This window comes from Argopecten irradians, unplaced genomic scaffold (genome assembly GCF_041381155.1).
Source record: "Argopecten irradians isolate NY unplaced genomic scaffold, Ai_NY scaffold_0411, whole genome shotgun sequence".
NCBI classification, from domain to species: Eukaryota; Metazoa; Mollusca; class Bivalvia; order Pectinida; family Pectinidae; genus Argopecten; species Argopecten irradians.
This window is the reverse complement of record NW_027187878.1, coordinates 1-58,464: the sequence shown is the minus strand read 5'-3', so window position 1 is coordinate 58,464 and position 58,464 is coordinate 1. Positions and strand designations below refer to the sequence as shown.

The 58,464-nt window shown below is 36.1% G+C and overlaps 1 protein-coding gene across 1 annotated transcript; it reads left to right on the top strand.

The window, feature by feature from the left end:
* The first annotated feature begins 14,138 nt into the window (after positions 1-14,138).
* Positions 14,139-28,015, top strand: LOC138312654 (synaptogenesis protein syg-2-like). The gene is made up of 16 exons (XM_069253441.1): positions 14,139-14,226; positions 18,367-18,678; positions 19,285-19,578; positions 20,086-20,370; positions 20,705-20,980; positions 21,400-21,699; positions 22,265-22,627; positions 22,929-23,228; positions 23,525-23,623; positions 24,419-24,437; positions 24,558-24,595; positions 25,067-25,091; positions 25,527-25,603; positions 26,252-26,285; positions 26,560-26,618; positions 26,742-28,015. Exons 1-16 carry the CDS (start codon positions 14,139-14,141, stop codon positions 26,780-26,782), a joined length of 2,610 nt encoding a protein of 869 aa, XP_069109542.1. The 3' UTR covers positions 26,783-28,015.
* The last annotated feature ends 30,449 nt before the right edge of the window (positions 28,016-58,464 follow it).

The following is a 58,464-nucleotide window of genomic DNA, read 5'->3' as shown; positions in this document are numbered from 1 at the left end:
AATCGATTTGGTTACTCTGATATTCTCCTACTTTAATCATTTCTTCAAGCTCTTGTTCTTTTTTCCTTATTACCCCTTCCCTCTTATTCATTATCATCAAAACGTGTATGGTTAGTTATTTTATTTAAATTTTTGTCATTTACCACCATTCTGTGAGTTTCTCATATTGCACCTTTTCTGTTTTACAGTATGACCAGAAAGTTTCGAACAAATCTTTTAAAAAAGTGTGATTCTATAACTGATGCATTCATTTTCCATACGCCAGGACCAATTTTTGCCTTGTCTATTTTCAATTCCGCAGTACACGGAATTATTTTTGCATTCCCCATATCATTAAACCATTCATTAAAATTCACCAAAATATGATCTATTCTAGATCGTGATTTCTCCCTTTTAAATGTAAATTCTCTTCTTTCAGGATTTTGTTCACGCTATAAATCTTTTCAATAAGCTCCGTAAATTGTTGCGTGGTTGGATCATTAGTGTTTGTTGTTTGATATCCTATCATATGTATTACTAACGCACTATTGAAGTCACCCATAATTACACATTTCACTCTATTTCTGTTTTCGCCGATGCTGTTCAGAAATAGTTTCCTCTCGGCACATGTGTTTGGTGCGTATATATTTATAACGCTGATTAATGGTGCATCATCTTTATTTATGTAACACTATAAATATATACCATCTCTGTCACGTTTTGATTCAGTGATAGAAATATTGATCGTTGATTTGGTCAATATTGCTACCCCTCTTGACGCAGAAGTACCATTATTCCATATACATCCATCTGCTTTCGTACAGTGAGTTTCCTGTATAGCTATTACATTGAACTTCTTTTTTGATAATCATAAGAAAAATTTTTGCCTTTTTTGCGTTATCTCTTAAATCATTAATAGTAAAAGATACAATACATAGATATGACATTTATATAAGATATGAATCAGGGGCGTAGCTTGCTCTATAAAAAAGCCCGGACTTGCACATAAAATATCCTATTATGAGTCATCTATATCATGAATGTAATTTAAATCAAAGTAAAAAATAACCTAAAGGTAGATGATTTATCTAAAATTGACACTGAAATATACCTGTGCAGTTTTGGAAGTCCGGAAATGGAAGCCTGAAGTCGTATCCGTTTATTACGATCAACCTTCAGGTCCTGGGTGTCTAGTGCTTGTGTTGTTTGGTGTCTTAATATGAAGAAGACACAATATGGCTTTTTCAAGCTTAAACCGAAAGACACGCAAAGTCAAAGGACGACAGATGAAATATCGAAAAGTGACACCTCGAAAATTATAGTGACACAGAGTAGATTCTACTTAAATAGTCCGCTAAAACCTGCCTATATCATTAGGCTTTTTTTTTTTGCCTAATATAAAATCTATATATTACGCAAAAAAAATTTTTAAAAACTTTATAATATAGGCAGGTTTAGCTGACTAGATTCTATTCAGTCATCTAAATACCAAAAGGCCACCTTATCTAGATATATGATTATTGTTCCAAAATCCCAACCCAGAGTAAATGCACAATCTACTGTCTGACACATACTCTTGTTGGAACGATATAGAGAAATAAAACTTCCCGTCAAGATAGACTTTAAGAAGACAAAATTTCGTATACTGTATTTTTCTATCAATGCGACTTTTATGCCTTATAATATGAGGCGCTGTTTTTATATTCATTAATGTTTTTCACATATATATATAATTAGATTTTTACACATGAAAATATTCCGTAACGTAAGAAAGTTCCGTCAAACTATCCCCAAATCCCCTTAGAGTCACTCAAGATACATGTAGGACTTATCATGAGATTTTCAACTTTGTACTAAACATTGACGCATAATTATCAGGTACAGGTAGAAAACAGACCTATACATTTGATTTTAATAAATCTACTTTAGCAATACAAAGCATTATCAAACATCATTTTCGGGGCTTAAAATGCCTTAAAACCATTTTCCGTCGCAGGGGGGGTGCTTCCCTATAACGCCGTCAACTTTATCAAGAGATGCACCAGAAATGGAAGCGTATATGACGTTCCTGTCTGAGATTGTCAAGAAGTTTAACATTGGATGCTCCTAGAATGACCGATTCGTCGTTCTGTTTAGGTTGTTTCGAAGGTGATTCGATATCGATTGTATGCGCAGTATTTGCTGTTTCATGGTCGGTTTCTAATTCTGACGCTTCTCTGTCGTCCAAAACGTCATTTTGTACTCGCCATATAGCTTCACTGGGCAAGACCTTTGTAAATGATCATTCTTTGTACAAATGAAGCAAAGTTTTTCTTCTTTTTCTGGCATTAAGCGACCAAATGATTCGCACTTTTGCATAACTAACACTCCTTACGTGGTACTATTTTATTGGGACATTTGTAGGACGGATGACTTTTTGGTTGCAATGAAGGCACTCAGTTCTATTGTTATCAGCGAATATGCGTATATTAAAACGGCCAATGAAGTTCCGAATTAGAATAGTCGGTTTACATCCAATAATACTCAATGGCATGTAGCGTGTGCCGTTTTCAACGTCTGTTCCGTGTATTTTACCTTGGTTTTTCCCACAACCACACGTCATTTGAGTTCCGATAGATAATAGGAAATCATGTTAATATGCAATATTGACGATATTGCAATATATAACTCACCTAGCTTCTTCTTTGCACGGGCAAATCACTATATTTTGTAGAAGTTTATTTAGAATTGCTCTGCTATTTAGAAAACTATTTGCATTTACATGCTTTATATCGTCTATTTTAATTATTTTGTTCTTTAAAAACGACTGTATGAATATAGGTTCATTCTTATACTGGATGTTTGAGTTGCCCTTATTTCTTTTTTGTAAAAACATGGTAGACTATTCAACTATTTATACCTGAACAATTCAGCATACAGTTTTTTGTATTAAATTTTCGTCATATGTTTTTCTTCAAATAGAATATTCCTATTCTCCTCCAACTTTCAATCGTTGAGTGGTAAATGTTATAAATTGCTTTTATATATCTACTTTCGATAAAGGTGTCTAAGGTTAACATTCCCATACCCCCCTTTCCAGTTTCTGTGCAGAATACGTTACGGTCTATTTGATTTGGTTTCCCATCTCCTCAAATGAAATTAATACAATTTATTTCATATTTGAACATTAATGGTATGCCGCGTATTTCAATTCTATATCCGAATACAGGCAATATGAAAGTTTTTACAATCAAAGTTTTTCCAATAAATGTTAAATTTTCTCCATCCACACTTTTTCATTGTTTATTTGATATCCATAATAATTCCCAATGCTTGTACTGATGTCTTAGTCCATTTAATTTTGGTGAACTCATAATTTTTAATTTTCTATTGTCCCAGATATAAACCTCCTGCTTTTTTCATAATTCATATTGGCTCCTGATGCTTTCTCACAATCAGCTAATAGTTTGAAGACCTCTTTTATTGAGCTTTCTATTAAAAACTGGGTGTCATTTGCAAACATGCATAGTTTTGGATCATTCCAGAACAAGGGAGTTGCATCCCGAAAACGAACTGATTCTGAACTGAACTGCCATTGTTCAAGATGCTGTCACCTTTTGTAATATTTTCCAATTGTTTTTGCCATGTAACTATGTCTAAGATGGTACAATGTGTTTCTTGTAGGCAAATGATATTTCTATCTATTTAACCAATGGGGAATCTTGTTTCTTTTCTTCTCATCTCTCATTTGGTTTGGTTTGTTTAGTTTTACGTCCTATTAACAGCCAGGGTCATGTAAGGACGTGCCAGGTTTGTTGGTGGAGGAAAGCCGGAGTACCCGGAGAAAAACCACCAGCCAGCGGTCAGTACCTGGCCACTGCCCCACATGGGATTCGAACCCGCATCCCAGAGGTGGAGGGCTTGTGGTAACATGTCGGGACATCTTAACCACTCGGCCACCGCGGCCCACCTCTCTCATCTCTCAAAACGTTAACATTCAAAGTAGCTACGAAAAATAAATTATTCATGTAGGAAAATAAAATACATGTTTATTAATAGATAAATTACTATACATTTATATATACAATAAATTGAGTAACAACTTTGCGTAGCATTACTGGTCACGTTATCGCGATATCACGAGTTAAATAGACTTTCTATAAACATTGTCTTTCAGTTGGCTTTCTCATCTTGACGACTTACTTTGTACATTTGACGCTCTGAGGGATGGGTGGATTTACTGCTCAAAAACCGTTTACGGGACATTGGTGTGTCTTTTTTTGTCCTCAAATTTGCCTACAACATAACTTGAGGTATCGTGATAATTGAGTCAGAGATTGAGCTAGCACCTTTGCTATTGATATGGATACCTAACGTGTCTTTCGTCAAATTAGTCTCAATATGCTTACCGATTTTCATGAAGGACTTGTGGAGGTATATTACAGCCATGCCTCTGGCTAGATATTTCTTTAATGAATTGATTGACTTTCAGGGTCGTGTCAGTAAACGGTGCCTCTGGTTTCTCACCATTTCGAGGTATTACCATACACATGCGTCCATTTCCGGAAACGCGTCCGTTAGTGATTCAAGCGCCTCTGTGATCTTGGTGTAAACATATCCTCCTTGTTACGATTTAATTCATTTGTACCTATTTTCACTATCGCTGTCGCTGGTGTTTAAAAACGTACAGTGTGAAGCTCCAATAATTACCAGTCCAGTTGTGGGATTCAGCTTCAGATTCTGATGAATTACGTTCGTCATGTGAAACTGTTTCTGATTCATTGATTTGCCCGTCTGAGATGTCGTGTGCATAATCACCGTGCTAAAAAAATCGGATACCCTTAATACCATACAAATGCAGCTGACCCTAATATATCTTCATGCAAAATATGTTGCTTATCACTGATGGCCGTAAAACGGTAGAGGGTGCTATAGTCATAATAATGGTCCAATAGAGTTTTTAATACATAATGTATTATAGAAATATATGTATTAATTCAATAAACTAATTTTGATTCAAAAATAAGAAAAAAAAATATCGTGGGCGGATGTTCACCCTATATGCAACACATCTTACGAATGAATGCTTTTTATATACTGAATGTCATAATATATGAATACCATTAATAGCTTGATTGGGAAGCTAATTTAAGGTTATTTAATATAAAAACAAACAATATTGATAGTAATGGCCGCGGTATTTATTTTTTGCCATTTAATATTGGGCGTCAATAACGGCCCACAACAAGCAAAGAGCGTCAATAACGGCCCACACAATTCAAAGGGGCGTCAATAACGGCCCACACAATTCAAAGGGGCGTAAATAACGGCCCACACAATTCAAAGGGGCGTAAATAACGGCCCACACAATTCAAAGGGGCGTCAATAACGGCCCACATAATTCAAAAGGGCGTCAATAACGGCCCACACAATACAAGGGGCGTCAATAATGGTCCATACAACAATTCAAGTGGCGTCAATAAAGGCCCACGCATCAATCAAATGGCGTCAATAACTGCCCAACTGGCATCACTACCAGTAAAAAACAAGTACAATAACAATTCAAATTGACTGAAAATTCAAGACATTTGATGATTAAGGAAAATCCAATGACCATCCACGCATCAATCAAAGGGCGTTAATAACTGCCCAACTGGCATCACTACCAGTAGAAAACAAGTACAATAACAGATCAAATTGACTGAAAATTCAAGACATTTGATGATCAAGGAGAAACCAATGATCATCCAAAATATGCAAATTATAACTTGTGAAATGTGATTTTAATTATTCCCTGGCCTGATGTTAGCGAAGTCCTGCCACATGGCTCATGGTAATGAATTTGTTTAAATGAGCCTCCGCCACAAGATAGGAATATTTTGGGAGGAACGAAGCTCACATCCCAAACCACCGTAGCGAAAATTAAACCAAATATATCATTTTTACTGAAAACATTACTACTAAAACTGGTTATAAAAATTGTGGAAATAACCTGTCACCCCAAAACAGCAGTCGCTCGATTGCCCCTTGTATATAATTGAGCAATATATCATTGCCTAAGCTGTTGAGATGTACATTGTCTGTGTCTAAAAATGCGACACGAATTGCCTGAATATCATTTAATATATCCCCCCTCAGTTCCAACACCTGTTTTGCAATGTCTCTATTGATCCTAATTCTGGCCCGATTGGCAACAGACACATTCTCCGAACCGCGCCAAACTTAACCGGGACAACATCTGTGACCAAACTAGGACTGTACGGAGGCTAGGTAGGTACCTGGAATCCATACATATTTGTTCCCTTAAATTGTAGGACCCTACTTCAATAAGGTCATTGGCTCCACAATGTAAAAATAGCATAGATGGTTCCCCCTGGCATTTATCATATCCTGAATATTGGTAAGCACGGAATCCCACCTCATTCCACTCTGTCCTCTCCACCATATATAACAATTACGCCGTTGCAGTCCAAGATGGCGACCCCCTGGCCTAGTCGATGCATGAAAGGAGGCTCGCTTGATAATGGAAGAGCCAACTATATAGACAGACTGACTGATTTTTCCTGAAAATTTAAGGCTTTACTTAGCCCATGTAACAAATAGCCTATTATTTGAACGATCAGAGCAAGGGGACGCCAGGTGCTCTAGAATACAATTCACAATAATTTGAAAGGGGTGATAGATTAGGTATTTACAAAGAGGCGGGAAAACCTAAAACAAGACAAAGCAATATGTTAGCTTAAAATTTTATTTCTAACATAACTTTCTCTGGAATTCTGATATACCGCCTAAAGGTGTCCGAACTCCAGCGCCCCAGCAACTGAATCTCGCTTTCAGATAAGCCCCTGATTGCTGCTTCAGTGGCAGCACCCTATTCTAAAGGAATGTGTCTTATACCGATTGCTGTCAAAACCTAAAAAAAGCAAGTTTTTTTTTAAACTGATGCAAACTGGTACCTAGTCAAAGGAGAAAGATCAAATGGCGGAAGAGGGGGCCAGGGTTCATATGCCTTACTGCTATGTACTGTTCAAGATTTTTAACTGGCCATGATGTTCCTTCTAAACGAGGAATACATACGGTACACCCTTTACCTTCTTGATCAGTTTTTTGAAAAAACGGAGAGCAACTTCAAGAATATTCCCTATCTTAATATCCTGCAAAGATACCACCTTCTGAATCATGCTCGTTTTCGTTACAGTTAGTTCGCCTACTCGGAAAAAAACCAAAGAATGCTAGTAAGAATGCTGCAGAAAACAATTTTGACTCGTATGTAGAACTGCACACCAAAGGCAAAGCCTTTACGATCCTAGCCAGTATAATCAGTAAGTAATCCTCACAAAGAAAGCCAGAAGATTTAACATGAAAATTAATACCTGATAAATAAATATTGACCGTTGCAGGAGACAAACCTTTATCAGCCATGTACAGCACAAAAATCAATATCTGGCTCAAAGGAGGGGGCCAGACCTTTGTTAGGCCACTGTCGTCAACAGAAGTATTGAATATGTTCAAACCTGACTTGTAAGCTTCAGCTGTATTTTCTGAAACTGAAGCCAATATCTAATTGTCAAACTCTTTTTTATATTGCTCAAAAATGTCCGAGGGATAACTATTGAATGCTGATTGGCCTGGAAGCCAATTCCCTGAATCTTGACCACTGAAAACGTGACAAAGCATCAGCAATTGAATTGTCTTTACCTTTTACATGCCTAGCTCTGATCTGAATATTGCTTCTAATGCAATGTAAAACTAATGGGCGAATCAGTGCCATCACGTGATCTGGGCGAGAGGTTTAAATTATTAAAGTATCTCCACCAAAGCTTCGTTATCATAATGTAATAATATTTTTTGTGTTGCTGAATTCTCTCTGCCAAGTAAAGAGGGCCATAAAAATAGGAATTAATTCTAAAAAGGTAATGTCTTTTAGCACAGGCGAGTTATGCCAACTGCTGGGTCACTTGAAGACATAACAATGTTTTCCAAACACAGCGCCACAACCTAGTTCAACATTAGTTGCACTATCAGTGAACAGCTCTAAGTCTGAGTTAGCAAATCAGTTCTGATCAAAGAAATGAAAGGTACCATTGAAACTCTGAAAGAACTCTAACCAAACTCTGATATCTGCTTTTGTTCCGTTAGACAAACGATTAAAATGATTAGGTCTAGAAGCAGCAGATAGCAACCCATACATTTTCCTAGAAAAGGCTCTGGCACCTGACATAGCTTTTAACGCAGAAAAGCTAGTTTACCTCATAAACTCTGAAGGTCTTTTAAGTCTGCTAAAATCAAAGTTAATTCCTGAACCTTGTCCTGTGGTACTCTAGCTATTTCTTCAATTTCTTGTTAATTTCTAATCCTAGAAAAAACTAAACAAGTGGCTGGACCCTCAGTCTTTTCCTCTGCGACAGATACGCCTAATTCCTGACAAATGTTATCAAAACTGTCCATGGCATGTTTACAAGCAATGTCTTCAGACTTACCTCCAAAATAGGAAGTCATCGAGAGAGTGTTCTATTGAATTGCTGTTACATTGACTACGGACAGTGGACTAGCCACTCCAAAATTGTTGAGAACTGTTCAAAGGCAGTGCAAGAAAATGCTACACCCCATGAGTAAAAACTTTTCAACATAATAATCATTACCTGTTTTAATACCCAATAAGTCAAAAATCACCTGGTGAAATTGGTAGCAAACGAAAGACTGATTTGATAGCTTTTTTACCCAACAAGGCACCCTTACCAATCTTTTTGTACCATTGACAATGCTTGATCAAATGTAGTGTAGTGTACTGAAGTAAGGGATTCGTCTATAAAATCATTGACGCTATCATGCTCTGGATATGACAAATTATGAATCAGCCTCCAACGCCCCCCATTTTTTGGGAACTAAACCCACTGGTGATACTCTAAGATTAGAAATTGGCTTAGTTTTAAATGGACCTATCATCCTACCAGCTTCCACTTCATGCTGTAACTTAGTAACAAGGATATCAGGATTTTGTAATGCAGACCACAAGTTTTTTGATTCCCTTGGATAACGAGGACCTGTAAAATGAAGCTTAAAACCACTATCAAAACCATCCTTTAATTCCTGTGCTACAACTTTGTTTGGGAATAGGTCTAAATAAAGATTAAGAGCCATTTTGTTGATTGGGGTTTTTCCCAGATCCCATATCTTTGTTGTAAATGGTATCTACTGTAGGATGCTGATTGGGGACGAAAATTAGCCTGAGGCGGATTAGGCCCCCGTATATTGCTTGCCCCTTAAATTCTAATATTATTCATCCCAACTTGACCTTTGAACCCTGGCCTTGACCTCGAAAACAAGAAATCTTTGAATGAGACCCACCATATTGCATGCATTTACGGGCATAACTACAACTTGATCTTTGACATAATCCCTTATAGTTAAATTCAGCCTGTAGCCATGGTTTTGATTGGAATTGCCACAAGCCTTTGACATACCAGATGACAAGCAGGTTAACCATATTTCCCCATCAACTACTCCCCAGGACTTATCGGGCTGGCGAGCTTTGACGAAGCCTGTATTGCTCATCATATGTTTTCCATCACATTCCCGTGAAAGATTTAGCTGCCAATCTAACAAGTGACATATACTTAAGCAGTTCCTGCCCCCTATCATGCATCTGTGTAAAAATTACACTCAAGATTATGAAAGCGTCTGTCCAAGCTTCTATAGTATCTACTCTATTTTCTTTCTGGTCCCTTTCTGGTTTAGAGCAAGGGTACCGTCAACTATACTTAGCATTTGTGAATTTATTACTTCCTGATTTGTTTCAAGAAGCTACAAAAGGTCGATTGGGCTATGAAGGGGGATAACTCGTATATATCAATTAAACTAAAATAATGAAATTAACAAATTTGAAAAGCTGAATTTGTTCCTTAAATAACCAAATTTATTCTGTAGAAATAACTTGTATTATAAAACGGGTGTTTGTTGGGTATGGAAATTTATTTCACCTGAGGACGTTATTTTTTGAAGTTACAAAAAGACACCAACTTCAAGTGTGAAATAAATTCCATATCCAATTACCCCGAGTTGTATGACCTGTTTCTATCACAATGTAATCGTCCAATACGGGACTAATGTACGTACCACGTGATACCGGATACGTTTATGTGGGGACCATTGTTTCTATTGGTGATGGAATGACGTCAAACGATGATATCCCACACTAACGGCATTTCAGCTGGAAGCTTACAAAGAGTTACATCCCATCACCACTGGAGATTCTAGTCTCGCACACACGTTACCGGGTATCACGTGGTAAGGGAATTACTCCCATTAGATAGCGTTAGCCTGGATTGCCTGCCGTCGTTTTTTTTACTCTTCGCTAGGCTTCGCTCCGAAAAAAATCAACGACAGGTCAGGGCTATAAATCTTGGATTTTTTTCTGACGTCCAGAATGTATTCCTTTTCAAAATGGCATGCAACATCTATTTTGTGGATTTGCTGACCTCTTGACTACTATACAATGGTAAATTGGGGAAAATATTAATTATCTATTGATACAAACAACTTTACATATCATTAGATGTGTATTGGATGTTGAAACGCAAACATATCTTTTGAAGCAGGCGCATGGGTTTTTTCAAGTACAATGACGTCAGCGTATAGTATGGAACGAACTAGTATGAATTTCCATACCCCGATCAGCCCATATTGTTTCAAATAACGGGCTGTTTTTGTCTTAGTGACGACACAATTATAGTTGTTTACAACGGTAGTGCCAGTTTTTTATGAAGACATGCTAGAAATGTGATTGTTAAGCTGCTAAAGCTAGATGGGGTAGAAGTGAGAAGTTTTGAATATACGTATATAATACTATGTACAGTATGTTTTTACCGATTTTGATCCAGTACATCCAAAACGTCTATATAATAGTCTTAGGGCACTCTTGTTGGTCCATAATTATATAACCTTAGTGGTCTGTGATCATATATCCGATCAGGTATCGGATCAAGGTGTTTAAGTTTACATTTACGATACAGTGTTAGGCTAAAGTGTAACAAAACAGGTTTGTGGGTCTGTGGTTTGGGTAAATATCCGATCGGGCATTGGGTCGAGGTGTTCGCATTTACATAAACGATACTGTGCAATAGGAATATTTGAAAATTCTGACATAAACAGCGCTTGCATGTAGCGTGACAATGGTTTTCTTGTGAACATAGAAATATAAATGCTTAAAATTATTGGTTATTCATAGATTTATTACATTGTTTGAATTAATTAATTGTGAAGTTGCGAAAAGCGAATTGCAATAATGTGCGAGTGCATCACGTCACGGTCTCGTTCTTTCTATGTGAGTGTGTGGAAATTGTTAGATATCAGATAAAGTAGTCGATATTGCATGTAAAACAATGAATGTACTAACCCCTGTTTCAATTATCTCGTCGAGTTACCGACCGCCGAGTTCATTGTAATATGAATTTATTTACTGTAGCTGTAAATGTCGTTGTTGATATTCATGTGTTCGTCGCTGACAACTTGGTGTCAAAATGAAGTTGTCGGCGTTTCGAGGTTATTCGTTGTAGAAATATTGTAAACAATGTCTGATGTTGAATATATATCGTGTTGTTGTTTATGGAGATCTTTGTATTCGATTTAGGTACAGATGCATTGTATATATTATTGACCTAATATGGAAAACTATTGGGGCTAAAATAAACTTGTATCGGGCAAGGCGAAGTGAGTTAAAATGCATTATGTAGCCTACTGAGTATGGAAACCAAAAAGACTCAAAACCTAAAACAAGTTTTACCTCATGCGCTGTCATGGTCCATTTCTGTTTCGATTTCGGTTTGCTTTGAAAGTGGTCAGCAAAACATTTTTTCTCCATCTCGTTGAATGCCGTCGACGCGAAGCGTTACTTGACTGCCATCTTGTTTCTAATGACGTTGGGGGAAAAGAACGATAATAACTCTATCGTCCAAACTTGATACGATTTCTTCTTACCTGATACGACGTTATCTTAGATATAACGTGACGTCATTTTAATCATTAGGAATAAAAGATTCTTGTCTGAGACGGGATAATTGTTTTTATATAATCGGAGGGATTATATTATGGTTCCCTCACGTAAGCTGATGGGTGTGAAACAGGCCAACCGAGACTTTCAGCCAATTAGAGGGCGTCCTGGCCTCGCCCGAGGCCCGAATGTTATAAATAGAGGTGCGCACAAGGTCTCGCCACTTCTGTTTCACCGGTATCAGCTAGCAGTTACTACGCTCTCGCAGGATAATAGAGCCTGACGAAATTGTTTTTTTCCTTAATTAGGATAACACAGTCACATGTTTTAAGAGTACGACTCTTAACGTCTGAGATATCGTTATATATCTTTCGGCTTAATCAGTGCCAAGAGTGCGGCTCTTAGCCTCTGTAAGATGTCAAAAATTAATTTCTAAGGGAATAGTCTCATAAGTTTCAAGAGCATGGTTTTTAGCCTCTGTGAGATTTCTAGAATTTATTGAGATTGTAATTATTATTTAACACATGTTGTGACTTTCCAAGTTATATAAGCAATCGGTTAGTCTTGTAGTCTTAACCTATGGATCATACAAAATATAAGGTTAGGCAGAAAAACACTTAGGAATACCGCACCCGGGTCCGGTTTTTGTCACAATATTATATTAATAACATGATTATTAATAATTATGAACAACTGTTCATCAATTCCTACTCATCGAACGTATCTTACAAACATAGTCCAGTCTAATCATAGTCGAACTACATTCTGACATGTTTACCACAAAGTTATATATTTAATTTATCAAACCACTATTACCAGGTTAAAGCACGGTCTTCCTCGTGAGACAAGGGATACCTTTAAACAAAATACAATTATGATTCGTGAGTCGATAGTTTGTGCTACGAATGGGAAAACACGACATGTTTCCATGCCGTCACACATATGATTTCAACAGAGAATTGTTCTGCAAACAGCGATCGGAGCACAGTAAATTGACCTCATTCTGAAGTTGATGACGTTAACACTTTATGATGCTTTCATCTCTCTAATGTCCCGTAGATTCATTATTCGAACCAGCCATATATCTTTCAAACTATCGCTTGTTGTCTGTAAGATACCGAGGCGGTATTTGTACGATGTACGGTAAATAGGCTGCTTATCACCCGGACATCATATGTTCGTTCGGATTTTACTGCCTCGTGTCGAAACCACCCCCCCCCTTCCTTAGAAAAATCTTTGGAAACAGACGCCAAACGATTCTCATCAGCTGCAGTAGTTAGGAAGTGTGTAGCCAGTACGCAGTGGCGGCATTGAAATGACGATAGGTATGTCAGGTGGCATGAGTTAGCGTGTAATTGGCTCCCAACAAAATTTGAATCCGGCGCACCATAAACCATCTACTCTATATACCAAGTACCTGTCACGGTAACATGACTTATTACGATGTGCATATAGATACACAAATCACTCACTTGGATAGATGGAACACTAGGAATAATTCCGTTATGGGTCTTGGGTTGCCAACTTGAATAATGATTGAAAAACCGAATATTGTGTTGTGACAATATGAGTTCTTGATCTTTCAATAAAATTTGCCTGTTTTGAAATTGGTCACGTTGGGTCCATTTCTCGCGCTGACACTCCGCGATTCCGGATGTGAGTGTTCATACGTGACGTAGCTAAGTAAAGGACGAACGCGGTTACTGATATACACACAGAGTCTTGACGTAGGATTTCTTCCTCCAGTTCTTGTATAGCACGTTCCGCTATTGGGTTTGTGTTAGGAATTTTAGGATTACCGAGTTCCACAGTCAATCTGAAATATAGTTATCATTTGTCATTGACAATGACTTTGAACACGGGGAAAGTGTCAGTTAATAATGCAGCGTAAGGTCAATAAAGTGGGTGAAGTTCATATTCAATAAGTGTTACAGTGTATGGTGTGACACACTCACGAACTAATTATATAAGTTGCCTTTCACGCTTGACAACATCAGCAGCAAACAAGCACCCAATAACTACAGGGGCGTTTTGAGTACTCTGTACCTGAACGAACGAGGGAGACATGGATTGGTAACCCTTTGAATAGCAGCCTCCATGTCTAAGGCAAAGAAATAACGATGAACCTCGTTCTTAACGGACGCCAATAGCCGATCAAGCATTTGTCGAGAAATGATGATACGATATTTAGATGAGTGGAGTTTTTGTTTTCACTATTAGTAAGCCGTCTCTGAAAAAGCGGCGACATATCCAGATACCGTTTGACATCTTTTACGTTGGTAAGCTTTTTGAGGGATGCGTTCCCTGACGTAAATAAGCACACGTGCGACGTAAGTTTGAACACTCCAGCTGGATGTTTACCCATGCATGGCGACTTGTGAATGGCAGCCTTGCAGATCCGTCAAGAATCCCATTCATACTTACAGTTCCAACGACAGCATCACTTTCGAAGTTGACAAATGTGCAAATCTGGGGCCTGCTGAAAACTGTCGCAAGGCTTACTGTCTGTAAGAAAACACGGTTTCATAGGCGATTGTATGATATAGGAGATGAAATGATTAACTGCTGAAGCTATTGATTACGACTCGATTTCACATGACATCCTGGTTCCCGGCGATGTGTTGCACCGAAATCTCCAGCTATTCCAGATCTTTCGCCACGGGAAAGATACAGTGTAGCACCAAGACTGGGTACGCTGACGGCGCTATCAGTGACAATCCCAGCTGATCACTTGGACGTGGTTGAGTAATGGAACTGCTGCCCAAAAAGTCTTTCTGAGCTTTCTTGAATGCATTTAAAAGTTCATGTCCAGCCACAACTTTATCTAGTGGAGATAATTATGCAGAGCAATTCATTACTACCCGCGCCAAGACCTTGTAGCCACCGTTGGTCAGAAACCGTAGGCGGAGGATTACATGATAAGAGGGCCGCCAGACGGTGAGGAAGTGTACCAAGACGCCATATCCATGGGCGATAATAGTTTTTTGTTGCTGTACAAATTCAGTTTACATCGATGCAAGGCTCGAAGGAAATTTACATAGTTGTTTGACAGTTCCTCAAATGTGTTACCCCCATGTCCAAGTCATCTGCAACCTTAGCTACAAAACCAGATTCCACAAACTCTTCAAAAACACGACATGTAAGTTCCTCCAATGCGGTCTGTGATCAAGGCATGCCCATAGCTGAGCGAACATGTATATGTACTCCTTTGAAGGGTGTGACAACACCGCAATACTTCAAGGAGTCATGACTCTGAGAGATCTGATAAAAGGATTTTATCAGGTCGCTGCGATCATATACTTCCATTTGGCAACTTACCGTAAGGTTGAGTCTACATCAGAAATAAGTGATGGTTGCGGCTTAATAAACCTCCCTACGTCTCCGATGGCTGTTACCAAACGAAAACCGCCGTTTTTATTTACAAGAAATAATGGGTTTACATATTCCACGCAAACAATTTATTATCTGGGCGTTTAAAGACTCCCATTTTCTCCAATTCATCAATTTAGTCTTGTAATTGTTCGAGTTGGGTCTTGGAGTATTGAGGAACTCGAGCTTTCCTTTGAGGTGTTGTTTAGGGCCTATATTGTTCTGCACATGGAATGGCCCAGCGGCTCCATTATAACATGTGAAGTTTTGGTCGAACACAAAGTCATTCCTTTAAGACATATCGGAATATGCCTTTTACCTCTGGCGACATCAAGTTGTCAGGGTTAAGATTTACATTTGCAAATTAATACTTTGTTGATGAGGTAACCGACGACTTCTTAGTGGGAGGTAGACATTTGGAATCGTATATGTCATGAGTAGGTGCGATCACAGCTCTAACCTTACAGAAATGCCCAAAACGTCTAATAGTCTGAGGTTGGTCAGTACAGTTTGGTATACGATCCTACCCATCTATACTCGACAAAATGGATGGATTCGGCCAGTCACATGAATACGTATCTTGTGTGCGTGTGTCATGAGCCTTCACAGAGACAACTTTGGCATCATCAACAAGATCACTGGGGGAGGGGGGGTCAAGTTCAACGAAATCACCAGGCCACACAACGGGAGGGACGCATTTGCACATCGTTCTTTTCGATTAATGGAATGCCCACCAAGACGTCTGTATCCAAATTCTCCACAACTAAGTCTTCAAATAAAGTTGGTGTCTACCACATGTAAAAGTCATACGTGTTTTCCCCCATTACCTTCAATGGTGATTATCCATCGGACTGATGAGCTGACTGAGCTGGCTTCTAGCACAGGAGGCACGACATATATTTCCTATTACACCACTGTCAATTGTAAAACATGATGGTCATAAAAAGCGTCTAGGTATGGTGATTGGCGAATACATACTCTGTGGACATATATAGAGACTTCAAAAGGAGGTTCAATGTTCGAGTCTGATTTACTATTTTCTCCTGACTCGTTGTCGATCTTTTGGGCCTTGGCTATAAACTCGCGGTCTTGACGTGGAAGAAATTTGCACTAATTTAGGAAGTTGGAATCATGTTGGCCAGCTGCTTTACATAGTGGACACAGTTTATGATTACGAGGCTTTGGTTTCGGTCGGCGCGTCATCATGACTCGCGACATGTCAGCACGAGAAATATTAGCTCGCATTGCTTTAGCGTCAGTAACTGAATGAATTTCCTCCAACAAAGATTATATCGCTTGTGATATTTCTGGTTTTATAATTGCAAATGTCCTTGATCTCAACTCTGTGACGTATCTTTGTTTGTCGAAATTTGGGAGGTCTTTGTGAATCGACCCAAACCAGGTGAGTACAACACAATTTTCAAGGTTTGGTATGAATTGCTCATCCTCTTCAATAGCATTTCCGCGCTGGGTGATACCCATATCTCGGAGTAAATTGTCTTCCATAAGTCTTTGGTACAGGTCCTCGGGTTTTTTCATTTCCGCCGAGTCTAACACCCGCAAAATATGTAGTTTGGAATCCGTAATGATGTCGAATGGTCTGCCAAATATTATCCAAAGATGTGGAGTTTTAACAATAGTGTTTTGTGAAATCATTGGGTAGTAATATTAGCAATATGTTCTAACATTAGCTCGACCTCCCGTTTGAATATTTGTTTTTTTCCGATAATTTGGTCGTCGTCATTTAGAAAGCCTCTGAATGGCGAGGATCAGGACTTTTTCTCCCAAAAGAATTCAAACGTAAGAAACTTTGTAAAATTTGCATCGAGTGATAGAGTATAAAGTATAATCTTCCACCTGATTCAGCTGTAGTTAAACACCATTGCTTCGATGCTCTATGAGTGTGAGCCAAACTGCCTCGCATGTTCACGGTAGAAATTAACTACGAAATGACTTTGTTGACACACGCTTTTGGGTAAAGGCTCACTGTGAGTCTCTTAGTCCACGACACGGGCTCGTAGATCGCTACCACCACGCCAATATGAATAATCGCCACCAAATAAGCCACTTGCACAACGAGATTTACTTCACACTCATTTGGGGAAAACCCAGATTATTACACTAACTGTTAAGCTGGATCCGGGTCGGGGAATCCGGAACGTGTTTTCTTTACATGATAAACAATATAGTGATTTATCTAAAGCTTATCTATTTATAAATACTAAGCATATACCGATGAAACTACGCTATACAGTATGATCAAGTTATAGTGACAAAAAGTAATCTACAGGCTGGTAAGCTGAACTTCTTTCTGGCAAAAAATAGACATCGCCGAGGTGGTAAACGGATTTATAGTAAAATATTGTAAATATTGGGTTTAGAATTGCAAGTCTAGTGATTCCGAATAAAAATACGGCATAATATGTGGGATGTTAGAAATTGTCATTTTCCAATTTATGCTATACGTGTAATTTGTTGATCATGTCTCGTCTTTTCTTTTCTCATTTGTCTCACCTCAACTTGTGTCAGTTTCCTGATCTGAACTACACTATTCCTGACAAGCTTGATGCACTATATATATGTTAATATGATACCTCCTGTTTAAAATGTTGGAATGATCATATAACTCGATCATATTCAGCAAGATGGTTACCGTATCTTTTTCGGTAGGATAGTCATTGGGTTTTCTTAGGATTACCGCAGTGGTAAACGGTCGGATAGTAATAGTACTAGCCGATCCCGAATAAAATTGCAGCATAACATTTTTATTATTATTGTCAATTGCCAATTAAGTATGCAGGACGTGTTGATATGAGTTGATATTCTTCTTTTGATTCTGACTTTCTGACTAACGTTTGATATTTGTTAAATCATATAAATCACTGATTGAAAGTTTTCATTCGTTGATGAAATCAGAATACTTGGTTTTCAAAGTTTATATATTTGAACAGCATGAAATCATATTTTTCTTCCAACCAGGTGAGCTATTGCTGTTTGGAAGCATCAGTCGCATGACATCCTTTATATCTTTCAATCATATTTAATTACAGTACCCGTCACCAATGTGACCTTCACACCCCCTATCAGTGACACAGTCACAGTGACACTAGGGGGCAGTCAGACATACACGTGTGTGAGTGGAAGTTGTCGTCCTCAGGCCCGGATAGAATGGTACAAGGACGGCATGAACGTCACAACTCACACCGGAAGTGTCAGTAGTGATGGGGACAGGTTTGTAATCACCAGTTCCTACACACTGACCGGGGCCAAAGGGGACAGTCCGGCCACTGTCCAGTGTAGGGCAAGTAACGTTGATGGAATGACCCCTGTCCAGTCCGCCTTGAAAAACTTTGTTGTTCAGTGTAAGTATTGCTGTTTAGAAATATTGTAGTGGGTGGCATTTAATTCTTTAAAGTAAAGTAAATTCTATCAAGTTTGAATAAAGGAAAATGTCTTTGTCACTGTTTTTTTTTTAATAAAAACACACATACAGGAAATTTTAATTCCATTTTTTTGCAAATATTGTAATTATTATCTTATCCTTTGCAGATATTTTTGAAAATAGAGAAACCAAGGAACTATCATCTTCAAACGATCCTTTACAATACTAGTTTGTAATGGATTTGAAGTCAAAAATCACACTTGTTGAAAGAAAACATCTTCACTCGAATATCTTAATGGTTTAGATGAGAAGGGTATTACTTCAAGGAAAATGATACGTCGATATGAATATACAACAAAAACAATATCTCAAAGATATGCTTTATTTTCTAGTATATGTATACATACATACATATGTATATGGTGCTATAATTAGAATCAGAATAATAATTTGGGAGAGGTCGCACGTCTTTTATCTATATAATAACAAAGTTGTGTCCTGTTAGATATCTCAATGAGGGGTATCATATCATTTACTAATTGTCAGATTTAACCAACTGATGCTTATTCCAATTCTTTTACTATAGGTCCACCTGATGGACCACCCGTTATCTCTGGGCATACAAGCTCCTCCGCCCTGTATGTACATGACACACTAACACTCAGTTGTCGACAAACGGGAGGGAATCCTCTGTCTACCCTGACCTGGACTGGAGTATGTGGGGGAATCCCCGACACAGATGGCAGCACTGGGACAGAGTCAGTATCTACCATCATCATCACTGTCACCAATAGTTACAACCAGGGGACGTGTGGCTGTGTGTCTACTCATCCTCAACCTCAGGGACAGGACAGGTCAGAGGTCACATTTACGGTACACTGTAAGTATACCTACCTCAGACACAGGTCACATTTACTGTACACTGTAAGTATACCTACCTCAGACACGGGTCACATTTACTGTACACTGTAAGTATATCTACCTCAGACACAGGTCACATATACTGTACACTGTAAGTATACCTACCTCAGGCACGGGTCACATTTACTGTACACTGTAAGTATACCTTCCTCAGACACGAATCACATTTACTGTACACTGTAAGTATACCTACCTCCCTCAGACACAGGTCACATTTACTGTACACTGTAAGTATATCTACCTCAGATACGGGTCACATTTACTGTACACTGTAAGTATACCTACCTCAGACACGGGTCACATTTACTGTACACTGTAAGTATACCTACCTCAGACACGGGTCACATGTACTGTACACTATAAATATAGCTACCTCAGACACATGCCACGTTTTTTGGCATTGATAATAAACATACCCTATCATTATTTGAATTTTCGTGTTTGTATAGTTTACAACTGTCTACAGACCCTCCGAGTACCCCCACTGTAAGTCAGACACCGACACATCCCTGGTTGGAGGGAGAGAGCGGGACACTAAGCTGTAGTTACACTGAGGGTTTCCCAGTTCTGACCAGGGTTGAATGGTTCCGTAATGGCCGACTCCAGACTGGACAGACAACGCCATCCATTACTATCACATCTCTCACAAAGGACGGCAACCGAGCCGAATATACCTGTCGTGTGAAGAATGACTTCACTGACGTCAAACTTACTAACCTGACGTCATCAGTTATGTACCTCAATGTGGAATGTGAGTATGTTACTGTGAAGCTTTGTATTCGCTTTCGATTAAGAATATCAGTCCCATAAAATTGAACAATAATGAACATTTAAAACTTTGCTTATGATATATACTGATATCCCAATTGAAAGAGCTGCTAATAACATTTTGCATCGAGGAATTAAGAGGAATGAAATATAAACCTTTTTAACACCATCTTTTTTATTTTAAACTACGATGTTAATTGAGGTCAGTTAATTGACGTATTTTTTTGTATTTTTTTTTCAATTACATCAATGCAAAGATATATTTAAATATATATTAGACCACTTTTATCCACATTTTGTGTTGTTAACCGACACAGACAAACCGCTAGTGACCTTGACCCCTACCACCCTAACAGTAGTAGAAGGTCAGACAGCCCAAGTAACCTGTGATGCAGAAGGAAACCCCGCCCCTAGATTGGAGTGGTTACGTGGAGGGACACCTGTACAGACAGGACCAGGGACCTCTCTGACCTTTACCCTGGGTGACGTAGATAGGTCAGAGACAGATAACTACACCTGTCGGGCGGAAGGTGTATCATCTGTACAGGGGAGGCAACTCATCACACAAAGAATGGTATCGATTGTTGTCCAATGTAGGTTCACCATAGTTTACAATATATGTATTTCTGATCTATTGTTGAGACGCGTTGAACTGGACATCTGTTTTACTTAGAAATTATATTTAGAATGGTCAATGTGATATCACAACAAAAAAGTGGGATTTTCAAATTTATTTGTAATAGCAAGTTCAGCTTAGATGTATTCTTTACATAACTTAATCATCATCGATTATAATAATTATAGGAAGTATTTTTAATTTTCATTTGAGATGCTCGTTAGGATATATTTCTAAATGACATGAAAGTTTCAACATGATGAAGAGTCGATTTATTTTATCTATTTAACAAGAAATGTTCACACTTTTGTATTTTTTTATTACAGCTATATGTTGGTATGAATTGAGTTCATTTTGTATTTCATTATCTGTGTACTACATTATTATTCAAACCAGATCCTCCAGATGTAACAGTTGTGGCGCCCTCTGGTGTAGAGGAACGAGATACAAATGTCCAGTTATTGTGTCAGACGTTAGGAGAGCCCAATACACTGATCAGTCAGTCCTGGACCCAGACCATTGACCAGGCCTTCATCACTGACCAATTCACGTACAATACTGCATCACATGATATCATAGTGTTGGCGGTGGTTTCCATGGACGACGTGGGGAAGTACACGTGTAGTGTTAGTAATGGCGTACCCGATAGAAATGGAGAGTCACTACAATCTAACAGTGCCGTGTTAAATGTTAAAGGTATGTAATACACAATGTAATATATCACATGCCTTCATCTTGACAATGACGAGTAATAATAGTAAAATTAAGTAGATTTCTTTACAATGTATAATGGAAGTCTAGTTTGATATGCAAACATTTTATCCTGTCATAGAAAATCTGCTATAACACAGATTGTGAATTTTGTACGTAATGATAGTTCGATGACATCCTCGTAGCGTCGAAGATTTTGAGAATATATAAGCAATTAACTAGGTGAGATTACCTGCTTAGACTCCAAATTCACATATCGACACGGTTATATGATGGAAAGGAAATGATTCATTTTCGCATATTGTTCTAAAACATGATAAAAACGACATTTTGGAAAAAAAGTTTTTAAGCTTGCGCAAGATCACTTTATATAGCGGGAACTTATTAGATGTTTAATTGTACTCTAAAGGTAATGTTGATTTATCTGATAGGTGGACGTGTTAAAAACGAATGTATTAACACTTTTGTCGAAAAAGAGACAACATTTCAACATATCGAATGACATTAAAACCACTTGTTGTACGTACCATTGTATTTTCTGTCGTTTTAGCGGCTGCTCAATTCAGTAACATTGACGAATACCAGACATTTTCTGGCGAATTTCAGAAACCATTAGTGGTGAGAATTCCTTTCTACAGTAACCCACCTGTTACATACGTAGCGGACCTAGAGTGGACAAGGCTGACCACTGGACAAAAGATAATACCATCTGGGGACATCACATTTAGTCTATATAATGGGGAGTTCATCTATTTGACAATCAAGCAAAGAAATATATCATTTGTTGGCCAGGCCGCTGTTATGACCATTTTGTCGTTCGACAGTACGTTTGTTGGGGACTACAATGTGACTATTTACAATGACGGCAGGAGGCGGCATTCCACGTCATCATTTTCTATCACCCATCTAACTGGTAAGTGAAACGTTAATATCACGAAACTATTGGTTAAATAGAACTAACTAAATTACACGGAAATTTACTTTCTTCATGCTAGAGGTATCTGCGAATTTACAGGTTTTACCATGCTCGTACAGTTAAAAGATATTTTAAAACTGAATTGGTCATGCATTAACGACTCAAAATATATCGTGAAAAAATACTTCAGTTTTAGACAAATTTATCTATGATTGGTTTTAGAAGCATCAGGTGATCACGAAATAAAATGGTCATTTATCTTGTTATTTACACAATACCATATTGCCTATTCTAAAAGAACATCCAGGGAGTCCAACTAACTTCCGAGTTATGGATTACACATCGTCCAGTATAACAGTAGAATGGAACAAAGGTTTTAATGGAGGTCACATGCAGACCTTTGTTGTTATGTATCGACCTGTCGGAGGAATTTCTCTACAGACAATATCAGTCCTGGAACAGCAACAACTAACTTACACCAAGGAAATAACGGGACTCCAACCCAACACCAGATACCAACTCAACCTGTACTCCTACAACAAAGTGGGGAACAGTTCACTGAGCAGCATAATAGGGATTATTGGTAAAAAACAACAACGTAAGTACATCAATACTACACCTTATATACTTGGTAAACCACCAACAATTACATGCTTAAGTCTGTACCATGAAAATAGCATCATGTTTCAGGCATGCACCTAGCGATTGCTTAATATTATATAAAATCGTCAGATGGTGCAATAAGTAACATTACGTCATGTCCTTTATTTAAGCATTATAAGATATCACAATAAAGATATATTGTAATATTAGGAGATTCAAAACTATTTAATCATTATTAGGAAACCACATATTTTAAGTATTCACTATTCTTGTTCATGTGTTTTGTTTCAGAAAAAGCTACATCTAACCCAAATACGGCGCCCATGATACTTTTCATATTAGCATCATTGATGTTACTCGTAGCAGGGATCCACTTTTTATGTTTTACTTGTAAGTATATTTCATGTTTCTTCTTGTCATTTTTTTATTATTCTTAATGTATGGTTTTAAGATGTGATGATACAGACTAAGAATTTCTTTTAAGTATAAAATTGAAATTACACAGAACAACTATTGCAGTGCAATTAACCTTGGTTATATTGTAAAACCAGCATAGTTTTAGTGCTGATGGTGTGATTAATGAAGCAACAATATTAAAGTTACATGTTATTGTATTCCATCAAATGGTGGTATTTGTGTTCCATAGTTTTTGAATTCGTGCAATTATGATTTTCCATAACAGTTTAGAGTCGGGACATGTTTTTCTGAAAATAAAAACCTGTACATTTATTCAAAAATATGATCAGAATATGTATGAAAATAAAATATTCATATTACACAAAAATAATGTTAATCACATTTTCTGAGCAACAGTGATGCATTGTGATATTTTAAGCATTAATTCTTCAATCATGTTCTATCATTATTTACCTATACGTTGCTCTTTCTTCCAAAGACGTTATAAATATGTATAAAAATCAGCCATATTCAAGGATTTAAGCAAACGTTCTTGTCATTAAAAACTGAAGCAAAGGTTTCTGAAACAGTCTGAAACTTAGAAAATTGTAAGTTCTAAAAACAAATGCATAAGTTGATGTAAATATTTTTAGTTGTCATAATAGAGACAAAATCAAAACTGCACATACAAACATTTTTAAAGTAACAATGAATTCATCTTGATGTAGAAACCTAACTGTAATATACTTTTTCATGTTTTAAATAAAACTATGCGATGTTCTATTTCAGACAGACTAAAACTAAAAAGGTGAGTGAACATGTTAAGGACATCTCTGTATTATTAGAACCTTACCGTAGAATAAAACTAGAAAGTCAAAATTATAAGTACCATTTGGTGCCAGAATATATTTTTGTCTCTTCATTCCAGGAAAACACCATATAAAAGAAAACACAAGGATAAACCAGGTAAGGGATTTGTGTGACAAAAGATCATTCCATTGTTGGTAATAAGATCTGTACATCATGCCAATACACTTGTCTTGTTCTAGAAAGTTTTTTCTGGAAAATGGACTGGAATCCAGTGCAGCTAAAATGTTGATTACATATTTGATAGAAATAAAATGTCTATATCGTGTTTAATAGAATATAGTTAAATGCATTTGAAATCATTAGTAACTGAAATATCTTGGAAATTAAAATGTTTGCCTTATAATTATGATTTATATGTCACTTACGTATCAATGGCACGTTATTGACGTGTGTGCATAACACTCGTATTTAATCTAAATGCAAAATATTCATGTAGAATACATTTTCCCGGAATATTTCCTTAATTTCTGACCTCGACTACATAATCATTTCAATAAAGTTTACATGTTCCTGATGTATTTGTAAGGTTTATGCATTCGAATAAACTTACTATTTTGCCATTCATAGGTGAACACGGTCATCAAACAGACGGGTAAATACAAACGTTTAACATATGAAATAGAGCGGAAAATTAGTAAATACATCGGTAAAGGGCTACACGAGAATGGTCTATAATAGAGATTATTTAGTTAAAGTTTGTATATAAATCATGATACAAGATTTAATTTCCATAACCATTTCATTGTATATCTGCATTATGCTTGAATATTATAATGTTCAATTACATATATTTTTAAGTCATTCGGAAACAAATGTGGCTGTGTTATATTGTTAGAATTATACAATCCTTAATAACTTAATAAATTCAATGTTTAATTATTTGCGCAGTAACTATAAGATCATAAACATTTGTCTTATTGTTTAGATATGTTTTACTCATCTTATATGTATATGTAATTATTCCACAAATAGTATGAAATTGTTCTGATGTGATTAATATTATTAAACAAATCATTATATTCTACAGGTCACATTACAACGATTTAAACCTTGACGAAAGAGAACCGCCTTCAACGTACGAGTCCATAGGAGGGGGAACCGCAGGTATATAACATCAGCATTACAATTATATTAAGTAGCTATGAAACAGTGTTTCTACCATCGATGGGTGTTGTTCAACGCTCAGGTATCAAATAAACATTACAGCTGTTAACAGTTGGTTTATACCACACATGGTATCAGCTCATAATTGATCGACACGGTAACCTTTGACCGAACTATGTTGTCTAAGTGCCACGTCATTAATAATCCAGTGACGTCATATTATGCTGTGATCGCAAATTGGCGCCCAAAATGTTGCTGGAAAGCGAATGTTCCTGGTCATTGTGTCAAAATACGTGACAAGTCATTGCGTGATGCAAATTCGACCTGAAATACAAATAACAAATTTAAAGCGTTTGAATGTAAGAGGTTGCACTGATGAATAGTAGATTGAATTTTGTTAAAGACTTGCTCGCGTGGTCCATATTTAACAACCACCCATAGTGTGATATCTATATTGTTAAACGTTTCAATGGCCGATAAGAGATTATTGTTTTAGAGACATTATGCATATCATGTAGTGAGAAGGATTAAATATATACAATCTACAGATATGTTAGGCATTTTATAGATTGACATTTTTCATTTATTCTTTCATAATTATTGAATGAATTAGATATGGAATAAGATAAAGTTCTCTATTTTATTCAGCCAATATGGATGAGGAAGTTATTTCTGGCTGCAGGTTTGTAAAAGAAGATTCATGCACATTTATATACACATTATAGACACTAATGTTCGACCATGCAGACGCCATTTTTAATTTCATATGAATTTTGAACTGCATTTGCAATCTTACATACAATTTGCCTGATACCTTCACTCATGGAACTTCTAACTGTAACGGTTAATAAAGATTATTTGTTCTCATTTTCATTTATTTAATATGCATAAAATGTTGGATATTTGTAATATTATGTATTCACAAACGTTAGTAAGCATTTTATTATATATTGTAGAAGAATGTATGAGTCCCTGGGAATGAGAAATGACGTATCGGTGTATGACGAACTCAAAGGTGACCTTTATTATATAATGTGACTTTAATAAATAAAAAAGCTTCAATTTACGATATCAGTATGGAAGAAAAGTCAATTATTATAATTATGTCACAGTTTTGATTGTAATCTTTTCATTCCAGGTCCAGCACCCAACACTTACGAAAACACAGTTACTATATGATGGTACTGAGAATAGTCCGAAGAACCGATAACCATGAGATGTTGTTTAACATTTTTTCTATTCGTCATGGTATACGGATACAATAATAGTGGAGCTGCGTTAGTACATATTCACGTGATGAAACTGTAACAAACCAAAATCTACAATATTTATGTATGATTTATGTTCTTGTTACTATTATTAACATATTTAGCATGTACATTTTTTTAATTAATTGACAATATTCAGACATGACATATCTTACCGTATGTTATAGAATATGTAAAGGTTTATTTGGGCAAAGTATACCTCCGCATCTTAGTTACAAGGATATACCAGAAACATATTGCCCGTCTATCCTTTAAAAAATACCAATGTTCTGACAACGTTAGTTTTAATGAATCTGATTTGGTTCCTTGAAACATTATTTGCCATGGTAACCAATTTGCTGTACGTGTCTTGTGAAAAAAGTCATAAACGGTTCTTAGTCTTTAGTTATATTTTTAAGCTTTGTGTAATATATGGAGGACTATCACATAGAGTGTTACCAGAGAAACATAATGATTGTCATTTTCTCTTATAAGGGGTAGCGGTGTGTATGTTTAGAGTTTTAGATTTGTTTTACTTTTTGGAGCGCAAGACAATAATCAAATGTTAGTAGTTCAAACTACTTAATGTATTTTGATATATGCTGTATAATATGGAAATGTGAGCAGCTGACCAGTTGTTTTCAGGTTCCGGAAATATTTCTGAAGTTAGAAATACGAATTTTTATATTTTAGTTCGGAGCAGAAACAATTTTAAATAATATGCAAATCAGTCTTAAGCACAAGTAGTTTATTCCAACCTGTGTAATCGACTTAAACGCAATGACGACAAACTAAAATTTAAAAATAAAAAAAAATCTTCAAGACATTCCTTTTCCTTCTTACCAAACAATGATTTGTGTGGTCAGTTGATCTGAATATGGCTAATGGAAAAAAAAATTAATAATCCGAACATTTGGTTCCTCATCACGTGGTACATGTTCTGAACTGTCAGATTCCATTTCAGTAGTCGATAATATGTTCCTCTGACTCCTCCGTCCGGATTGTTAATTTCGGCGTTCGGATTATCGTGGGTCAACTTCATACACTCAAGGCCTTATTTCATTGAATCTCTGATCTGGTTATAAGATCATTTATCATTACCTATCAATTCCGTTGACAAATTATACGGATTGCGTGTTTAAAGACGATAAAAGGTATTGAGACAGTGGAGATTATTTTTTTTATTTTGAAATGTTTTCTTGATTGCAGAAATAGTATACGTCAAATGTATAGATTCATTAAATATTTAGAGACTGTGAACATAAAACGGTTAACAAAAGTATCAAATTAAGAAATTAATTGAAAATTAATAATTGTGTATTAATTTAAAGAGACATTGTTATCCCATCTACACATAACCACGTATTTGAGTGTTATGACGTACATAATTATGTGTATATTTACACTTTATGTAACCCTACCAAGCGCAGTTGGCAGTCATATAGACCTTCAATCTCTTTTCTCAATCTTATTATGACGTCATTATTATTGTGACGTCATAACTGTCAGCGATCACGGAAAATGGCTGTTCAAATGGCTGTTCCATCCTCGACTATAGCGAATGATTAATTCACTGTAGATGCAAAATTCCTTAGTATTTGCTTAAATTATAACCAAATGTTAATATAAGCATTGAAGGTCTTACAGTTAGCATTCATAGCCAATATGAATGCCAACTGAAATACGTTCAATGCTTAAAATAAGTGTATGGTGTTCCAAATATGTATGCTTCATGCAACTACGAATCCGAAAAAATGTATATATTTAATATAACACAACTTAACTAGATTTTTTTTTTTAGTTGTAAACATCAAGTTTCAGTTTATATTTCTTAAATACTTATTACATTGTGTGCAAATTATGCCATTTCTTTGTAGCATATCGGAAGATATCGGATATGTAGATTCTTCAACATTACGGCAGTTCGAGTTATGTCCCCTGTCCTCAGACACGGGGTACATTTGAATAGCCAATTGTTTGAATGAGTGCGAGGAATAATTTCATAAGTTTACTCATCAATGACTGAATAACAGTGGTATAACACATTTTATCAAACTGCAGTGTTTTACCTCTGTTGTATTTAAAACCATATATACATGCCATTATCAATAGATGTAATCTGGAATCTTTGTGCAATTAAAAAAAACCATTGCAGTATATATAAAGCGATAAAGGCGTATATTTACAGGAACTTGATGAACACGCACTTTGCAAAAAAAAAAACCCAAAGTAATGTACCTTCTTAACATATTTCGAAAAATTCTTTCAAAGCAACCTGATTAAATAAAGATCATTATTATCACAACGTTTGAAAAGATGATCTGAGGAAATCCAATGGGGAGTCATGGCCGGTGACGTTTGAAAATGGCCAATCAAAATAGTTTTAAAAACTGTCAGAATTATTTTCGTCTACGTAGTCATCTCGCTCAAAGAGCACAACAAAGCTAACTGTATAGGTATACGAAATAATGTTTTCAGTTGATGTAGCAAGGTGTAGAAAATGCATTTGATCTGAAGTACACGTGGAATAAAGGTCATCCGAACATGACCACTTATTGGATGTTGTCAGATTCTGTATTTAACGGAATGGTTATAAGGATCTGTATATCAATCAGATTGATTTCAAAGTGCATTGATTATGGCGCGAGTCAACACAATTTTGTTAGCATATGGAGACATCATATATTGCAAGCCACGCGATTACATCAGACAACAGCTCAGGAAACTGACAAATTGAAAAAGTGCGATGTGGTATAATACATCAAATATGAACAGTGGAACAGTGGCGATGTGGGGACGTTGGTGGATCTTTGGATATCAGACTTAACGAACACTTAACTAGATCCTGTAAAATACTTGTTTGTTCGTTTTTTATGTTTAACATCGACAGCTAGTGTCATTTAGGGCCAAACTTAAAATTGAAAACAAAAATGATATACATTTTGAATTATATGAATATGGAAATGACAAATACGTTATAAAAAATGTGTCCATTCGCGTTTAAATGTGCAAAATGTGTACGTATATAATATGCGTACATTACTCGATTGAACACATTGGTTTGAGGGAATAATCTTTATATTCTACTAATGCACGTGGAAACTGGTATAATGTTTTTTAGTATGAAATGCTTGCAGATGACTTAGGAAATAAAATTGAAATTGACATATCAACAACCACATTTCCTATTTTGGTCCATTGGGTTCTAAAATTCTACCGAGTGTGTTCCTTTGTCCAGGGCGTAAATAATACTGTTTATCGTTGGATTACTTTATTGTGAATTGTGTCATAATCCGTTTACTGTCATTTTCAATTGTTATCTCATATGTTTAGGGGTTTTCTTCACCAACATGCTATTAAACACTTAATTTTGTCTGCGATAAGGCCATCTTTGATATCTTACGGAAAATAACCTCTGCTCGGTGTTTCAATCAGATCGAAAACTACCATCATCAGTGCAAACATCTTATCGTTGTAAGGTGGTGGAAACCACAACCTACGACATACACAATCATGCTAATTTAGCAGTACACTGTACGTGCATTGGAACACGGTTATATTGAAGGCCTGGGAAACGGAAATTCTCTTCAAATTATCCAGATTTCCATATAAACCAAGGTAAAAAACCAAACACTATATCTAAACAAGGGTAATACTAATTCATTTCAATTTAAGCAGTATTTCAATATATCTGATGTCAAATTACGTGGACTCCATTGTATTTATCAATTAACAATAGGCTTATTGTTGTGCTATTGCATGTGTATTAATCGTTGTTTACGATGTATGGTTCTGTTTTTCCGCTAACATTAAATATGATATAAGGCAAATAATTGTTGCATCTTAAATGACAACTTTAGAGTCACCATACTATTACTTCCGATGAGAATTAATGGAATCTTAGATGGGTTTTCCAAGTTTGACAGACTCACATTTGACACTTTTTTGCACACACCCTTCAGGAAAAATCAGTTGTTGGAATTATTTTCAAAGCGTCGTAATCACAGAGACGTTACATCCCAAAATGATCACCTTCAAAAATCGATTCTCCTAAACCAACCACGTAGTCATGCAAATATCGACAAACCTCGGTAGCATCATACATATAATGCCTTAAGTAAATACTCCATGTCTTGGCTATGTTAAAAGTATGCGATAAAACAGTTTTTCATTATTTCCACGTTATACATTTCTTAGTATATTGAAGTTGTAATTGTTCTTTATTGCATAAAGCAACCGTAACAGACGTAAAGCAACTGCAATTTCTTTTTCGTGAATTTGAATTAGAATAAAATCCTCTATACAAGATGAGTTTCAATGACATAACTTACGTTTCACTCGATTAAATTAGCATTACAGGTCTCCGTTCTGGAACATCATATACTTAACGATATATATATCTTTTAGTTTGTACTATTCACCTAACAATTCTCTTGCAAATGATAATCATTATTTCTTTGCACATGCAAACTCTTAAATGAGTGTGTTAAAACAAATATCAGAGTGTTCACCATCAGCGTCATGTTTAATTTATGTTTAGCACTATTGTTAACAAATTAATCATAATTTATAGATAAACTGATATAATCGATCGAACAGTATATAGCTGTTTTTTTTAATTTGTACGTAAATGTTATTTAATAACTCTGCACGTTGATTTTTTTATTGTATCTATCATGAACTTGCTAAAATTGCTTAGTAATACTAATAAGTATTATTGCCTTTTTGGTATTATAGAAACAAGTATAGTTTGCATACTTCAGAATCAAACTGGTAGAATCGCTTGGACAGCAGATTGTTTTTCTCTAATTGTGAAATCATTGAAAACAAATGTTACAGTACTAATTTGTCAGAAGAACTAAGTCTTCTTATGTATACCGATATATTTAACAAAACATAAATTAGGGAGCTGTTGCATGGCCGTCCAAAATCGATTTTAACCCCCTAACTCCCAACTATGCTTTTCTACACATTTTCATGTCGGTGTTGGGATATAATCGCAATATCTTCCTTCCTTATTGAGCTATCGGGATACTGTTTTCATGCGGTCTGTAAAACTACAGAAAACAACCGACAACTTTTGTTCTAAGTAAAAAATCATTTGGCAACGCATTTTGTTCTCTTTTAGTGAGTTGAAAAATCATGCAAACTTCATTCCTACAATATAGCAAATTTAAATTGTTGACGTTGTGTGTCAGACGGCGGAGCTGTGTATCTCGAAATATGCAACAAGTAGCAAGGATTAATACTTGTGTTTCACAGTTTTTGTAGTTGATAGTGCACTGAAAGAAATCCACTCTAACAATAATTTTCTCGTAGCTTGAATACAAATGTAAATGTAATAAGTATCATGTGTAACACACAGTAAACTTCGATAAACTACTGATACAAAATAAACAAAAGAGCTATTTACTATACATACCAATAAAACCGAGACATTACAAAATAAACAAAAGATCTATTTACTATACATACCAAGAAAACCGAGAAATCACTGGTCAAAATACACAAATTTGTAATTCATAACATGCCGAATTAAGTTTTATATTGCCTCTACAAATCAGATAATAATTTCGACGAGTTTGCTTTATCTCTATCCAACCCCTTAGAAGATTTTTTTTAAACAAAATTTCGTTTTCTTATCTTATCTTCTTATTCCTTCTTTATAATCACCGTCGTCTGTTTTAATTCTGTGCCATTCGTTTGCCTTAGTTTTTTTCCAAATTAAAAAAAAAATACTTCGATTATCCTCATATTTTTGTCCAATCTAGACCTTATTTAACCTTGTGTTTACAATGAGCCTTAATCTTTTTAGTTAATAAATCAATTTGATTACTCTGATATTCTCCTACTTTAATCATTTCTTCAAGCTCTTGTTCTTTTTTCCTTATTACCCCTTCCCTCTTACTCATTATCTTCAAAACGTGTATGGTTAGTTCTTTTATTTTATGTTTTGTCATTTCCCACCATTCTGTGAGTTTCTCATAGTGCACCTTTATTGTTTTCCAGTATGACCAGAAAGTTTCGAAAAAGTCTTTAAAAAGTCTAATTCTATAACTGATGCATTCATTTTTCATACGCCAGGACCAATTTTGCCTTGTCTATTTTCAAATCCGCAGTCACCATATTGTGATCACTACATGGAAATATTTTTGTATTACCCATATCATTAAACAATTCATTACCTACCAAAACATAATCTATTCTAGATCTTGATTTCCCCCTTTTAATTGTAAATTCTCTTCTTTTGGGATTTCGTTCACGCTATAAATATTCCAGTTCATATTTTTCAATAAGCTCCGAAAATTGTTGCGTGGTTGGATCATTAGTGTTTGTTGTTGCTATCCTATCATATTATTATCTAACGCACTATTGAAGTCACTCATAATAACACATTTCACTCTATTTTTGTTTTCGCCAATGTTGTTCAGAAATAGTATCCTCTCTGCACATGTGTTTGGTGCCATTATTCCATATAGATCTGTTTTAGTACTGTGAGTTTCCTGTAAAGCTATTACATTGAACTTCTTTTTTGATAACCATAAGAAAAAATCTTGCCTTTTTGCTTTATCTCTTAAGCCATTAATAGTAAAATATACAATACATAGAGATGACATTTATATAAAATATGAATGAATATTTCAAGTAGTTTCATACTTTTATAGTGTTAATTTCCCTGTGAACTATCAATTTTGCATATCTTGATTGCTTGGCGTTCTGCAGATCTGTCGATGACCGTCCTTTGGATCCACATACGCCGACTGCAGTGTATGGAAAAAGTTCCTGCACTTTGTTGATGGCAGAAGACAAATTGCAGATCACTTGTTCTGGATCGTCGATTTGTCTTGTAACGTCGTTCGTACCAAAGCATAGTGTAACTTTTTGAATGGCCGCGTTCTATGGAATCAATGACACAGCTCTTTCTATAACGACGTCAACTTTATCAAGAGATACACCAGAAATGTTCTTGTCTGAGATTGTCAAGACGTTTGACATTGGATGCTCCTAGAATGACCGATAGGTCGTTCTGTTTAGGTTGTTTCGAAGGTGATTCCACATCGATTGTATGCACAGTATTTGCTGTTTCATCGTCGGTTTCTAATTCTGACGCTTCTCTGCCGTCCAAAACGTCATTTTTGTACTCGCCATATAGCTTCACCGGGCAAGACCTTAGTAAATGATCATTCTTTTAACAAATGAAGCAAAGTTTTTCCTTTTTTTTCTGGCATTCAGCGACCAAATGATTCTCACTTTTGCATAACTAACACTCCTTCCGTGATACTATTTTATTGGGACATTTGTAGGACGGATGACTTTTTGGTTGCAATGAAGGCACTTAGTTCTATTGTTATCAGCGAATATGCGTATATGAAAACGGCCAATGAAGTTCCGAATTGGAATAGTCGGTATACATCCAACGATACTCAATGACATGTAACGTGTGCCGTTTCAACGTCTGTTCCGTGTATTTTACCTCGGCGAACGCTACTTGGCATCATCTGACCGTATTGGGACATATACGTTAAATAACATTTTCTTCAAGTTCAAAGGGCGCATCATTCACAGTTATATTTGTGACGGTTTTTCCCACATCAAGCACAAAAATTCACGGATTTTCCAAATATTTCAATGTTGTTTAACAATGCTTTTGTAGTTTGCTTCTTGTATCGATGTTCTTGCAAGAAATAGCACAACTCTTTTCCGTAATTTGTATAGCATTAATTTCACTGTCAAACTTTCAGCTTTTTCAGTTAATTAACAAAATGTGTCAGCCCTTGTAAATATCTGTGATATAAATGTACCGAGAGATCACGTTGAAGTTTTGACATGTCCGTATTTATATCGATACAACACGTTCACAGTAGATCTACCTGTCGGTCATCGGGTACACATCTTGTCACTCACTCGCGTACGTGTCCACGGTTGACTACTTCCACTGTGAAGCGTTATTTATAGTGACTATGGCGAGTAATGTATATAGTGATAGTGAATTCATGCTACACCCCTGGTGAAGGTTTTTTGACCATTATTATATTCAAATAAGATCACACATCAATCCGGTTTTGCATGAATTAGAACAACACGGCATTAGAGTTCCGATAGATGATAGGAAATCATGTAAAATATGCAATATTGACGGAGCTCAAAACTCACCTAGCTTCTTCTGTGCAAGGGCAGATCACTATGTTTTGTATTAACATACCATATATCTTTTATTTTAGTTATTTTTTTTTCTTTAAAAAGGATTGTATGAATAGAGATTCATTCTTATACAGGATGTTTGAGTTGCCAAATAAAGGTTCCTCAAGAACATATTTGATGGTTAGCGAGTCTTATTCAGTATACATCTTAGTTTTACACATGCATTTTGCATTTTTGTAAAAACATGGTAGATTATTTAACTATTTATACTTGAACAATTCATCATAAAATTGTTTTTTTTATCATTTTTTTTTTCAAATAGAACACTCCTATTCTCCTCCAACTTTCATTCGTTGAGTGGTAAATGTTATAAATTGTTTTTATATACCTACTTTCGATAAAGTTGTCTAAGTTTAACATTCCTATATCCCCTTTCCAGTTTCTGTGCAGCATACTTTACGGTCTATTTGATTTGGTTTCCCATCTCCTCAAATTAAATTAATACAATTTATTGCATATTGGAACATTAATGGTATGCCACGTATTTCAATTTTATATCGGAATACAGACAATATGAAAGTGTTTACAATCAAAGTTTTTTCACTAAATGTTAAATTTCGTTTTTCTGTTCTCTTCTTTCCTACTCTGTTTTTCTGGATGGCAAGTTATACTTCAGAAATTGGAATTGTTGTAACAATAACGCACGTTGGAAATTTATTTATATTTATCGTGTTCCACAATACCTTCTCTATGTGATTTATTCAGTATGCCTACTGCAACCAGCTATTAGAAGCAAGCATGATGACATGTTTTGTAACTTTGGTTTCATAATCAGTTGAGAATGTCAAGATACTAACAGCAAACTGTCAGGGTCTGTCGGATAAGTTCAAGCGTAAAGATGTCTTTGCATATTTAAGAGACACAAGTTATAATATATACTGCATTCAAGACACACATTTCACCAAAGAAAAAGAAATGCTAATACGCAATGAATGGGGTTATAACTGTTATTTCAATTCTTTTAAATCAAACTCACGGGGTGTTGCTGTACTAATTAACAATAATTTTGATTGTAGGATCAAAAAGGAAAAGATATACTCGTCTGGTAATTTTTTAGCATTAGACTTGGAAATTGAAGGTAAAAATATAACATTAATCAATATTTATGGTCCAAACTCCGATTTTCCTGATTTTTTTACAAGAGTGGAAGATACTATCCTTGACTTTAATAATGATAAATATATAATCTGTGGTGATTTTAACTAGTTATTGACCCTGAGCTGGACTATGACAAAAGCTATAAAAAAATCATTAATCCAAAGGCTAGAGAGAAAGTTTTAAATTTAATAGAAAATTTAGATATGGTAGATGTTTTTAGGGAACAGCATACGAATTTGAAACTTTATACATGGCGAAGACATTCACCTGTAAAACAATCAAGATTAGATTTTTTTTTTTGTTTCTCGAAATATATTGTCAAGTGTTTCTGAAGCAAATATTGATGTAGGGTATAGGTCTGATCATTCTTTTCCAAAGATTGTTTTAAAATGTTATGACTTCAAAAAAGGTAAAGGGCTTTGGAAATTTAACAACTCATTATTACATGATCAAGGAATATTTGAACCTGGTAAGTAATACAATTAAATCTGTAAAAGCACAGTACTGTCTGCCAATATATAATCTTGACTCTATTGATAATATTAGGATAGCAGCCTACAATTTATAATAAATGATCAACTCTTTCTTGAGACACTTTTAATGGAAATAAGAGGAAGAACAATATCATATTCATCTTTTAAAAAGAAACAAAAGAATTTAAGAGAAAACAATCTGAAAGAAGATAGTAGTAAACTTGAAAATCAAACTACTGTTGATATATATCTAAATGAATTGAATAGAAAAAAGAAGGAATTAGAAGAGATTCGGTTGGAAAAACTTAAAGGTAGTGTAATTCTGTCAAAACCTTTATGGATAGAGGAAGGGGAAAAGCCTACACAATATTTTTTTAAATCTAGAAAGTAAGAAATTATGTATCAAAAATTATTCCAAAACTTGAGAAAGAAAATGGAGAGTTTATCACTAATCAAGATGAAATTCTTAGTGAAGTTAAATCCTTTTATGAACAATCATACTCTGTTGACAAGAACATTGAGGAAGTAGATTTAGAAGAATTTTTAGAAGGTTGTGAAGTTCCAAAATTAAATAATACAGAATCTTTGAGTATGGAGGGTCTAATAACGTTTGAAGAAGCATCAACAACTCTTAAAAATATGAAAAATAATAAAAGTCCGGGATCGGATGGATACACTTCAGAGTTTTTCAAATGTTTTTGGAGTAAATTGGGGTTTTTCGTTGTTCGTTCTATTAATTATGGGTACTTAAATGGTCAACTTTCAATCACACAACGTCAGGGCATTATCACCTGTATTCCAAAGCCAAACAAATCAAAATACTTTATTAAAAAATGGCGTCCAATTTCTTTATTAAACATTGTATATAAAATAGCTTCTGGGACAATAGCTAACAGGATTAAAAATATTTTGGGTAAAATTTTAAATTCAGACCAGACAGGTTTTATTTCTGGACGATAGTTAGGAGAAAATACAAGATTAATTTATGACATTATGCAATACACTGAGGAATATGATATCCCTGGAATGTTGTTAATAATTGATTTCGAAAAAGCTTTTGACTCCGTTTCCTGGAAATTTATTGATAAAACTCTGAAATACTTTAATTTTGGAAAAAGTTTAAGAAAAGTTTTACATCATAATGCTAGCTCTGCAATTAATCAAGGAGGTAATTTGTCTTCATTTTTTAATATTATGCGCGGTTGTCGTCAAGGCGATCCAATCGCTCCTTATATTTTTATCATCTGTGCGGAAGTCTTAGCTATTCGTATTAGAAATAACAGAAACATTGTTGGTATAAATATAGAAAATTGTAGTATTTTGAATTCTCAATATGCTAATGACACTTCTCTAATACTTGATGGATCTGAAAACTCTTTGAAGGCAGCTGTTACAGAATTAAATATTTATGCCAAAATTTCAGGACTTAAAATAAATACAGGAAAATCACAGGTTATTTGGATAGGCAGTAAAAAGTATAGCAATGATACACTTATTCCGAGCTTGAACTTACAATGGGGAGTTACTAAATTTACACTTCTTGGTTTTGACTTTCATGTTGATCTTCATCAAATACCAAAAATGAACTTATTTTATAAAATTATGTAAACTAAAAAAAATAATACAAACATGGAACAAAAGGAAAATATCTCCTATTGGTAGAGTATGTATCATAAAATCTCTCTTAATTTCTCAGTTAAATCATCTTTTTATTTCACTTCCAAATCCAGATGAAAATTTTGTAAAACATCTTAACACAGTTCTTTTTAATTTTCTTTGGAATAGCAACTTAGATAAAGTTAAGCGAGATGTAGTTATCCAGAATTATATAGATGGAGGTTTGAAAATGATTCATCTTTCATCGTTTATAGACTAGTTAAAGATAGGGTGGATAAGAAGAATTTTTAGATCAAATGGTAAATGGCAAATGATTCTAAAAACTAAAGTAAACTTTCTTTATTTGGCAAACTGTGGAAGTGAATATCTTAATAAAATGTTATCTAGTTGTAAGAATGCTTTTGGAAAGATGAATTCACAGCATGGTTCAAACTAAGAATAAAGGATAATCAATTAGAAGCGGAAAAACACTCTGTTCTTAAGACACCAATTTGGTACAATAAAACATTACTGTTGGAAATAAAACGATTTTCTACCAATCATGGTTTAGAAAGGGAATTTCAATTATACAAGTCCTGTTAAAAAGTGTTTCTCCATGTTCATTCCTTACATATGATGAATTTTGTAATAGTTATGGTGTAATAAGTAATTATCTTCAATATAATGGACTGATATCCAGCATCAAAAAGTATCTGAAGAATGTAAATTTACCAAATGAAATACTATTTTATCCAACTTTTCCTTTTAGTCTTGAAATTATACTGAAAAACATTTGTGGAGTCCAAGATTTTTATAGAGCACTTGTCAAAAACAATAATGTAATAGCTGGTCAAGCTAAATGGGGAACCTCTTTTGACTACAATCAAGAAACATGGAAAGATATATATAAAATACCCTTCATCTCAACCAATAATACTAAACTTCAGTGGCTTCAGTTCCGAATCTCCCATTATATACTAACAACTAACACTTATCTTTGTAAAATTGGTCTCTCCAATAATCCTTATTGTTTGTTATGTGCTTTAGAAAGGGAGACAATCACTCATCTATTTTGGGAATGCTCTTAAGTTCAAGATTTTTTTAGCTAATTTTGAAAGTCTTTTAGATATTCTGTTTATACCATTTGCAATTAATAAAGAAACTATGCTTTTCGGAAAATTCAATCATAACGGCATATATCAAAGAATCGATAATGAAATTGTTCTTTTTATCAAACACTATATTTTTGAAACAAGATGTTTACATGGTTCTTTAAATGTGATAGCTTTTTTTAAACTGTATTAAAGATTATTATTATGTTCAAAGATATATATAGCTTATAAAAAAGGAGAAAAAACTTTTAAAAAATTTACCAAAGATTGGAAAAAATGGATAAAGCTAATAGAACTCACAAATCCCTGACAGTTGCACATATCTTTTATTAAAATAGAATATATATTTATTTGTTGTCATACATACATGTGTCATGCTTGCTTTTGATCAGGATGTTGAGCAGTAATTTTTAATTCAATTGTAACTATCAAATATAGAATGACTATCTAACTTCTTGCTTCCTTCTTTTTTTTCTTTTTTTTTTCCCAATTCTTTCTTTCTTTTTCTTTCTTTATTTTTTTTAAATCATGTTTTCATTTAGTTGATTCAATATTCTTCATATAAGAATATATCTACATTTAAACATTATTCTTCACGATCTCTCGTTTCTAGTTCATCCCATTATCCCTTCTTTCCTTCCCAATTCTTTGTTCTTTTTTATTTTATTTTTTTCTCTCTCCCTCCCCTCTCTCTATAAAAAAATCAAACAATGTAATTGTAATGACGAATGAAAGAATGGCAGAGTGAAAGATGTGCTTGGAAGATAACTATATCAATAATTCATGAATATATGATTAATGTAAAACTGATGTATTGTTTGACAAAAAAATAAAAAATTACAAAAAAAAAAAAAAAAAAAAAAAAAATCTTTTTTACATATCTGTAAAAATATTGACACTATTTTCTCCATCCACATTTTTTCATTGTTTATTTGATATCCATGATAATTTCCAATGCTTTTACTGATGTCTTAGTCCATTTAATTTTGGTGAACTCATGATTTTTAATTTTCCATTGTCCCAGATATAAACCTTTATAAACCTAATTCATATTGGCTCCTGATGCTTTATCACAAACAGCTAATAGTTGAAGACCCTCTTTTATTGAGCTTTCTATTAAAAACTGGATGTCATTTTGCAAATATGTATAGTTTTTGTTGTCCTCCAATTTGCCTACAAAATAATTGAGGTCTCGTGATAATTGAGTCAGAGATTGCGCCAGCACCTTTGCTTTTGATATGGATACCTAACGTGTCATTCGTCAAAGTTAGTCTCAATATGCTTCCTAATTTTCATGAGGGACTTGTAGAGGTCTATTACAGGCATGTCTCTGGCTAGATATTTCTTTAATGAATTGATTGACTTTCAGGGTCGTGTCAGTAAACGGTGTCTATGGTTTATCACCGTTTCGAGGTATTACCGTACACATGCCTAAAGCTTCATTTCCGGAAACGCGTCCCTTAGTGATTAAAGCGCCTCTGTGACCTTGATGTAAACATATCCTCCTTGTTACGATTTAATTCATTTGCACCTAAACAAACGATCACTTTATTCAATATACCTTTTGATTGTGGAATATGATGTTCCACAAATCGAAGCATTTATGATTTTACTATCGCTGTCGCTTGTGTTTAAAAAACGTACAGTTTGAAGCTCAAATAAGTACACAAGCATTATTCTCAGTCTAGAGGTGGGATTCATCTTCAAATTCTGATGAATTACGTTCTTCATGTGAAACTGTTTCTGATTCATTGGTTTGCCCGTTTGCGATTTCGTATGCATAATCATCATGCTAAAAAATAGGATACACTTAATACCATACAAATTGCAGCAGACCCTAATATATCTTCATATAAAACATGTTGCTTATCACTGAGTGGCCGTAAAACGGTCCAAAGTGATAACCCTCCTTTATTAGTGTTAATGTAGGGGGCGCTATATTCATAATAACGGTTCAATGGAGTTTTTAATACATAATGTTATATAGAAATATGTGTATTAATTCAATTAACTAATTTTAATTCAAAAATAAAAAAAAATATCGTGGGCGGATGTTCACTCTATATGCAACACATCTTACGAATGAATGCTTTTATATACTGAATGTCATAATATATGAATACCATTTATAGCTTGATTGGGAAGCTAAGCTAAGGTTATTTAATATAACAACAAACAGAGTATTGATAGTAATGGCCACGGCGTTTATTTTGCCATTTAATATTGGGCGTAAATAACGGCCCGGAACAAGCAAAAGGGCGTCAATTACGGCCCACACTATTCAAAGGGCGTCAATAACGGCCCACACGATTCAAGGGGCGTCAATAACGGCCAATACAACTGAAGGGGCGTCAATTACGGCCTACGCATCAATCAAAGGGCGTAAATAACTGCCCAACTGGCATCACTACCTGAAGAAAACAAGTACAATACAATTTCAAATTTACTGAAAATTCAAGACATTTTTTCATCAAGGAGAATTATATGATCATCCAAAATATGCAAATTAAACTTGTGAAATATGATTTTAATTTTTTCCCTGGGCTGATGTTCGCGAAGTCCTGCCACTTGGCTCACGATAATTAATTCGTTTACATGAGCCTCCGCCACAAGATAAGAATATTTTGGGGGTAACGAAACCCACATCCCAAACCACCGTAGCCAAAATTAAAAAATTATATCATTTTTACTGAAACATAACTACTAAAACTGGTTATAAAAATTGTGGAAATAACCTGTCATCCCAAAACAGCATTCACTCGTTTGCCAATTGTATAGAATTGAGCAATATATCATTGCCTAAGCTGTTGATATGTACATGTTCTCTGTCTAAAAATGCTACACGATTTGCCTGACTATCATTGTATTTAATATATCCATCCCAGTTCCAACACCTGTTTTGCAATGTTCCTATTGACTCTAATTCTGGCCCGATCGGCAGCAGACACATTCTCTGAAGCGCGCCAACTTAACCTGGGCAATACATTGTATCTGTGACAAAACTAGGACTGTACGGGGAAGGAGGCTAGCTAGGTACCTGGAATCCATACATATTTGTTCCCTTAAATTGTAGGACCCCACTTCCATAAGGTCATTGGCTCCACAATATAAGAACAGCATAGATGGTTCCCCTCTAGCATTTATCATATCCTGAACATAGGTAATCACGGAATCCCACCTCATTCCACACTGTCCTCTACACCATATATAACAAAGGAGGCTCGCTCGATAATGGAAAAGCCAACTATGTAGACAGACTGCCTGATATTTCCTGAAAACTTAAGGCTAAAATTAGGCCATGTAACAAAGAGCCTATCTTTTGAACGATCAGAGCAAGGGACGCCAGTGCTCTAGAATACAATTCACAAATATTTGAAAGGGATGATAGATTAGGTATTTACAAAGAGGCAGGAAAACCTAAATCAAGACAAAGCAATACAGCTTAAAATTTAAGTTCTAACATAACTTTCTCTGGAATTCTGATATACCGCCTAAAGGTGCCCGAACTCCCCAGCAACTGAATCACCCTTTCAGATAAGCCCCTGATTGCTGCTTTCAGTGGCAGCACCTATTCTAAAGGATTGTGACTAATACCGATTGCTGCCAAAACCTAAGAATCCTTCAATTCCTGTGCTACAACTTAATTTTTGACATAATCCATTATAGTTAAATTCAGCCTCTACATTGTAGCTATGGTACTTCTGTTTTGATTGGAATTACCACAAGCCTTTGACATGCCAGATGACAAGTAAGTTAACCATAATTCACCATCAACTACTCCCCACGACCTATCGGGCTGGCGTGCTTGGCGAAGCCTGAATTGCTCATCATATGTTTTCCATCCCATTCACTTCAAATATTTAGCTGTCAATTTAACCATTGACATATACTTAACCAGTTCCTGCTCCCTATCATGCCTCTGTGCAAAAAATTGCACTAAAGATTATGAAAGCGTCTGTTCACTCTTCTATAGTATCTATTCTATTTTTAGTCCATTTCTGGTTTAGAACAAGGGTACCGTCAACTAAGCTTAGCGTTTGTGAATTTATTAGTTCCTGATTTGTTTCAAGAAGCTACAAAAGGTCGATAGGCTTATGAAGGGGGGCAACTCGTATATATCAATTAAACTAAAATAATGAAATTAACAAATTTGAAAAGCTGAAATTGTTCCTTAAATAAACCATTTTTTCTGTAGAAATAACTTGTATTACATAACGGGTGTTTGTTGGGTATGGAATTTTATTTCATGCGAGGGTTTTTTTTAAGTCACAAAAAGACACCAGCTTCAAGTGTGAAATAAATTCCATATCCAATTACCCCGAGTTGTATGATCTGTTTCTATCACAATGTAATCGACCAATATGAAATGCACGTACCACGTGATACCGGATACGTTTATGTGGGACCATTGTTTCTATAAGTGTGGAATGACGTCAAACGATGATATCCCACACTAACGGCATTTTAGCTGGAAGCTTACAAAGAATTACATCCCATCACCACTGGGGATCCTAGTCTCGCACACACGTTACCGAGTATCACGTGGTAAGGGAATTACTCCCATTAGATAGCGTTAGCCTGGATTGCCTGCCGTAGTTTTGCACTCTTCGCTAGGCTTCGCTCCGAAAATTTGAACGAAAGGTCAGGGCTATAAATCTTGGGAATTGTTTGGCTATATTTCTAACGTCAAGAATATATTCCTTTTCAAAATGGCATGCAGCATCTTTTTGTGGATTTGCTGATATCTTTATATGTGTATTGGATGTTGAAACGCAAACATATCTTTTGAAGCAGGCGCATGGGGGTTTTCCAGAACACTGACGTCAGCGTATAGTATGGAACGAACTAGTATGAATTTCCAGACCCCGATCAACCCATATTTTTTTCAAATAACGGGACTGCTTTTGTCTCCGTGACGGCACAATAATCGTTGTTTACAAAGGTAGTAACAGTTTTTATGAAGACGTGCTAGAAATGTGATTGTTAAGCTGCTAAAGCTAGATGGGGTAGAAGTTAGAAGTTTTGAAAATACGTATATAGTACTATGTAGAGAATGTCTTTTACCGATTTTGATCTAGATATTCAAAACGTCTAAAAATAGTCTAAGGGCACTCTTGTTGGTCGATAATTATATAAGCTGTATCTAATTCTCACATCTCTGTGCTAGTGGTGTGTGGGCTTATATCCAATCAGTTATCGGATCGAGGTGTTCCAGTTTACATTTACGATACGGTGTTAGGCTAAAATGTAACAAAACAGGTTTGCGGTCTATGGTTTGGGTAAATATCCGATCGGGCATTGGGTCGAAGTGTTTCCAACTTACATAAACGATACTGTGCAATAGGGAATATTTGAAAATTCTGACATAAACAGCGCTTGCAAGTAGTGTGACAAGGTTTTTCTGTGAAAATAGAAATATAAATTCTTAAAATTATTTTTTATTTTAGATTTATTGCATTATATGAATTAATTGTTAAGTTGCGGAAGTATTTGCAGTAATGTGCGAATGCATGTGAGTTTGTGGAAATTGTTAGATATCAGATAAAGTAGTCTATCGTCCAAACCTGATACGACTATATCTTGAATATCACGTGAAGCCATTTTAACCCATAAGAATACAAGATTCTTGTCTGAGACGGGATAATTATTTTATATGATCGGAGGGATTATATTATCCCGCCTCAGACAAGAATCTTGTATTTCTATTGGTTAAAATGACGTCACGTGATACCCAATATATAGTCGTATCAGGTTAGTAAAAATCGTATCAGGTTTGGACGATAGAGTTATCTTTCTTTGTCCCTAACTGCATTAGCAACAAGATGGCGGTCAAGTAACGCTTCGCGCCGAAGGCACTCAAAAGAGATGGAGACAAAACGTTTGAATTATAGCGCTGATGACCACTTTCAAATCAAACCGAAATCGGCAACAATTATTTAGGATTATTTAACAGAAATGGACCATGACAACGCATTCGAGTCTTCCATGAGGTGAAAATTGTTTTAAGTTTTGAGTCGTTTTGGTTTCCATATTCAGTACATACTGCATTTTGCAGTTACTTCATTGAAAGGGTCTTCGACGGGATAAATTCGTTACACAGTTTGTTATTGACCTAATACGGAAAAATATTGGGTCTAGAATAAACATGTATCAGGCTCGGCTTCGCCTCGCCCGATACAAGTTTATTTTAGACCGAATATATTTCCGTATGCGATATAATATGGAAAAGTTAAATTTAAATATATTAGTTGTACCATTGAAATACATATTATATGTTTTAACAGTACATGTATGTAGTCCATGTGGCCTAGCCTTAGGGACCTGTCGCCGTGTCGCGTAACATGTTGTCTAGACATCAACGAAAGCTATTTAACCCAACAGTTACACTTGACTGTGATTTATCATATCCGCTAATGGTCAGCATTTTGATGTAACTTAGAACGACTCTGTGGTTAACATTGATTTATAAATATTACTCAACACGAATATTTTGGCTTGTATAAACGACATCGAAATTAGTTAATGTGTCACTCCCCCAGGATTTGGCCATGAGTACTGGGCCATATTTTCTCATGCGGAATAAAGTACCGAAACCACAACTCAGCATTTGACTTCTACTCAACTTCACTCTACACCATCTACACCTCATCGACATTAAAGAAGACACACAGAACATAAAGAATAGAATACTTCACGTGTTAGGTCATTTACAAACTGTGTAACTAATAGCATGGTTCCTTCACGTAAGCTATCGGGTGTGAGACAGGCCAACCGAGGCTTTCAGCCAATTAGCGGGCGTCCTGGCCTCGCCCGAGGCCCGAATGTTATAAATAGTGGTGCTCACAAGGTCTCGCCACTTCTGTTTCACCGGAACCAGCTAGCGGTTTTACGCTCTCGCAGGATAACAGCGCCTGACGACATTGTTTTTTTCTTAATTAGGATAACACACTCACATGTTTTAAGAGTACGACTCTTAACCTCTGAGATATCGTTATATACATGTATCTTTTTATGACAAGCTTAAAAGAAGGACGCTAATCAGTGTCAAGAGTGCGGCTCTTATCTTCTGTAAGATATCAAAAATTAATTTCTAAGGGAATAGTCTCATAAGTTTCAAGAGCATGACTTTTAGCCTCTGTGAGATTTCTAGAACTATTGAGATTGTAATTTTAATTTTACACATGTTGTGACTTTCCAAGTTATATAAGCAATCGGTTATTCTTGTAGTCTTAACATATGGCTCATACAAAATATAAGGTTAGACAGAAACTGCGACCTCAGTGCCGGGTACTACATGTACCTATACGCTACCAAGAAATACTTAGGAATACCGCACCCGGGTCCGGTTTTTGTCACAATATTATATCAATAACATGATCATTAATAATTATGAACAACTATTCATCGATTCCTACACATCGAACGTATCTTACAAACTAGAATTATATAGAATTAAATAGATACTTGAACAATATAAACTAATCATAGTCGAACTACATTCTGACATGTTTACTACAAAGTGATATATCTAATTTATCAAACCACTATTACAAGGTTAAAGCACGGTCTTCCTCGTGAGACAAGAGATACCATTAAACAAAATACAATGATGATTCGTGGGTCGATAGTTTGTGCTACGAATGGGAAAACACGACATATTTCCATGCCGTCACACATATGATTTCAACAGAGATTTGTTCTGCAAACAGCGATCGGAGTACAGTAAATTGACCTCATTCTGTAGTTGACGACGTTAACACTTTATGATGATTTGATCTCTCCAATGTCCCGTAGATTCATTATTCGAGCCAGGCATATATCTTTCAAACTATCGCTTGTTGTCTGTAAGACCACCCACCACCCACACCCACACCCCCCCCCCCCCCTTAGAAAAAAAATCTTTGGAAAGAGAGGCCATACGTTCCGCTACTGGGTTTGTGTTATGATTTTTAGGATTACCGAGTTCCACAGTCAATCTGAAATATAGTTTCATTTGTCATTGACAAGGTCTTTGAACACTAGGGAAGTGTCAGTTCGTAATGCAGCGTAGGGTCCATAAAGTGGGTGAAGTGTTATATGCATAACCGGATAAGTGTGTGTCCCGCCATGTGTCTCGCTGTTCATATTTAATAAGTGTTACAGTGTATGATGTGACACACTCACGAATTAATTATATAAGTTGCCTTTCAAGCTTGACAACATCAGCAGCAAACAAGCACCCAATAACTACAGGGGCGTCCTGCGCACTCTGTACCTGAACGAATGAGGGGACATTGATTGGTAACCCTTTGAATAGCAGCCTCCATGTCTAAGGCAAAGAAATACCGATGAACCACGGTCTTGACGGACGTCAATAGCCCATCAAGCATTTGTCGAGAAATGAATGATACGATCTTTAGATGAGTGGAGTTTTTGTTTTCACTATTAGTAAGCCGTCTCTGATAAAAACGGCGACATCCAGATACCGTTTGACATCTTTTACGTTGGTAAGTTTTTTGAGGGACGCGTTCGCTGACGTAAATAAGCACGTTTGACGTAAGTCTGAACACTCTAGCTGGATGCTTACCCATGCAGGGCGACTTGTGAATGGCAGCAGCCTTGCAGATCCGTCAGGAATCTCATTCATACTCAGTTCCAACGAAAACATCACTTTCTAAGTTGACAAATGTGCAAATCTGGGGCTTGCTGAAAAATGTCGTAAGGCTTACTGTCTGTAAGAACACGCGATTTCATAGGCGATTGTTGATGATATAGGAGATGAAATGATTAACTGCTGAAGCTATTGACTACGCCTCGATTTCACGTGGCATCCTGGTTCCCGCGATGTTTTGCACTGAAATCTCCACCTATTCCAGGTCTGTCGCCACGGGAAAGATACAGTATAGCACCAAGACTGGGTACGCTGACTGCGCTATCAGTGACAATCCAGATCTGATCACTTGGATGTGGTTGAGTAATGGAACTGCTGCCCAATAAGTCTTTCTGAACATTGCAATTTATCTTAACATTCTCACTATGGCATTTTAGGTCTTTTTTTGATAGATTTACATGAATTCAATTTTATATACCAAAGCATCTTGTAGATGTATGAAAGTAGATGTATAAGGACTTGAGATATGGATGTGTGCTCTTTTTCTATACTTTCTACTCCGTATGGAATAAAACTGCTGTTTTGCAGTGACTGGGTCAATTGTATAAATTATAGAATTTGTGTGTATATAAATCTGGTATAAATAAATGGTGACGCATGCATGATTTTGTACAAATGGGTATATGGTCAAGCTTGTTATTGTAATACCAATTGTGTGTGAATCATGTGGGTAAGTGTATACTCTCTGAATCAGGTGTTTACTTATTTGGAAATGGATATTTATAAATTTTTCCTGTACCTGTTATTCAGTAGTTACATAGCCAGTCAAATGAGTGGGCAGTACTGTTTGTGTGAGTATGTATGCATTTTCTGATAAAGGATTTGTGAATTTCTTGTATATGTAAGAGTAAGAGTAATCAAGTTAATTGTTATGATAATTTGTAAATTGCAACGATGAAAAACCTGAATAAAAAGAAAATTATAAAAAAAGAATAAATGCCGCTTATCAGTATATACATATATTAAAAAAAAAATTCTGAACTTTCTTGAATGCACTGAGTTCATATCAAGCCACATCTTTATCTACTGGAGATAATTACGCAGAGCAATCCTTTACTACCCGCGCCAAAACCTTGGAGCCAACGTTGGGCAAAAACCGTAGGCGGAGGATTACATGATAAGAGGGTCGCCAGACGGTGAGGAAGTGTACCAAGACGCCATATTAAGCCAAGGATAGTCGTTTGTTGTGGGGCGATAATAGTTTTTGTTGCTGTAAAAATTCATCGATGCAAGTTTCTCAAATGTGTTGCCCCCATGTCCAAGTCATCTGCAACCTTAGCTACAAAACTAGATTCCACAAACTCTTCAAAAACACGATAGGTCAGTTCCTCCAATGCGGTCTGTGATCAAGGCATGCCAATAGCTGAGCGTACATATATATGCACTCCTTTGAAGGGTGTGACAACACTGCAATATTTCAAGGAGTCATGACTCTGAGGGATTTGATAAAAGGATTATGTCAGGTCGGTGCGATCATATACTTCTATTTGGCAACTTACCGTAAGGTTCAGTCTACATCAGACATAAGTGATAGCTGCGGCTTAATAAACCTCCCTACGTCTCCGATGGCTGTTACCAAACGAAAACCGCCGTTTTTTATTTACAAGAAATAATTGGTTTACATATTCGACGCAAACGTCTATATTCTCTGGGCGTTTAAAGACTACCATTTTCTCCAATTCATCAAATTATTCTTGTAATTGTACGTGTTGGGTCTTGGAGAACTGAGGAACTCGAGCTTTCCTTTGAGGTGTTTTGTAGGGCCAATATTGTTCTGCACATGGAATGACCCAGCGGCTCCATTATAACATGTGAAGTTTTGGTCGAACACAAAGTCATTCCTTTAAGACATATCGGAATATGCCTTTTACCTCTGGCGACATCAAGTTGTCAGGGTTGAGATTTACATTTGCAGAATAATACTTTGTTGATGAGTCAACCGACGACTTCTTATTTGGAGGTAGACATTTGGAATCGTTTATGTCATGAGTAGGTACGATCACAGCTCTAACCTTACAGAAATGCTCAAAACGTCTAATTGTCTGAGGTTAGTCTGTACAGTTTGGTATACGAACTTCCCAATCTACACTCGAATTCGGGTTTCAAAATGGATGGATCATGGCCAGTAACATGAATAATTAAATGACTTGTTGTGCGTGTGTCATGAGCCTCCACAGATACATTGGCACCATCAACAAGTTGGGGGAGGGAGGGGGAGGGGGTCAAGTTCAACGATTAATGGAATGGCCACACAGTTGTTTGAGTCGGTGACGCAGGACTTGTGCTCTGACGAGATGTGTGTCCATTCAGGTTTCATTTGAGTCATAGGTGTAAACGCTTCAACAATGAAATGACCTTGCGACGGGAGGGACGCACACATCGTTCTTTTCGATTAATAATGCCCGCCAAGTCGTCTGTATCCAAATTATCCACAACTAGGTCTTCAAATAAAGTTGGTGTCTACCACATGTAAAAGCCATATACGTGTTTCCCCGATTACCTTTAATGGTCATGATCCATCGGACTGATGAGCTGACAGAGAACTGCTTGTGATACGGACACCATGGCTTCTAGCACAGGAGGTATTACACATATATTTCCTGTTACACCACTGTCAATTGTAAAACGCACAAAGTGATGGACGTAAAAAAGCGTCTAGGTATGGTGCTTGGTGAATACATATACTCTGTGTACATATAAAGGAGCTTCACAAGGAGGTTCAATGTTCGAGTCTGATTTACTATCTTCTCATGACTCGTTGTCGATCTTTTGAGCCTTGGCTATAAACTCGCGGTCTTTGCGTGGAAGAAATTTGCACTAACTTAGGAAGTTGGAGTCATATCGGCCAGCTGCTTTACATAATGGACACAGTTTATGATTACGAGGCGTGGGTTTCGGTCCGCGCGTCATCATGACTCGCGATATGTCAGCACAAGAAATTTTAGCTCATATTGCTTTAGCGTTAGTAACTGAATGGAATTTCCTCCAACAAAGATACTATCGCTTGTGATATTTCTGGTTTTTATAATTGCCAATGTCCTTGATCTCAACTCTGTGACGTATGCTTGTTTGTCCAATTTTGGGAGGTCTTTGTGAATCGACCCAAGCCAGGTGAGAACGACACAATTTTCATGGTTCACTGCTCATCCTCTTCAATATCATTCCCGCGCTGGGTGATACCCATATCTCTGCGGAGTATATTGTATTCCATAAGTCTTTGGTACAGGTCCTCGGGTTTTTCATTTCCGCCGAGTCTAATACCCGCAAAATCTGTAGTTTGGAATCCGTAATGATGTCGAATGGTCTGCCAAATATTATCCAAAGATGTGGAGTTTTTAACAATGTGTTTTGTGAAATCATTGGGTAGTTATATTAGCAATCTGTAATAACATTAGCTCGAGCTCCCGTTTGAGTCTATGTTTTTCCGATAATTTGGTCGTCGTCATTTAGAAAGCCTCTGAATGGCGAGGTTCAGGACTTTTTCTCCCAAAAGAATCCATACGTAAGAAATTTTGTAAAATTTGGATCGCATGATAGAGTATGAAATCATATTCTTCCACATGATTCAGCTGTAGTTAAACACCATTGCTTCGATGTTCTATGAGTTTGAGCCAAACTGCCTCGCATGTTCACGGTAGAAATTAACTACGAAATGACTTTGTTGACACACGTTTTGGGGTAAAGGCTCACTGTGAGTCTCTTAGTCCACGACACGGGCTCGTAGATCGCTACCACCACGCCAATATGATTAATCGCCACCAAATAAGCCACAACGAGGTTCACTTCACACTCATTTGGGGAAAACCCAGATTATTACACTAACTGTAAAGCTGGATCCGGGTCCGGGATTCCGTAACACTAAATTCCAACATATCTATGATGGCGTATTACGTTTATGTAATGGCATGAGAGTGGAATAACACGACGTAGTGTGGTAGACAGTTTGTTATACTATTGTAATAGATTATTAAAGACTATACAAATTCAAAGCTAAACATGTTGTCTTTACATGATAAACAATATAGTGATTTATTTTAAGCTTATCTATGTATAAATACTAAGCATATACCGATGAAACTACGCTATACAGTATGATCAAGTTATAGTGACATGTTCTATTATTATCGTTATATGGACAAGTTACAAATGCGGAAGCTATTTATAGACCAGGAAGGTATGTGTTTCGTTATATTATTGTATCGCCATAAGTCAGTCTGGTATCATGGACTGTCCACTGCTCATTCTGGTGATATTGGACTTGATACTGACGGGTAAGTGTACATGTATTTATGAAATACGATCTTTTGAACAAATGTATATTTTTTTCCAGATCGTCGTTTTCAGATATCACAACAAATAGCTTCACGATAACGACATTTAGAAGCTAAGGTAAGTGTTACATTAACGAATAACAGAAAGGAGAAACAGCAGCTAAATTCAAAACACAATTTAATTATATATACAATATTATACAGAGATGGTTTACAATGTCTAAAGTAATTGGTGGTGGTACAAGAGTAGTACGATGATTTAAAGTGTTACTTATCTGTATGCGAATGTCCTGGTATAATCCTTGGTCCTTCCAGGTTTCAAATTAACAATAATCACAAATCCACAAGGAAATTGAATGTCCACCGATGATTTTGTAAAGTTCCAGGCAATATGAATAAATCCACACAAAGTGTTGTAATAATCCACAGATAAAGTCACAATAGCTCTCCCAATAGAATCTTATATGGCGCTGTACAATTCTTGATATGTCTTATTACAGGTCTCATTACAGTTCTGATTAGCCTTGGACAGCTGGAGTATATATAGCTAAACCGTAATTCAAGAATATTGGAGAACCTTCTACTTCTAGAAATATCTAACTAAAAAACAGTAAACAAGTAAACACACATAACTTTCTGGAAATAGATCATTCTAGATCTCTACTTAAAATCAACATGTTTACAAACATATTTGTTTATACATGATTAAATTCTAGAAAGTTCTATAAACCTAAATCAATGATATGACCTTCATAGGATGTATTGATAAAAAAAGCTATAGGAGTTATCTCCCTTATCTCATAACTACATGTATTTAGTGTCATACATAACACACCCCTCCTTAAAGAAAAGAAAGTTTTCTTGAAAAGGAAACTTTCTTGACATATCAAGTAATATTTAAATCCTTGATAAAGCATCAGCTAGAATATTGTCTTTCCCTTTGATATGTTTGATGTCAAGATTGTACTCTTGCAAAGTCAAACTCCACCTGAGAATTCTTTGATTTTTGTTTTTCATTTTCCCAATGAATGTCAAAGGGTTGTGGTCGGTGAAGACCAACACAGGCACAAACTGTAGTGCATAGATACACATCAAATTGGTTTAAGGCCAAAATCAATGCTAAACATTCTTTCTCAATGATGGAATAATTTCTCTGGTGTTTGTCAAACTTTTTCGAGAAATAACAAATTGAATGGTCAATTTGTTCAGTACCTTCTTGCATCAAAACAGCACCAACACCTACATTGCTGGCGTCAACAAACAGTTTAAACTGTTTATTAAAATCTGGAGCAGTCAGAACTGGTGAGTTTGATAGTATGGCTTTTAATTTCTCAAAGGCAGACTTACATTCGTCTGACCAGACAAATTTGACATTTTTCTTTAACAAAGCAGTAAGTGGAGCTGCTATAACAGAGAAATTTTGACAAAATTTTCTGTAGTATCCAGCCATACCAAGAAACCTCATCAGCTCTCTCTTGCCTCCAGGAGCTGGAAAATCTATAATTGATTCTACTTTGGCCTGAACAGGTTTTAACCTGCCCCTGTCCTACAATATGGCCTAAAAATTCAACAGTTGCATGACAAAATTCACATTTCAATAAGTTTACAGTCAATTTCATGGTAGTGAGTCTTTCGAAGAATTCACGAATCCCGCGTTAGATGGTCTTTCCCACGTGTCGTGGTAGTTGATGACGTCATCAATGTATCCATCACAGCCTTCCAGGTCTGATATCACGCTGTTAAGAAGACGTTGAAATGTTGCCGGGGCATTCTTCATACCAAATGGCATAACTTTGTACTGGTACAAACCTTGCGAGGTTACAAATGCCGACACTTCTTTAGCTCTTTCTGTTAATGGCACCTGCCAATTATCCTTTCAACAGGTCAAACTTGCTTACGTACTTGGCTTTGCCAACTTTGTCAATACATGAGTCAATCCTTGGAATTGGATAAGAGTCTGTTTTACTGACAGAGTTTACTTTTCTGAAGTCAGTACAGAACCGGTATGTCTTGTCTGGCTTTGGTACCAGAACACATGGAGAGCTCCATTCACTTTTGCTTGGTTCAATAATATCATTGTCCAACATGTATTGAATTTCTTTCTTTAAGTGTTCTTCTTTCAAAGGATTGACACGGTAAGGATGTTGCTTGACAGGTGGCGCATCGCCTACATCCACGTCGTGATAGATAGCATCTGTTTTGCCTGGTGTATCCGGAAACAAATGTTTATACTCAAGTATCAAATCTTTAAGTTCATTGCGTTCTTTTTCGATAGATGACATAGTTTTCTTGTCCAAGTTCGCGAGCACATCTGAATTCCGTAACTTAACACCACAGTCTAAACCTACATCTTGTACACCACCATCTAAGTCTAATTTACAAATATCTAGCTGTACTTTCACTTTGTGATGGTACAGAGGCCAAAGTAGCAATAGGTTGAGAGGTCTTGCTCTCTTCTCTATCTACATATTTCTTAAGCATATTAACATGACATAATTGAGTTTTCTTGCGCCTCCCTGGAGTTTGTACAATGTAGTTAACATCATCGACCTTTTTCTCAACAAACATAAGGTCCAAAATATCTAGCTTGCAAAGGCTGACCCGGTATTGGTAATAAAGCCAAAATTTTGTCACCTGGATCAAAACTTCTTGCACGGGCATCTTTATCATACCATGTTTTCATTTTGGTTTGAGTAAGGGCCAAATTTTCTTTTGCCAGTTCACATGCCCTTGTCAACCTTTGCTTAAAGTTAGACACACATACTCTAGGAGATTAACTTTAGAATCTTCGTCCAAAATTTTGTCTTTCAAAATTTTCAAAGGACCACGTACAGTATGTCCAAACACAAGTTCAAAGGGACTGAAGCCAAGAGATTCTTGTACAGATTCTCTAACGCCAAACAACAACATGTGTATACCTTCGTCCCAATCTCTTTTGTTTTCAAAACAATAAGATCTCATCATATTCTTCAATGTCTGATGAAAATGTTCTAAAGCACCCTGAGACTCTGGATGATAAGCACTAGACTTTATACTGCTTGATCTGGAGCTGGTACATGACTTGTTGAAAAAATACCAGACATGAAAATTCGAACCTTGGTCCGATTGGACAGCTTTTGGAAGACCAACCAGTGTAAAGAATTTAACCAAAGCCTTGACTATGTTAGGGGCTTTAATATTCCTGAGTGGAATGGCTTCAGGAAAGCGTGTGGAAAGCACACATAATAGTTAAAAAGATACTCATTCCCAGACTTAGTTTTGGGTAGAGGACCTACACAGTCTATAATGACTCTACTAAATGGTTCCTCAAATGCTGGAATGGGGTGCAAAGGTGCAAACAGGGATTTTCTGATTAGGTTTCCCCTACCACCTGACAAGTATGACAAGACCTACAAAAATCAGCCACATCCCGTTTCAACTTGGGCCCAAAAGAAGTGATCTAAGATCCTGTTATAAGTCTTGGTCACACCTAGATGCCCTGCCATAGGTACGTCATGAGACAAACTTAGAATATCTTGCCTATACCTCGGTGGGACAACTATTTGATTGACAACCTTCCAGTCTTCCTCGGGAGGGACACATCAGGGGGGCGCCACTTGCGCATCAACACACCTGACTGACGGAAGTAACAAACCGGGACTTTCTCAGCCTCTTCCTCACTCAAAGCCCGATTACACAATAAGGAGATTTCAGGATCTTTCTCCTGTTCTACTATAAGCTCCTCTCTAGACAAAGATGATTTACTCATCATGTCAGACAAAGAAGTACCCTTGTTAGGAACAACTCTATCACTATCAAAGTCTACAGGATTGCTCAAAAGATCACACTTGCTCCCGACATCCTCTATATCATGAGCCAAGAAAGTGTCACCTAACCCTGGACTATAATGATCCTCAACTACTGCAACATCAGAAACCCTTCTTACTCATTGAACGAGTTACAGCACAAGAAGGGAAAATACCAGGAAATTCCTGTTGAATAGACTCAGCATCATCTGTTTTATCTGGAATACTGGACACTAAGGGATCTACCCTAACTTTCTCTCCAGCCAAGTCATTGCCTAAAATGAGCGACACGCCCTCTATGGGAAGTTCCGGTCTAACACCAATGGTGACAGGCCCCAGTAACCAAGTCTGACTTTAAATAAACAGAATGGAGAGGCACATTAACAAAAACCTAACTCTACACCTTGAAGCAAAACACTACTACCACATGAGGTCTCCTCAGACAAAGGCACTACGCCATCTAATATCAAAGAATGAGAAGCCCCAGTATCTCGCAAAATCTTCACAGGTTTCAAGTTGGTAATATCACTAGTAAGTGAAACAAAAACCTTCAGAAATGAAGGGAGAGTACTTCTCCAAGACACTATCAGACTCTGAGCTCTTAATCTCAACAGACACTTTTAGAATCTTTCACACATATCACTAAGTTTCTGACTAGGCTTTGACATAGCTAACACAGAAGGAACTGACTGTTTACGCCTTTGCTCCTTACGCTGGAGAGAATAACATTCAGACATAGTATGCCCTACTTTCTTGCAGTAATTACAAACAGGACCAGAAGGAGACCCCACACCTGCCCTATGATCTGTTTTAGAATCAGACTTAGTCTTATCACCTAATTTAGGTTTGTCGTTAGAAGGGCCACTAAAGGTTGGGTTCCTAGGCTGACCAAATTTACTAGTACCTGTGGTACTGTTTTTGTCTTGAGAACTGTTTTTAACAAATGAGCCTTTGTGGGTGAGAGACGTAATCATTGTAGCTGCTTCACTAAGGGTTTCAACTTTTCTCTCATCTAAATGAGTTTTTATGTTTGTGTGGACACAACGTTTTTAAACTCCTCTATCAACAATAATTGCCTCAATTTACCGAAATCCTCATCAATTTCTTTAGAATCACACCACCTATTTAAATAATTGTTCTTTTTCTCTGGCAAATTCTACATGAGTTTGTTCATCTCTCTTTCTCGAGTTTCGAAATTTCTGGCGGTAAGCCTCAGGAAACTAACTCATAAGCTTTCAAAATAGCTTTCTTGACTACTTGGTAATTTGAAATTCATCTACAGATAAAGAAGAATAAATGTCTCTAGCTTTACCAATCAAGACACTTTGAAGAAGCATTGTAAGCTTATCTTCAGGCCATTTCATACTATCAGCTATTTTCTCAAAATGCAGAAAATACTTGTCAACTTCTTTCTCTGAAAAGGAGGAACTAACCTAATGTTTCTACTGACATCAAAACCTCTGTTTCCTTGTAAACCCCTAAAAGTTAGATTACTTGAACTGTCTTGAGAAGCTAGCTCTAATTCTTTCATTCTAAGTTCTGTTTCAGCTTGAATTTTCTGCTTCTCTAGCTCTAACATCTGATCTCTCTCAATCTCTTTTTTCTTTTAATTCTCTTTCAATTTCTTTTTCTTCTTAACTCTTTTTCTATTTCCATTTGTCCTTAGTTTCATATCATGTTCAAGTTCCATTTGTCTAATTTGAATTTCTGAGCTGACTGTTTCCTCTATACTATCTAATGCACTAAGAGTCAAATTTGTTAATTGTCAACAAAATATCTTATAATTACGAGGTTCCTAATTTCAGCTTTCCTCAAATTAATTTTTATGATAGTAAAGGCCCTAAATGTTTAACCCAATAACAGTAAATCCATCTTACTAACTTGCAAAAGAACTTCCCAGGGATGGGCGCTTTAACAAACTGTTCTACCCTGCATAGTAAAGTCAATATTTATCTAGCCTGTTGGTGTTCAAAAATGTAAACTCAAAGTTTTTTACACAAAATTTTGAAAATTTCTTAATTAATTTTTCAAAGTTAGATTTCACAAATTGAATATCGATCTCGGGACACGAGCCCCCAATTCTGTTACATTAAACGAATAACAGAAAGGAGAAACCAGCAGCTAAATTCAAAACACAATTTAATTATATATACAATAATTATACAGAGATGGTTTACAATGTCTAAAGTAATTGGTGGTGGTAACAAGAGTAGTACGATGATTTAATGTTTTACTTAATCTGTATGCGAATGTCCTGGTATAATCCTTGGTCCTTCCACGGTTTCAAATTAACAATAATCACGCAATCCACAAGGAAATTGAATGTCCACCGATGATTTGTAAAGTGTTCCAGGGCAATCATGATTAAATCCACAACAAAGTGTTGTTAATAATCCACAGATAAAGTCACAATAGCTCTCCAAATAG

What these genes read in the sequence shown, in the direction of transcription:
- LOC138312654 (XM_069253441.1), top strand. Translation starts at nt 14,139, where the DNA reads ATGAGTGGAGTTTTTGTTTTCACTATTAGTAAGCCGTCTCTGAAAAAG. An exon ending in GAAAAACTTTGTTGTTCAGT is followed by an intron (nt 18,679 to 19,284) that starts GTAAGTATTGCT and finishes CTTTTACTATAG; the next exon opens with GTCCACCTGATGGACCACCC. An exon ending in GGTATCGATTGTTGTCCAAT is followed by an intron (nt 20,981 to 21,399) that starts GTAGGTTCACCA and finishes TATTCAAACCAG; the next exon opens with ATCCTCCAGATGTAACAGTT.